The sequence below is a fragment of the Eleutherodactylus coqui genome, chromosome 2, assembly GCF_035609145.1.
Source record: "Eleutherodactylus coqui strain aEleCoq1 chromosome 2, aEleCoq1.hap1, whole genome shotgun sequence".
In the NCBI taxonomy this organism is placed as follows: domain Eukaryota; kingdom Metazoa; phylum Chordata; class Amphibia; order Anura; family Eleutherodactylidae; genus Eleutherodactylus; species Eleutherodactylus coqui.
Window position 1 is genome coordinate 340,276,554 of NC_089838.1, and position 72,089 is coordinate 340,348,642.

The following is a 72,089-nucleotide window of genomic DNA, read 5'->3' on the forward strand; positions in this document are numbered from 1 at the left end:
CACGGAGTTGTAACTACATGTGTCCACTTCTAAAGAACCCCAGTCTGACTGGGGCATGCAGTGTGGGCTGAAGCCCACCTGCATTAAACATGACATTATTACCTCAGCTGTGATGGGCAATGCAATGGAATATATTTATGTACCGCCGGTGGGTTCCAGGGAGCCACCCATGCTGTGGGTCCACAGGGAGTTGTAACTACATATGTCCACTTCTAAAGAACCCCAGTCTGACTGGGGCATGCAGTGTGGGCCGAAGCCCACCTGCATTAAACATGACATTACCTCAGCTGTGATGGGCAATGCAATGGGATATATTTATGTACCGCCAGTGGGTTCCAGGGACCCACCCATGCTGTGGGTCCACAGGGAGTTGTAACTACATGTGTCCACTTCTAAAGAACCCCAGTCTGACTGGGGCATGCAGTGTGGGCCGATGCCCACCTGCATTAAACATGACATTATTACCTCAGCTGTGATGAGCAATGCAATGGGATATATTTATCTACCGCCGGTGGCTTCCTGGCACCCACCCATGCTGTCGGTCCACACGGAGTTGTAACTACATGTGTCCACTTCTAAAGAACCCCAGTCTGACTGGGGCATGCAGTGTGGGCCGAAGCCCACCTGCATTAAACCTGACGTTATTACCTCAGCTGTGATGGGCAATGCAATGGGATATATTAATGCACCGCCGGTGGGTTCCAGGGAGTCACCCATGCTGTGGGTCCACAGGGAGTTGTAACTACATGTGTCCACTTCTAAAGAACCCCAGTCTGACTGGGGCATGCAGTGTGGGCCGAAGCCCACCTGCATTAAACATGAGATTATTACCTCAGCTGTGATGGGCAATGCAATGGGATATATTTATGTACCGCCGGTGGCTTCCTGGCACCCACCCATGCTGTCGGTCCACAGGGACTTCACAATAGGGAGTTGTACCTGCCTGTGTCTATGAATTAAAAACCCTGCTCCGGTTGGACCATGCAGTGTGGGCTGAAGCCCACCTGCATTTAATCTGACGTTAGTTCTGCTGTCCAGGGCACTGCAATGGGATACACTTATGTACAGCCGGTGGGTTCCAGGGAGCCACCCATGCTGTGGGTGCACACGGAATTCCCATTGCGGAGTTGTACCTGCCTGTGACTATTTATAAAAAAACGCGCTCTGACTGGGGCATGCAGACACCTTGACAGAATGAATAGTGTGTGGCACATAGGTTCCCCATTGCTATGCCCACGTGTGCAGCTCCTGATGGCGGTGGCACAGGATTGGATTTCTCATTGCTTCTGTACAGCATTGTGGACTATCGCCCCGCCCCTTTTAAAGAGGGTCGCTGCCTAGCCGTGCCAACCCTCTGCAGTGTGTGCCTGCGGTTCCTCTGGCAGACGCACTTATAAATAGACATGAGTGTGGCGTGGCATGAGGGCAGCTGAAGGCTGCGCAGGGACAATTTGGTGTGCGCTGTGCTGTGGACACTGGGTCGTGCGGGGGGGGGGGGGGTTGGGCAGCATGTAACCCAGGAGAAGTGGCAGCGGAGTGTCATGCAGGCAGTAATTGTGCTTTGTTGGTGGTAGTGTGGTGCTTAGCTAAGGTATGCATTGCTAATGAGGGCTTTTCAGAAGTTAAAGTTGTTGGGGGGGGCCCACTCTTGCCGCTATTGTGGCTTAATAGTGGGACCTGGGAACTTGAGATGCAGCCCAACATGTAGCCCCTCGCCTGCCCTATCCGTTGCTGTGTCGTTCCCACCACTTTCTTGAATTTGGCAGATTTTCACACATGAAAACCTTAGCGAGCATCGGCGAAATACAAAAATGCTCGGGTCGCCCATTGACTTCAATGGGGTTCGTTATTCGAAACGAACTCTCGAGCATCGCAAAAAGTTCCTCTCGAGTAACGAGCACCCGAGCATTTTGGTGCTCGCTCATCTCTACCTATCAGCACACAAAATGCTGTAAGTGGACCCTGAAATGACCTCACTTCCTATTTTGAAATTTTATATAAGCTTTTGCCCACCTAAATAAAGCGTAGATCCTTCTTGGTGTACACAACGTAGATATGTGTTCACTGGGGGTGTGTGGGGGGGGGGGGGGGGGGGGTTCCGGGCCTGAATATTAATCAAATCTAATATGGCACCCACAGTATATCGAATAGCAAAAATTGTGCTAACACCAACCGTGTAAAGCTTTTACACATCCAAGTAGTCCTGATTATGTTTCAGCACTTGTTGCATCTTAGATGGTAAAAGTAACCTAACCTAATAAAATGCGCATATATTTATTGAAAATGCCAAAATTGAGAAATGTATTTCAACTTTGTCATTCCTTTATTTTTTCAAATGTAGTATGTCACATATGTCCATACATACAGTACTAATTATTATTTGGATATTTAAAGGGGTTGTCCCGCGCCGAAACGGGTTTTTTTTTTTTCAACGCCCCCCCCCCCCCCCCCCCGGTCGGCGTGAGACAACCCCGATGCAGGGAGGTAAAGAAAGCTTACCGGAGCGCTTACCTTAATCCCCGCGCTCCGGTGACTTCAATACTTACCGCTGAAGATGGCCGCCGGGATCCTCTGTCTCCGTGGACCGCAGCTCTTCTGTGCGGTCCATTGCCGATTCCAGCCTCCTGATTGGCTGGAATCGGCACGTGACGGGGCGGAGCTACACGGAGCCTGCATTCTGCACGAGCGGCTCCATAGAAGACTGCAGAAGACCCGGACTGCGCAAGCGCGGCTAATTTGGCCATCGGAGGGCGAAAATTAGTCGGCACCATGGAGACGAGGACGCCAGCAACGGAGCAGGTAAGTATAAAACTTTTTATAACTTCTGTATGGCTCATAATTAATGCACAATGTACATTACAAAGTGCATTAATATGGCCATACAGAAGTGTATAGACCCACTTGCTGCCGCGGGACAACCCCTTTAAGAGCAATTTGGAAGGCTTACTAATTTGACATTTTTTTTAGACTTTGATGTGTATTGTTTCAAATTTTCATCTATATATATAAAATTGAATGTATGCGTGTGTGTGTGTCTGAGTGTCTGTTTGTCCTTTATGCGCTACTACACCATTCATCCAATCGCCATTAAACTTTGGGAAGTTGTTGAGTACACTCCTGGGAAGATTATAGGCATAGTACATCTGTCCTATGATAAATGGCGCGCGTGCGAGCGTCGTCGACAGTTACGCCCCCCCCCCCCCCACGTAGATCGTTCGATTTCCATCATTGCCACTAATTCTCTCACTTCCCGATGTCGTGGAAACATGAAATTTGGCACGAGCATTGATTATGTCATAAATAGGAAAAGCTAATGGGTCCCAACTCGATTATTCAATTCTAAGCGCAAAAGAATTAGCGTCCAAATTTTACGTACGGAATCTAATTTTCTCACTTCCCAATGTCACAGAAACATGAAATTTGGCACGAGCATTGATTATGTCATAAATAGGAAAAGCTAATGGGTCCCAACTCGATTATTCAATTCTATGCGCAAAGGAATTAGCGTCCAAATTTTACGTACGGAATCTAATTTTCTCACTTCCCAATGTCATAGAAACTTGAAATTTGGCACGAGCATTGATCTATATATATAAAGACGAAAGCCCTCACTGACTGACTCACTCACTCACTCCGCAACTTCACTCTGAATGTGACTCACAGCACACTTCAGGATTTTTAAGCCAGTACAAAGATGACTATTAAGTCCATGGGATGCACGCCACAATTTCGGGGTCAGAGCCTCCAGAGACCCCAATGTACCTGTGTTCCACTTTCTCACCAAAGGAATGGTAGCATCCAGGGCGTGGTATAATATAATATAATATAATATTTTGGAGGAATAAGACTCACTCACTCCCTCACTCACTGACTGACTCGCCCAAAGTTCTCCAACTTCCCGATGTCGTAGAAATATGAATTTTGACACAAGGATAGATTATCTCCAAAATAGGAAAAGTAATTGGGTCCCAACTCGATTATTCAATTCTAGCGCAAAAGAATTAGCGTCGAAATTTTACGTACGTAATTTAAATCTCTCACTTCCCAATGTCATAGAAACTTAAAATTTGGCACGGGCATTGATTATGTCATAAATAGGAAAAGCTAATGGGTCCCAACTTATTTATTCAATTCTATGCGCAAAAGAATTAGCGTCCAAATTTTACGTACGGAATCTAATTCTCTCACTTCCCGGTGTCATAGAACCGAGAAATTTGGCACGAGCATTGATTATGTCATAAATAGGAAAAGCTAATGGGCCCCAACTCGATTATTCAATTCTAGCGCAAAAGAATTGGCGTCAAAATTTTATGTGCTGAATGTAATTTTCTCACTTTCCGGTGTCATAGAAATGGGAAATTTGGCACGAGCATTGATTATGTCATAAATAGGAAAAGCTAATGGGTCTCAACTCGATTATTCAATTCTATGCGCAAAAGAATTAGCGTCCAAATCTAACGTGCGGAATGTAATTTTTTCACTTTCCGGTGTCATAGAAACGTGAAATTTGGCACAAGCATTGATTATGTCATAAATAGAAAAAGCTAATGGGTCCCAACTCGATTATTCAATTCTAAGCGCAAAAGAATTAGTGTCCAAATTTTATGTATGTAATCTAATTCTCTCACTTCCTGATGCCATTTTATATAAAGGAAACGTCGCATGGTTACCTCCACGTGGTGTTTCCTGGGTAACGCAAAGAACTATGCAAAATGGTGAACATATGTTTTTCCTCAGTATCTCTAAAGTAACCACGACTTCATAAGATTTTCCGTGTGAACACCAGATAAACACCAGTACCAAATTAACTCGGGTGAAGCCGGGTATATCAGCTAGTATATATATATACACTACCGTTCAAAAGTTTGGGGTCACCCAAACAATTTTGTGTTTTCCATGAAAAGTCACACTTATTCACCACCATGCGTTGTGAAATGAATAGAAAATAGAGTCAAGACATTGACAAGGTTAGAAATAATGATTTGTATTTGAAATAACATTGTTTTTACATCAAACTTTGCTTTCGTCAAAGAATCCTCCTTTTGCAGCAATTCCAGCATTGCACACCTTGGACATTCTAGCTGTTAATTTGTTGAGGTAAGCTTGTGAAATTGCACCCCACGCTTCTAGAAGCATCTCCCACAAGTTGGATTGGTTGGATGGGCACTTCTGGCGTACCATACGGTCAAGCTGCTCCCACAACAGCTCAATGGGGTTCAGATCTGGTGACTGCGCTGGCCACTCCATTACCGATAGAATACCAGCTGCCTGCTTCTGCTGTAAATAGTTCTTGCACAATTTGGAGGTGTGTTTAGGGTCATTGTCCTGTTGTAGGATGAAATTGGTTCCAATCAAGCGCTGTCCACTGGGTATGGCATGGCGTTGCAAAATGGAGTGATAGCCTTCCTTATTCAGAATCCCTTTTACCCTGTACAAATCTCCCACCTTACCAGCACCAAAGCAACCCCAGACCAGCACATTACCTCCACCATGCTTAACAGATGGCGTCAGGCATTCTTCCAGCATCTTTTCATTTGTTCTGCGTCTCACAAACGTTCTTCTTTGTGATCCAAACACCTCAAACTTGGATTCATCCGTCCACAACACTTTTTTCCAGTCTTCCTCTGTCCAATGTCTGTGTTCTTTTGCCCATCTTAATCTTTTTCTTTTATTGGCCAGTCTCAGATATGGCTTTTTCTTTGCCACTCTGCCCTGAAGCCCAAAATCCCGCAGCCGCCTCTTCACTGTAGATGTTGACACTGGTGTTTTGCGGGTACTATTTAATGAAGATGCCAGTTGGGTACCTGTGAGGCGTCTGTTTCTCAAACTAGAGACTCTAATGTGCTTATCTTCTTGCTTAGTTGTGCAACGCGGCCTCCCACTTCTTTTTCTACTCTGGTTAGAGCCTGTTTGTGCTGTCCTCTGAAGGGAGTAGTACACACCGTTGTAGGAAATCTTCAATTTCTTAGCAATTTCTCGCATGGAATAGCCTTCATTTCTAAGAACAAGAATAGACTGTCGAGTTTCAGATGAAAGTTCTCTTTTTCTGGCCATTTTGAGCGTTTAATTGACCCCACAAATGTGATGCTCCAGAAACTCAATCTGCTCACAGGAAGGTCAGTTTTGTAGCTTCTGTAACGAGCTAGACTGTTTTCAGATGTGTGAACATGATTGCACAAGGGTTTTCTAATCATCAATTAGCCTTCTGAGCCAATGAGCAAACACATTGTACCATTAGAACACTGGAGTGATAGTTGCTGGAAATGGGCCTCTATTCACCTTTGTAGATTTTGCACAAAAAAACTGGCATTTGCAGCTAGAATAGTCATTTACCACATTAGCAATGTATAGAGTGCATTTGTTTAAAGTTAGGACTAGTTTAAAGTTATCTTCATTGAAAAGTACAGTGCTTTTCCTTCAAAAATAAGGACATTTCAATGTGACCCCAAACTTTTGAACGGTAGTGTATATATATATATATATATATATATATATATATATATATATATATATATATATATATATCGTACTTCCTTTTCTCTATACAAAGGTAATTGTGCAACTGTTTCTAATAAGGGAATGACCTAATGCCTAGTTTATATTCATATGAAAATATGAGATAAACTGCTATGTATGCATATTGGCAAAATGCCACTCACTTTGAAAATACTATAAAGGAAAATGCTTTTTGTAATAAAGACTAGACTGCTTTGCACATAGCTTGGTCTCTGTGTCAGTGCTTTCTACCGGCCGGTACAACTAATCAATTTGGAGCCCAGCAGCATTTTAAGGGGAGCATTGAGAGAACCCCAACATAGGCTTAGTTAAATGGCAGACATAAAGTCCTTTTTCAGGCTACCGGCTGCCATGGGAACCCATTGATACCTTGTAATTGATAGTGGGGTGCTGATGAGCAACAGAAAGCGCCCTCTCCACCTGTAATCTGTTCACATAATGCAGTTGCTATTGATTGTGGCATGTAAAGGGTTACAATTCCAGGATCTGAGAGTTTAAGGCAGTTTTAAAACCTATTAGTAAAAAGGTGTATTGGTGGTGACTAAGGGGTTCAAAACTTCTCATTACAATTCGTTCAGGGTTATTACCATTAAACCAAAAAGAAAAATCTAGTGATTTGTATTGTGTCAACTTATCGCACAGTGCTTTCAAGTAATTTATTTATTAATCCCCATCAAGCTGGGGACTCATTTTATTGACCTCAGAAGGATAAATTGACCTTAAAGGGATGGTCTCGCGAAACCAAGTGGGGTTCAGCACTTCTGTATGGCCATATTAATGCACTTTGTAATATACATTGTGCATTAAATATGAGCCATACAGAAGTTATTCCACTTACCTCCTCCGTTGCTAGCGTCCTCGTCTCCATGGTTCCGTCTAAATTCGCCGGCAGCTTGCTTTTTTAGACGCGCTTGCGCAGTCCGGTCTTCTCCATTCAGCACGAGCCGCTTCAGTGTGCTCCCCGCTACAGCTCTTCTGCGCATGCGCAGACGAGCTGTCACTGCTCGGGAGCGCGCTGGAGCGGCCATTCTGTACCTTCCTCTGTTAGAGGAAGGTGCAGAGCTGCCGAGCTGTCCGGAGAAGCCGCCCAGCTGTCCCGCCGTCCAGCTGTCCTGGTAAGTGATGGGCCGGGGGGGCTGCCGCTGCGCCGGGGGAACTAGCGCTGGGCCGGGGGGGGGGGGGGGGGGGGTGCCGCTGCGATGGGGGGGGGGGCTGTCGCTGTGCCGGGGGAACTAGCGCTGGGCCGGGGGGGGCTGTCACTGGGCCGGGGGGGCTGCCGCTGTGATGGGGGAACTAGCGCTAGGCCGGGGGGCTGCCGCTGTGATGGGGGGGGGCTGTCGCTGCGCGGGGGGAACTAGCGCTGGGCCGGGGGGGGGGTGGCGCTGGGCCGGGAGGCTGCCGCTGTGATGGGGGAACTAGCGCTAGGCCGGGGGGGGCTGCCGCTGTGATGGGGGGGGCTGTCGCTGCGCCGGGGGAACTAGCGCTGGGCCGGGGGGGGGCTGTCACTGGGCCGGGGGGGCTGCCGCTGTGATGGGGGGGGGTTGCGCCGGTTACCTTCTGCCTGGCGGTGGGTGACAGGTCGGCCGTGTTCACTCCAGGGGTCCGGTCGGCGGCTGCGGGGCGTCTGGTTGCCATGGAGACACAGCTGGTAACGTCTCGGGAGCGCGCACGTCGGGCTACAGCAAGCGATGCGAAAAGAGCTGGCGGCCATCTTGGGAAAAAGTTTTATAAGTTGCTGAAACGCTGGAACGGTAAGTAGAAACCAGCTAGGAAAGTAATTTACAGGGGTAATTAGTAATGTATGTTTAATTAGGGGGACTGGGCAAAAAAAAAAATTCACTGCTTCCTCGAGACATCTCCTTTAAGCCAGCTACCTGAACCATGCAGGGATTGAACTCAGAAACTTCAGGTTGTCAACGAGCGCTTGGGTCTACATTTCTGCGCCACTCAAGGCTCTAACTGTGTACAGCCTCTCCATATATGCTGTAATATTCAGACATTTCACTGGAGGCTGCTTAGCTGTCTGCCAGCAAACCCAGCGAGGCAGCTGAAGAACTGGGAGACAATCCTGATGCTTTATCTCATAGTGAGACAGATTTCATGGTCATCAGGACCCTAGAGCAGGAGATAACCACCGGGGATGTCAGGCCTACTCAAGAGCCATGCCGTCCCATCTCTCCTTCACAAACAAATCCCTGCCAGTGTTCATACATACTGGTACACCGATACAAAATACAAGGGCAGATGTAGAACTACAACCGTCAGCATGCAAGCAGATTGCTATATGGAGGAGCATTGCACAGGTGCTATATACTAATGAACAACTACAAATTGAGGGTCGGGGGCTGCTTAGTATTATACTTGCACACAGATAAGGCATATAAGTATGGCCGCTGGAAGTGATGCATCCCCCATCTTTCTTTCACTTTACCAAAAAGCCAAGGAATTGATAAAATGTGATCAGGCAGAGTAGGAGATGACCATGGATGTCTTCGATTGTGTTGGTGAAGAAGCATGGCAGACTATGTAGATTTCAGACATCTGAATACGTGCGCAGTTCAGGATACCTAACCAGAATAGAGGACTTACTGGCAGCCTTGGGCCATACTAACGTATCACATGTACAAATCACCCACTTGATAGCCATTTCTTATTTATTTTTTAATCTTAGTCAGCCCCATCTATCTACTGCATTCCTACTGAAATATCAATCTACTCTAATAAAAGCTTTCTTAGGTCCCTTTTACTTGGGCAGATGAATCATTCAGATTTCAGCATCCAGCAGGAATCTGAATGATTATATGAACCATTGCCTGTTTACTGCCAATGGAGTCAGGTGGGCCAAAATGATACCTGGTCCGCTCCACCTCCAGTCATTGAAATCTGCTCATTCCTGTGTAAAAGTGATTATTGCTGGGATGACCTGTTGGGCATCTGCACTAATCAGGTTGGGCCCAGTGAAAGGGCCTTATAGTTGGATTATCTGCTCATCATTCTTTCATCCTGCCATCTTCTTCAAGGTCTCACTATAATTCCACATTGGACATTCCCCAAGCACATCTAGCAATAAGCGTAATAGGGGTTCCTGAATTTCCTTCAGCTTTATTATTCTCTCTGGTATTTGTTAAGCCTCAGTGAGATCTAAATCCCCATGTAATTAATATGTTTAAGCATCACAAAGGATATAAAATCCGTGTCGCCATCTGTTAGGTTCCATTTACATCACGGATGTACTATAGGCTCTCAGTGATGCCGGCTGCTCCTCATCTATAAGTAACCAGACACCCAGGTCACCACAGGGCCGTCACACAACTCAAGGGAATCCACAAAATGCTAAGGTATGGGAAGCACAGGAGAAGCTCCTCACCTTCATACGATGTCCTGCAGGTGTTTGTGTGTGATATATGTACTTACAGAGCTTGTGGAAAGTATTCCCACCCCAGACTTGTTATGTATGAAGTGGATTGTTTAATTGAAGGAGGGAAGACTGGCACACCACTGGAGCCGAAGAAAGCTTACAATATTTCCTTTCCATCTCTTATATCCCAGTATATCATGTCCTTTGTATATTGTGGGCTCAGACATTCAGGGTACTGTGCATTTGGATTTATAGTTAATTCCTTTGGCCTGCTAACATCAGTGGCCACTATATTTTTGCTACATATTAGTGTTATTTCAGTTATTTTTTCTTATTTTTCCTTCAGTTTGTTATTGTGGTACGAGCACACAGAAAAATCAATATACTTTAACTGCTATTGCCTATCTGTTATCAGCCAGAAAGCTGAAGTATATTGTAGTTGTTATCGGAGCACACCGGTACCGATCTGATGACCTCGTTGCCAGGTGCCAAACTGGTAGATATGGGAACCCGTGATGAGACGATTGGAAGCAATATCTATGAATAACACAACACTCCATGTTATATCAAGACACATCTTGTGACAACTTAGGAGAGAATTCGGTTTATTGAAGACATTGCCAGTTGTTATACAGAAAGAAAGAGGGCGTCGTCATACAAAGGTTACTATTACAAAGGTTACAAAGATTATTGATGATAAGGCTTATTGACATCTACAAGACAGTCTCCAACTCTTCAGGCTCATCTGCACAAGTAAATAGCTGCAGTCCGGGTAATATTATTGCATTGGGCACTATTTCTGTTGACTTGCTATTTGCTTATGTTAACATAATTTAGTATTGCTATTCTTCCTAGTGACTCCTCTTTTCATGTATCCTTGTTACCACACTACAAAGCATTGGGTTTAGTCCTCTATATGAGAGCCAATAGACCAATACAAGGTAAGAAACATACACTTATTGCATTCTGAAACCTAACAGTTTATGTGTTCGGACATTTCCCCCCTTTTATTTCTTATCTTGTCCCAGAACAACAGTCAATATTTGAAGTACTTTAGTCTACCCTAATGATGTCTGCCAGCCATTATTTTTATTTTTAATTTATTTTAAAAAATGTTGAACTTCTTCACTGGATTCCTCCAAATCACTATTGTTTTGACCAGTAAAGGAATGTCCAAATCTGGGTGAGCTTAAGAGCTGGGCATAGATACATTTTGTGCTATCATAGTGGGTATTATTTTTATAGCATAGTTCATTAATATACGCCGTATACAAGGTACTATACAACAGCCTACTATTACAAGAGATATTACTATAATAATTAAAGTGATAAGAAGAGAAGTGATCCAGGCACTCCATTGTCCAAAAATATCCTCCAACTGTAATGTAAATGAATCATAAACACCAGAATTTCCTGCAAGTTCAATAGATATACTTAGTAGTCCGTGCAAAGCTTTAGTCACTAATCTGCCCAGAGTTGTGTCGTTGGGTACATAGGTGCAGCATGAATCTCCGATCATCTTGCAGACTCCTCCTTTTTCTAGGGAGCATATCCGAAGCAATACGAATCTGGAAGGCCATAGAGGATGTTGGTCCTAGTTGTTCCACTAATCCTGTTATGGCATCTCTGGTGTCGTTTACAAATCTCTGTTGATTATAATTTATATAATTAATCTAATTCATATTTTTTAATTGTGCACCAAGGACAAAAGACAGATTCGATTCCTCCTGTAATCTGGTTTCTGGTTTTAAACTTATTTTGCACTCTCATGGGTATTCATTAATATAAATACCTGCATCAAAAGACCCACCTGGTAGATTACTTAGCAGTCTACGCAGAGATTCTTTAGGTCCTGGTGGGGGTGCCTTTGAGTGTCCGCTCCATTCAGCTGGGAACAGCTGAAAGGGGAGGAGTACTTTTGTAGGTGTGCACTTACTTTTCCAAAATTTGGGCAGGGTTGCACGCATCCTACGATCACCACAAATCCACCATCCTGCAGTACAGTTGATATATTTTCAAATTGAACCTGTAATTGCTGAGGAAAGTATAGGCCTAAACGAAATGCTGAACCAAACAGAATCTCATAACGACTGAGACCTGTCTGTTTGGTGGGCGTGTGTCTTATTGAAAAGAGCCAAGGAAAAAGACTCAGACCAAGGTTTGTTCAATTCAGTGATTGCTTTCAAAATTTAGTTTTTTATGGTGCCATTCAGCCTCTCTGCTCTCCCACTGCTTTGAGGATGGTGGGGTGTGTGGAATGCCTGTTCTATGCCTAACATCCCTGACATCTCAGTCATGACTGCTAATGTAAAGTAAGTACCACAGTCACTCCCAATGCTTTCCGGGACACCAAACCTCCAGACCTCTTCAAATAGAAGTTTTGTGGCTATATTTTTGGCAGCAGCCACAAAAACTGGGTAAAATTACAGCCAGAGAAGAGATCAATACATACAAGGATGTATTGAAATGGTCCAGATTGTGGAAGTTGTATGTAGTCGATCTGCAACCTCTGGAAAGGGTATAAGGGCTTAGGAGTGTGTTTAGAAGTGGTTTTGACAGTCCTACCTGGGTTGGACAATGTAAAAGTCATACATCCCTGATTATAAGAAGCAGCAACTACTGAGAAACCGGACACATACCAATACCTGGAAACAAGATCACACACTGCAGTTTCAAAGGCATGCGTAGGGCCATGTGTTATGGAGGCTAGCACCGGAAGCAAGGCTCTTGGAAGACAAGGCTTCCCATTAAGTGTCCACATGCCACTGGAATCAGAAGTAGCTCCTTTTGCTTGCCAACCTGACACTTCATGGGAAGATGCTTGTTTCTGAAAAGACAATAGAAGATATTGTGAGACATTAAGCGATGGTGACATGTCTTCTTCTTGGCAGGTGTCCAGAACTGCTAGTATGATGGGCATCTCTGTGCTTCTTTGGCTGCTTGGTCTGCCAAGGCATTACCTATAGCTTCTGGAGACTTGGCTGAGGTATGTGTCTTGACTTTAAAGGGGTTGTCTCGCGAAATCAAGTGGGGTTAAGCACTTTTGTATGGCCATATTAATGCACTTTGTAATATACATCGTGCATTAAATATGAGCCATACAGAAGTTATTCACTTACCTGCTCCGTTGCTAGCGTCCCCGTCGCCATGGTTCCGTCTAATTTCGGTGTCTTCTTGCTTTTTTAGATGCGCTTGCGCAGATGGATCTTCTCCCTTCGGCTGGTCTCGGAAGCATCAGCGTTTTTGGCTCCGCCCCCTTGTACGCGTCATCGCGTAGCTCCGCCCCATGACGTGTGCCGGTTCCAGCCTCCTGATGGGCTGGAATCGGCACGTGATGGGGGCGGAGCTACGCGATGACGCGTACCAGGGGGCGGAGCTAAACACTGATGCTTCCGAGACCAGCCGAAGGGAGAAGATCCATCTGCGCAAGCGCGTCTAAAAAAGCAAGAAGACACCGAAATTAGACGGAACCATGGCGACGGGGACGCTAGCAACGGAGCAGGTAAGTGAATAACTTCTGTATGGCTCATATTTAATGCACGATGTATATTACAAAGTGCATTAATATGGCCATACAGAAGTGCTTAACCCCACTTGATTTCGCGAGACAACCCCTTTAAGGATGGCCACTTCATTGGGTAAACGAAGAGCTGACATTAGTGCTTGAACTTGTCTATGGTGTCTTATTGGCTGGCCCATAGACAAAAGGATTGATCTAGCTTTCCAGATTGGACCATAGGCATGTACAATGCCAAAGACATTTCTAGAGTCTAGAGTCTGTGTAAATGTTGGCTGTCTTGTGCCAGCATACAGGCGTGTGTAAGGGCCTGCAGTTCAGCCTGCTTGGCTGAGACGTGTGCAGGTAATGACTGTTGATATAGAACAGAAACACAGAGTAAAAGGTCATAAATGTATTGCAACAAAACAGCCTGTGATTCAGGTTGCCAGCCTTCCAACACTTGACCCATGAGCTGTGAGAACAGGGAGGGTAAATTCTGAGCTCCCTGCAGCGTCACAACCCAGGTATATTGTTTGCCTATGTGTGAAAGCAAACAAATACCTACTGTCTTTTATACAGAGGGATGGAGAAATGCATGGCAATGGGACTCCTGGCTTCAACCTAGCGTGAACAGGTGGTACTGCTAGTCTGCCTATGTCCGCCATTCCCCTGCTCCAGAATGTGACTGGAACTTGTTGTAAGCATTGTTACAGCTTCTTCTCTGACAACAAGGATGTGCATATGGCTATAGGGGTTTCTGAAGATTGACAACAAGCAGCTAGTATAGAGATTTATTTTTCTGTTAACTGACGCATGATTTTAAATGACCCACCCTCCCTAAACTCTAAAGAGGCATGGATTTTCTGCAGCAAATCCGCTCCTAAGAGGTTGAGAAGAGTGGTCTCATTAACCAACAATTGGGTATTCAGAGAATGCTTGGGTGTGAACTTCACTTCCATGGGATTAGACAAAAGCATTGTTTACTGACCTCACTCTCTTTGACATGTCTGCTGTGTATTACACTATTAGCTGCTCTGGTGAAAGAGGAGAAGACCTTCTGAATGTACAGTCAAAGAGACAATAGGTACTGGGCCCCTTCTGAATTTGCTAACTTGCAAAGAGCAGACGTCATCAATGATCACAAACACCAGATTGCCTGTTTCTTAATGGTCAGAGGAGAATGGTCTGGGTTTCGACTGTTCATTCTAAGCCTTAGGAGGTGCCCTATATTGTCTACACTTGTGGCTCTGTTTGCCACAGTTGTAGCAAGTGATAGGTTTCAGAGATTCCTGATTGTCCAGGTTTACAAGTACCATGGTACAGGAGCCTAGCTCTAAACTGTGGACAACTTGGAGAAGAGCTTGAGCCTATAGAGTATGCTATTCAGGCCAGGCAGCTTCTAGTTTGTCCTTCAGGTTCTTTTTGAGACCAAAGGCTTGCATAAGAAGTTGGGCATGTGCAGGGACATTAGGGCTGTATCCCAAGTCCCTCCATGCTACCAGAATCATAGACAAAAAAGGTTTGGCTGATTCTGTCTTCTTCTGTCCAACATAATGCAGAGTAATTTCTAACTCTATCATGCACTTCGAAGCCCGATCGTTCAGATGATGAAGGAAAGTAGCCCCCGAACCCGACAGCTGAGGGTCATGTGGTGAATTAAATTCCTCCATTATCAAGGGGCAACTTCTTCTAGATCTTTATAACAGCAGTCATAAACTCCTACTAACTGCAGGCAAGCTCTATAAAAGTCCATGGGGTTTTTCTAAGCATCTGGCATTTTTATTAGTGATACTGTCTTTCTCATTCTGTACTTACTGACACCATCATTTTCAATTCTTTCTTCTATCTTTCCTTTAGCTGCCATGAGGGCACATCTGTCCCAACTTTCAGCTGCCTTTAGGAGTTTAGCATCTTTAAATCTGCCTTTATATTCTATCATTGCATTTGACCACAGACGGGGACTAAGGGTCCCATGTCTTGTGTTTTGTTTCATGATAGACATTAAAGCCTTACATTCTTTAGCTATCTTTTTACCTTCCATATTCCTTACTATGTTTTTGGCCATTATCCCTTCTGACTCATCTACGGTGGCTTTCTTAGACCTTCTGATACCCATGTTTCACTGGTAATCTATGTATTTTAATAACCTTTTCCCTCCTTATTTGAGGAAAGGGTAACCCGCATGTGAGGATATTATATCGACTATGGTAAGAGATTTTTGTCAAAAGCCAGACACTTGTTCTACAGACAACATACAGTATGTTGTCTGTAGAACAGTCAACTCAGGCTTCACAGTGCAGGACCCAACTAAACCATCGGTCCCTCATCAAGGATCTGGAACATGTTGCCAGTAGATTAGGGAACTTAGATCATAGAACATCCACACTAGGACAATTATCCAACCTATTGATACTATTATGCCCTTCAAACACACTGGGTTACACATTCATTCAAACCTAGACAACAAGTCAGCTTATTTGACAGGGTTCTCTGTCATGTAAAATGGACCGAGTTTAGACCTTAAATAAACCACTCAATATAAATGAACACACTTACCCAACTTTGAGCAGACAGAAGCACAGAGACACAATGAGGGATAAAAATAAAAGTTTCTTACCAGCCAGCTTTGTCCTGATTATGGGTCTGTGCATTCTGTCCATTCGAGAGTAAGTCGGGTCAGAGGTTCTGGTCACTCAGTCCCTGTTCGGGTGCCAGCTGTTATCGGACCACCACCGATCTGTGACCTCGTTACCAGATGCAAAATTGGTATATATGGAAGCCCGTGATAAAACGATTCCCAGCAATATCTATGAATAATGCAAAAGTACTCCATGTTATATCAAGACACATCTCATGAGAACTCAAAAGACAATTCTGTTTAATTGAAGACATTGCCAGTTTCTATACAGAAAGAAAGCGGTCATTATTAGAGATGAGCGAGCACCAAAATGCTGGGGTGCTCGTTACTCAAGTCGAACTTTTTGCGATGCTCGAGGGTTCGTTTCGAGTAACGAATCCCATTGAAGTCAATGGGCAACTCGAGCATTTTTGTATATTGCCGATGCTCGCTAAGGTTTTCATTTGTGAAAATCTGCAAAACCCAAGAAAGTGATGGGAACGACACAGAAACGGATAGGGCAGGCGAGGGGCTACATGTTGGGCTGCATCTCAAGTTCCCAGGTCCCACTATTCAGCCACAATAGCGGCAAGAGTGCCCCCCCCCTCCCAACAATTTTTACTTCTGAAAAATCCTCATTAGCAAGGCATACCTTAGCTAAGCACCACACTACCTCCAACAAAGCACAATCACTGCCTGCATGACACTCCGCTGCCACTTCTCCTGGGTTACATGCTGCCCCCCCCCCCCCCCGCACAACCCAGTGTCCACAGCGCACACCAAACTGTCCCTGCGCAGCCTTCAGCTGCCCTCATGCCACACGCTGGCCTCATAGCCACACCACCCTCATGTATATTTATAAGTGCATCTGCCATGAGGAGGAACCACAGGCACACACTGCAGAGGGTTGGCAGGGCCAGGCAGCGACCCTCTTTAAAAGGGGCGGGGCGATAGCCCACAATGCTGTTCAGAAGCAATGAGAAATCAAATCCTGTGCCACCTCCATCAGGAGCTGCACATGTGGGCATAGCAATGGGGAACCCATGTGCCACACACTATTCATTCTGTCAAGGTGTTGCATAGCTCAATCCACACTGCAAGGGGAAAGCGCTCTGAGCTCTGCCCCCTACCCAAGTCAGTCAGTGTCTTTGTGCCAGACAGGTCAAACACCGCGATGGGAGCTAAGTTTGCACCAACAGCATAGGTGGGTCCTAGGAAACCCAAGACATGAACCAAAAATTGATCTGAGCGGCCAAACATGGCAGACTTGCACCGCGGCCATGACATAGGCCTCTGCCCCCAGCTTCAGCAATCCTAGGCAGGAAGCGGACTTTCACTGCATCCAGGACATAGGCCTCTGCACAAACCTTCAGCAATCGCGGGCCTACAGCGGACTCCAATGCTAGCGTAGCTGTGCACGTCTCATTAGCACTGTATTGCTCCTGTAGTTTGTCCCAATGCAGTGCCCCTGATAGTAGAGTTAACGTCAGATTAAATACAGGTGGGCTTCGGCCCACACTGCATGCCCCAGTCAGACCGGGATTTTTTATAAATAGTCACAGGCAGGTACAACTCCGCAATGGGAATTCCTTGTGCACCGACAGCATGGGTGGCTCCCTGGAACCCACCGGCGGTACATAAACAAATCCCATTGCAGTGCCCAGCACAGCTGAGGTAACGTCAGGTTTAATGCAGGTGGGCTTCGGCCCACACTGCATGCCCTAGTCAGACTGGGGTTCTTTATAAGTAGACACATGTAGTTACAACTCCGTGTGGACCGACAGCATAGGTGGGTCCCAGGAAGCCACCGGCGGTACAAAAATATATCCCATTGCAGTGCCCTGGACAGCAAAGCTAACGTCAGATTAAATGCAGGTGGGCTTCGGCCCACACTGCATGCCCCAGTCAGACTGGGGTTTTTTATAAGTAGACACAGGCAGGTACAACTCCCTATTGTGAAGTCCGTATGGACCGACAGCATGGGTGGCTCCCTGGAACCCACCGACGGTACATATATAAAGCCCATTGCAGTGCCCAGCACAGCTGAGGTAACGTCAGGTTTAATGCAGGTGGCCTTTGGCCCACACTACATGCCCCAGTCAGACTGGGGTTCTTTATAAGTAGATACATGAAGTTACAACTCCGTGTGGACCGACAGCATAGGTGGGTCCCAGGAAGCCACCAGCGGTACATAAATATATCCCATTGCAGTGCCCTGGACAGCAAAGCTAACGTCAGATTAAATGCAGGTGCACTTTGGCCCACACTGCATGCCCCAGTCAGACTGGGGTTTTTTATAAGTAGACACAGGCAGGTACAACTCCCTATTGTGAAGTCCGTATGGACCGACAGCATGGGTGGCTCCCTGGAATCCACCGGCGGTACATATATAAATCCCATTTCAGTGCCCAGCACAGCTGAGGTTACGTCAGGTTTAATGCAGGTGGGCTTCGGCCCACACTGCATGCCCCAGTCAGACTGGGGTTCTTTATAAGTAGACACATGCAGTTGCAACTCTGTGTGGACCGACAGCATAGGTGAGTCCCAGGAAGCCACCGGCGGTACATAAATATATCCCATTGCATTGCCCAGCACAGCTGAGGTAACGTCAGGTTAAATGCAGGTGGTCTTTGGCCCACACTGCATGCCCCCGTCTGACCGGGGTTTTTAATACATAGACACTGGCAGGTACAAATCCCTAATGTGAAGTCCCTGTGGACCCACAGCATGGGTGGCTCCCTGGAACCCTTTGGCGGTACATAAATGTATCCCATTGCAGTGCCCTGCGCAGCAGAGCTAACGTCACATACAATACAGGTGTGCTTCGGCCCACAGTGCATGCCCCAGTCAGAGTGGTAAAATATACCTTAACAGTAACTGCGTTGGTGGGAATGTGGTGGCGACTGCGGACCTAGTAGCGTGGTTTTATTTAGTTGGTTTTCGGAATGTGGCCAGGATTAAGTGGGCCGTGGCGGGGGGATGGTGGGGGGCTCTCTTGTTGTGTCGGTAAAGGTGAAATTCCTGGACTGCCACCAGACGGACCAATGCAAAAGTATTTGCCAAGAATGTTTTCATTGTTGGAGGAGGAGGGGGATGTTTTTGAGGCACTACGTGTCCTCTCCACGTGTCCGTGGTTATATGCACCTTAACAGTAACCACGTTGGTGGGAAATGGCCTCGCCACCATCATGTCTTTGGGAAGCCTCCGTTTCCACACCCCAGTGACATAGCATTAGCAGCGGTATAGGCAGAGCCCAGAATTAGTAACATTTCAGCGGTAGCATTAGGGACAGGCCCCAGTAACATATCACTAGCAGCATTATAGGGGGAGCACAGTATTAGTTCCATTTCAGTGTTAGTAGCAGTCAAGACAGGCCACAGTAACATTCCCGTTGCAGCAGTTTAGGGAGATAACAGTCACTTTCACATTTCAATAGTTGCAGTATAGACAAGGCCCCAGTTACATTTATGTAGCAAAAGTGTGGGCCAACCCCACACACCTTGCTGCAGCATGAGTGCAGGCGAAGCCCATAAAAATTACTAGGATTACACTGTAGGCGAGAGCCCAAAAAAATTGGTGTACCAACAGTACTAATGTACCTCAGAAAAATTGCCCATGCCCAACCAAGAAGGCAGGTGAAACCCATTAATCGCTTTGGTTAATGTGGCTTAATTTGTAACTAGGCCTGGAGGCAGCCCAGTTAATATAAAAATTGGTTCAGGTGCAAGTTTCAACGCTTTAATGAGAATTGAAACGTATAAACATTGTTTACAAAAGTCATATGACTGAGCCTTGTGGGCCTAAGAAAAATTGCCCATTTGACGTGATTACGTGAGGTTTCAGGAGGAGGAGCAGGAGGAGGAGGATGAATATAATACACAGATTGATGAAGCTAAAAGGTCCCCGTTTTTTATGGTGATAGAGAACGATGTCTCCATCCGCGGGTGCAGCCTGCGTATTGTTTAGGTATCGCTGCTGTCCGCTGGTGGAGAAGTCTGGGGAAATCCAGGCTTTGTTCATCTTTATGAGTGTAAGCCTGTCGGCACTGTCAGTTGACAGGCGGGTACGCTTATCCGTAATGATTCCCCCAGCCGCACTAAACACCCTCTCTGACAAGACGCTAGCCGCAGGACAAGCAAGCACCTCCAGGGCATACAGCTCGAGACACCCAGTAGTTGTAGGGAGCAGAGGCGTCACGGAGGACGGTCGTGCGATCGGCTACGTACTCCCTCACTATCCATTTACAGTGCTCCCGCCGACTCAGCCTTGACTGGGGAGCAGTGACACAGTCTTGCTGGGGAGCCATAAAGCTGACAAAGGCCTTGGAGAGTGTTCCCCTGCCTTCGCTGTACATGCTGCCTGATCTCTGCGCCTCCCCTGCTATCTGGCCCTCGGAAATGCGCCTTCTGCCACTAGCGCTGTCGGATGGGAAGTTCACCATCAGTTTGTCCACCAGGGTCCTGTGGTATAGCATCACTCTCGAACCCCTTTCCTCTTCGGGTATGAGAGTGGAAAGCTTCTCCTTATACCGTGGGTCGAGCAGTGTGTACACCCAGTAATCCATAGTGGTCAGAATGCGTGTAACGCGAGGGTCACGAGAAAGGCATCCCTAACATGAAGTCCGCCATGTGTGCCAGGGTACCTGTACGCAACACATGGCTGTCCTCACTAGGAAGATCACTTTCAGGATCCCCCTCCTCCTCAGGCCATACACGCTGAAAGGATGACAGGCAAGCAGCATGGGTACCCTCAGCATTGGGCCAAGCTGTCTCTTCCCACTCCTCCTCATGCTCCTCCTCCTCTTCCTCCTCCTCCTCAATGCGCTGAGATATAGACATGAGGGTGCTCTGACTATCCAGCGACATACTGTCTTCCCCCGCCTTCGTTTCCGAGCGCAAAGCGTCTGCCTTTATGCTTTGCAGGGAACTTCTCAAGAGGCATAGCAGAGGAATGGTGACGCTAATGATTGCAGCATCGCCGCTCAGCATCTGGGTAGACTCCTCAAAGTTTCCAAGGACCTGGCAGATGTCTGCCAACCAGGCCCACTCTTCTGTAAAGAATTGAGGAGGCTGACTCCCACTACGCCGCCCATGTTGGAGTTGGTATTCCACTATAGCTCTACGCTGCTCATAGAGCCTGGCCAACATGTGGAGCGTCGAGTTCCACCGTGTGGGCACGTCGCACAGCAGTCGGTGCACTGGCAGATTAAACCGATGTTGCAGGGTCCGCAGGGTGGCAGCGTCCGTCTTGGACTTGCGGAAATGTGCGCAGAGCCGACGCACCTTTCCGAGCAGGTCTGACAAGCGTGGGCAGCTTTTCAGAAAGCGCTGAACCACCAAATTAAAGACGTGGGCCAGGCATGGCACGTGCGTGAGGCTGCCGAGCTGCAGAGCCGCCACCAGGTTACGGCCGTTGTCACACACGACCATGCCCGGTTGGAGGCTCAACGGCGCAAGCCAGCGGTCGGTCTGCTCTGTCAGACCCTGCAGCAGTTCGTGGGCCGTGTGCCTCTTCTCTCCTAAGCTGAGTAGTTTCAGCACGGCCTGCTGGTGCTTGCCCACCGCTGTGTTGCCACCCGTGCGACACCGACTGGTTGCGACGTGCTGCTGACACATCTTGATTGCGAGACAGAGGTTGCGTAGGAGGAGGAGGAGGAGGAGGAGGGTGGTTTAGTGGAGGAAGCATACACCACCGCAGATACCAGCACCGAGCTGGGGCCCGCAATTCTGGGGGTGGGTAGGACGTGAGCGGTCCCAGGCTCTGACTCTGTCCCAGCCTCCACTAAATTCACCCAATGTGCCGTCAGGGAGATATAGTGGCCCTGCCCGCTTGTGCTTTCCACGTGTCCGTTGTTAAGTGGACCTTGGCAGTAACCGCGTTGGTGAGGGCGCGTACAATGTTGCGGGAGACGTGGTCGTGCAGGGCTGGGGCGGCACATCGGAAAAAGTAGTGGCGACTGGGAATCGAGTAGCGCGGGGCCGCCGCCGCCATCATGTTTTTGAAAGCCTCGGCAGCATCTCCAGGCTGATCAATTTGGCTATGTGCACGTTTAATGCTTGAGCGTGCGGGTGCGTGGCGCCGTACTTGCGCTTGCGCTCAAACAGTTGCGCTAGCGACGGCTGGACGCTGCGCTGAGAGACATTGCTGGATGGGGCCGAGGACAGCGGAGGTGAGCGTGTGGGTGCAGGCCGAGAGACGGTCGTGCCTGTGTCCTGAGAGGGGGGTTGGATCTCAGTGGCAGGTTGGGGCACAGGGGGAGAGGCAGTGGTGCAAACCGGAGGCGGTGAACGGCCTTCGTCCCACCTTGTGGGGTGCTTGGACATCATATGCCTGCGCATGCTGGTGGTGGTGAGGCTGGTGGTGGTGGCTCCCCGGCTGATTTTGGCCCGACAAACCTTGCACACCACTGTTCGTCGGTCGTCTGCATTCTCAGGGAAAAACTGCCAGACCTTTGAGCACCTCGGCCTCTGTAGGGTGGCATGGCGCGAGGGGGCGCTTTGGGAAACAGTTGGTGGATTATTCGGTCTGGCCCTGCCTCTTCCCCTGGCCACCGCACTGCCTCTTCCAACCTGCCCTGCTGCTGCACTTGCCTCCCCCTCTGAAGACTTGTCCTCAGTAGGCTTAGCAAACCAGGTGGAGTCAGACACCTCATCGTCCAGCTGCTCTTCCTCCGAATCCTCTGTGCGCTCCTCCCTCGGACTTACTGCCCTTACTACTACCTCACTGATAGACAACTGTGTCTCATCGTCATCGTCCTCCTCACCCACTGAAAGCTCTTGAGACAGTTGCCGGAAGTCCCCAGCCTCATCCCCCGGACCCCGGGAACTTTCCAAAGGTTGGGCATCGGTCACGATAAACTCCTCTGGTGGGAGAGGAGCCATTGCTGCCCAATCTGGGCAGGCGCCCGAGAACAGTTCCTGGGAGTCTGCCTGCTCCTCAGAATGTGTCATTTTCATGGAGTGAGGAGGCTGGGAGGAAGAAGGTGCAGCAGCCAGAGGATTCAGAGTTGCAGCTGTGGACGGCGTAGAAGACTGGGTGGTCGATAGATCGCTGGATGCACTTTCTGCCATCCAGGACAGGACCTGCTCACAGTGCTCAGTTTCTAATAAAGGTCTACCACGTGGACCTATTAATTGTGAGATGAATCTGGGGACCCCTGAAACTTGCCTCTCTCCTAATCCCACAGCAGTCGGTTGCGATACACCTGGACCAGGAGCTCGGCCTGTGCCCACACACTGACTTGGGCCTCCGCGTCCTCGCTCCCGTCCACGTCCTCTAGGCCTACCCTACCCCTCAGCATGGTGTATTACGAGATTAGCAGAAACAGAATGCTGTAATTAAATGTGCCGCTTATTGGCCTGTGGTTGGAGGCTGACGTCGCGTACGTAACGCACTGCAGAGGCAGGCAACAATTATGCGCAAGGCTGGGTATTAATTCAATAACTACTACCCACAGCAGAGACGCAGTAAACTGAAGGCAGTGACAGGCAGGCCTAATATTGTATTTTTTTGAAGTTTTTGGGAAAAAGCCCACTGCCTATATAGCCAGTATACCTCTTTCCCTGCCTCACCAGTACTGCCCCTATACTCAGTAAAATGACTGCAGACTGAGGACGCTATGGTCTGCACGCCCGATATACAAAAAAAATAAAAAATTGTGCAACACTGCTAAAAGCCGCCTCAACAGTATTGCACACGGTCAGATGTGGCCCTAAGAAGGACCGTTTGGGTTCTTGAAGACTAAAATAACACCTAACACTCTCCCTATAGCAGCAGCAGCATCAGCAGCACTTTCCCTGATCTCTCTCAGCGTGCATCTGTGGCGAGCCGCGGGCGGGGCAGATTTAAATACTCGGGTGTCATCTGATCTCGCCAGCCACTCACTGCAGGGGGGTGGTATAGGGCCGGAACGTCACAGGAGGAAGTTGTAATGCCTTCCATGTCTTTCTATTGGCCAGAAAAGCGCGCAAATTTCTCAGAGATGAAAGTGAAAGTAACTCGAACACTGCGTGGTGCTCGGCTCTAGTAACAAGCATCTCGAACACGCTAATACTCGAACGAGTATCAAGCTCGGACGAGTGTGCTCGCTCATCCCTAGTCATTATCATACAAAGGTTACTATTACAAAGGTTACAAAGATTATTGATCATAAGTAGAGATGAGCGAACGTACTCGTCCAAGCTTGATACTCGTTCAAGTATTAGCGTGTTCGAGATGCTCGTTACTCGAGCCGAGCACCACGCGATGTTCGAGTTACTTTCACTTTCATCTCTGAGACGTTAACGCGCGTTTCTGGCCAATAGAAAGACAGGGAAGGCATTACAACTTCCCCCTGCGACGTTCAAGCCCTATACCACCCCCCTGCAGTGAGTGGCTGGCGAGATCAGGTGTCACCCGAGTATATAAATCGGCCCCTCCCGCGGCTCTCCACAGATGCATTCTGACATAGTTCAAGGAAAGTGCTGCTGGCGCCGGAGCTGCTATAGGGAGAGTGTTAGGAGTTATTTTAGGCTTCAAGAACCCCAACAGTCCTTCTTAGGGCCACATCTAACCGTGTGCAGTAGTGTGGAGGCTGCTTTTTGCAGTGTTGCACTTTTTTTTTTTTTTTGTATATCGCCCGTGCAGAGCATTGCGTCCTGCAGTAATTTTACATTGTCCAGGGCCAGTAGTGGTGAGGCAGGGACAGAAGACATATTTAGTGTATATGGGCAGTGGGCCTTTCCAAAAACATTTGGGGAAAAAAATCTATTTGGGCTGCCTGTGACCGTCCTCTGTGTACTGGGTCTCTGCTGGGGGTAGTTGTCCTAATTCATACGCAGACAGCTAAGTGTTACAGCAGGCTTGCGCAAAATTCTTTCCTGCCTCTGTGTTGCCTCTTACATCACCACTGTATTCCTGTCCACAGTGAAACAGTCTGCAGTAATTTTACATTGTCCAGGGCCAGTAGTGGAGAGGAAGGGACAGAAGACATATTTCATGTATATATCTCTGAGTAGAAAAAAGAGGTTCCCAGCAGCACAGCATATATCCTCACATAGAGCCAGGCAAAACAGTGTGCAAAAGCCAGTCAGGAAGCCTAAACCAGAGAGGCTCCAAGGGTGCAGTCAGGAATAAGGAAATAGTGACTGGCAGCATTCAGCAATGTAGAAAAATACAAGATTTATTTCCCCATTACAAAAATTACGGCCGTAATTTTTGTAATGGGGAAATAAATCTTGTATTTTTCTACATTGCTGAATGCTGCCAGTCACTATTTCCTTATTCCATATTTCATGTATATAGGCAGTGGGCCTTTCCAAAAACATTTGGGAAAAAAAATCTATTTGGGCTGCCTGTGACCGTCCTCTGTGTACTGGGTCTCTGCTAGGGGTAGTTGTCATAATTCATACGCAGCCAGCTAAGTGTTACAGCAGGCTTGCGCAAAATTATTTCCTGCCTCTGCTGTGCGTTCCGTAAGCGAAGTCAGCCTCCAACCACAGGCCAATAAGCGGCACATTTAATTACAGCGTTCTGTTTCTGCACTGCTGCTAATACACCATGCTGAGGGGTAGGGGTAGGCCTAGAGGACGTGGACGCGGCCGAGGACGCGGAGGCCCAAGTCACGGTGTGGGCACAGGTCGAGCTCCTGGTCCAGGTGTATCGCAGCCGACTGCTGCGGGATTAGGAGAGAGGCACGTTTCTGGCGTCCCCACATTCATCTCACAATTAATGGGTCCACGCGGTAGACCTTTATTAGAAAATGAGCAGTGTGAGCAGGTCCTGTCGTGGATGGCAGAAAGTGCATCCAGCAATCTATCGACCACCCAGAGTTCTGCGCCATCCACTGCTGCAACTCTGAATCCTCTGGCTGCTGCTCCTCCTTCCTCCCAGCGTCCTCACTCCATTACAATGACACATTCTGAGGAGCAGGCAGACTCCCAGGAACTGTTCCCGGGCCCCTGCCCAGAATGGCCAGCAATGGTTCCTCTCCCACTGGAGGAGTTTATCGTGACCGATGCCCAACCTTTGGAAAGTTCCCGGGGTCCGGGGGATGAGGCTGGGGACTTCCAGCAACTGTCTCAAGAGCTTTCAGTGGGTGAGGAGGACGATGACGATGAGACACAGTTGTCTATCACTCAGGTAGTAGTATTTAGAGTAAGTCCGAGGGAGGAGCGCACAGAGGATTCGGAGGAAGAGCAGCAGGACGATGAGGTGACTGACCCCACCTGGTTTGCTACGCCTACTGAGGACAGGTCTTCAGAGGGGGAGGCAAGTGCAGCAGCAGGGCAGGTTGGAAGAGGCAGTGCGGTGGCCAGGGGTAGAGGCAGGGCCAGAGCGAAAATTCCACCAACTGTTTCCCAAAGCGCCCCCTCGCGTCATGCCACCCTGCAGAGGCCGAGGTGCTCAAAGGTCTGGCAGTTTTTCACTGAGAGTGCAGACGACCGACGAACAATGGCGTGCAACCTTTGTCGCGCCAAGATCAGCCGGGGAGCCACCACAACCAGCCTCACCACCACCAGCATGCGCAGACATATGATGGCCAAGCACCCCACAAGGTGGGACAAAGGCCGTTCACCGCCTCCGGTTTGCACCGCTGCCTCTCCCCCTGTGCCCCAACCTGCCACTGAGATCCAACCCCCCTCTCAGGACACAGGCACTACCGTCTCCTGGCCTGCACCCACACCCTCACCTCCGCTGTGCTCGGCCCCCTCCACCAATGTCTCTCAGCGCACCGTCCAGCCGTCGCTAGTGCAAGTGTTGGAGCGCAAGCGCAAGTACGCCGCCACGCACCCGCACGCTCAAGCGTTAAACGTCCACATAGCCAAATTTATCAGCCTGGAGATGCTGCCGTATAGGGTTGTGGAAACAGAGGCTTTCAAAGGTATGATGGCGGCGGCGGCCCCGCGCTACTCAGTTCCCAGTCGCCACTACTTTTCCCGATGTGCCGTCCCAGCCCTGCACGACCACGTCTCCTGCAACATTGTACGCGCCCTCACCAACGCGGTTACTGCCAAGGTCAACTTAACAACGGACACGTGGACAAGCACAGGCGGGCAGGGCCACTATATCTCCCTTCCTACCCACCCCCAGAATTGCGGGCCCCAGCTCGGTGGTGGTATCTGCGGCGGTGTATGCTTCCTCCACTAAACCACCCTCCTCCTCCTCCTCCTACGCAACCTCTGTCTCGCAATCATGATGTGTCAGCAGCAGCACGTCGCCAGCAGTCGGTGTCGCGCGGCGTGGCAGCACAGCGGTGGGAAAGCGTCAGCAGGCCGTGCTGAAACTACTTAGCTTAGGAGAGTAGAGGCACACGGCCCACGAACTGCTGCAGGGTCTGACAGAGCAGACCGACCGCTGGCTTGCGCCGCTGAGCCTCCAACTGGGCATGGTCGTGTGTGACAACGGCCGTAACCTGGTGGCGGCTCTGCAGCTCGGCAGCCTCACGCACGTGCCATGCCTGGCCCACGTCTTTAATTTGGTGGTTCAGCGCTTTCTGAAAAGCTACCCACGCTTGTCAGACCTGCTCGGAAAGGTGTGCTGGCTCTGTGCACATTTCCGCAAGTCCCACACGGACGCTGCCACCCTGCGCACCCTGCAACATCGGTTTCATCTGCCAGTGCACTGACGGCTGTGCGACGTGCCCACACGATGGAACTCTACGCTCCACATGTTGGCCAGGCTCTATGAGCAGCGTAGAGCTATAGTGGAATACCAACTCCAACATGGGCGGCGCAGGGGGAGTCAGCCTCCTCAATTCTTTTCAGAAGAGTGGGCCTGGTTGGCAGACATCTGCCAGGTCCTTGGAAACTTTGAGGAGTCTACCCAGATGGTGAGCGGCGATGCTGCAATCATTAGCGTCACCATTCTTTTGCTATGCCTCTTGAGAAGTTCCCTGCAAAGCATAAAGGCAGACGCTTTGCGCTCGGAAACAGAGGCGGGGGAAGACAGTATGTCGCTGGATAGTCAGAGCACCCTCCTGTCTATATCTTCGCGTGTTGAGGAGGAGGAGGAGCATGAGGAGGATGAGGAGGAGGGGGAAGAGACAGCTTGGCCCAATGCTGAGGGTACCCATGCTGCTTGCCTGTCATCCTTTCAGCGTGTATGGCCTGAGGAGGAGGAGGATCCTGAAAGTGATCTTCCTAGTGAGGACAGCCATGTGTTGCGTACAGGTACCCTGGCACACATGGCTGACTTCATGTTAGGATGCCTTTCTCGTGACCCTCGCGTTACACGCATTCTGGCCACTACGGATTACTGGGTGTACACACTGCTCAACCCACGGTATAAGGAGAACCTTTCCACTCTCATACCCGAAGAGGAAAGGGGTTCGAGAGTGATGCTATACCACAGGACCCTGGTGGACAAGCTGATGGTAAAATTCCCATCCGACAGTGCTAGTGGCCGAAGGCGCAGTTCCGTGACGCCACTGCCCCCTACAACTACTGGGTGTCGAAGCTAGACACGTGGTCTGAACTCGCGCTGTATGCCCTGGAGGTGCTTGCTTGTCCTGCAGCTAGCGTCTTGTCAGAGAGGGTGTTTAGTGCGGCTGGGGGAATCATCACAGATAAGCGTACCCGCCTGTCAACCGACAGTGCCGACAGGCTTACACTCATCAAGATGAACAAAGCCTGGATTTTCCCAGAATTCTCCTCTCCACCAGCGGACAGCAGCGATACCTAAACAATACGTAGGCTGCACCCGCGGATGGAAGCATCGTTCTCTATCACCATCAAAAACGTGGACCTTTTAGCTTCATCAATCTGTGTATAATATTCCTCCTCCTCCTCCTGCTCCTCCTCCTGAAACCTCACATAATCACGCCGAACGGGCAATTTTTCTTAGGCCCACAAGGCTCAGTCATATAATTTTTGTAAACAATTTTTTTACTTTTGAATGCTCATTAAAGCGTTGAAACTTTCACCTGAACCAATTTTTATTTTTTTTTAGGTCAGCTTAAGGGACTTTTTCTGGAATGCCTCTGAACTTGACATTGTTCCTCCTACTCCTGTCTTCTAGGTCAGTAAGCTTGTTTTTAATAGCTTCGACTTCATCTTCGAGAGAGTAGTGGGCATCTATTAATTTATTGTGAGATGCGGTTACTTCTCCCATCTTATTTTCTAGATGGTCGGTACGCGACTCTATCTCTTGTAAAGATGAGTTAATGGAAGCTGACATGGCTTTGATATCTTTGTGCAGTGAACCATGTAATGCATTTATCATGTTCTTAAAAAAAATCTTCCGTTGCCGGAAGACTTGAAGATGGGATGTTGTTTAATAAATCCTCTTCCGTCTCCCTCTCAAACTGGAATGAGTTGACAGGAGGGGAGAGACGGGGCCGCTGCTTTTCAGGGCTTACAGAGGGGGTGGATAAAGAAGAGGGAGAGCGGGAACTATTTGGCGCCATTTTAAGGTGTGTTGTAGCGCTAGTGTCGAGCCTCTCGGCTAAGTCACTCACCCCTCTTCTGGATGAGCTCATCGGCAGCTCCTCTTCCAGCAGCTCCGAGCCGCCGGCATGTCCCGCTCCCACAGCCCCAGGAGAGTCCTCCAGCGCTGCAGAAGAGCTTGCAGACGTAGGGGAGCCGTCTCCGCTCGGCGGTCCTGCTCCTCCTGCACTTCGGGAGCCAGCCGGTAACGCTTCTGGGCTTGCTATGGCTACGGAAACGATCCCCCCGGCTAAATTGTTCACCCGACGTCGGGATGCATTCCGCAGCGGCTCTCCCTTCAACAGCTCCGAGCCGCCGGCATGTCCCGCTCCCACAGCCCCAGGAGAGTCCTCCAGCGCTGTAGAAGAGCTTGCAGACGTAGGGGAGCCGTCTCCGCTCGGCGGTCCCGCTCCTCCTGCACTTCGGGAGCCAGCCGGTAACGCTTCTGGGCTTGCTATGGCTCCGGAAACGATCCCCCCGGCTAAATTGTTCACCCGACGTCGGGATGCACTCCGCAGCGGCTCTCCCTTCAGCAGCTCCGAGCCGCCGGCACGTCTCACCTCCGGAGCATCAGGAAAGCTCTCCGATGTCATGGGGGAGTCTGTGGATGGAGGAGAGCCGTTTCCACTCGGCGGTCCCGTTCCTCCCGCACCACGAGGTGTAAAGGAGTCGGACACCTTGCTCAAAGGTGTCTTTGGATTTCTTCTCTTCGGCATTGCTTTCTGAAGATCTTCCTCAGTGTCGCTGGAGGTTTTTGTGCAGCTGGAGTCGCTTTTAGTAGCTAAACTAGCTGGTTTAGAGCGGAGCTCAAGACAACACGACTGTCTCGGACTGCATCCCAGCCACGCCCCCCCCAATTTTTATTTTAACTGGCTGCCTCCAGGCCTAGTTACAAATTAAGCCACATTAACCAAAGCGATTAATGGGTTTCACCTGCCCTCTTGGTTGGGCATGGGCAATTTTTCTGAGGTACATTAGTACTGTTGGTACACCAATTTTTTGGGGCCCTCGCCTACAGTGTAATCCAATTAATTTTTTGCCCACCTGCATTAAAGCTGACGTTACATCAGCTGTGCTGGGCACTGCAATGGGATATATTTATGTACCGCCGGTGAGTTCCAGTGAGCCACCCATGCTGTGGGTCCACAGGGAGTTGTAACTGCATGTGTCTACTTCTAAAGAACCCCAGTCTGACTGGGGCATGCAGTGTGGGCCGAAGCCCACCTGCATTAAACATGACATTACCTCAGCTGTGCTGGGCAATGCAATGGGATATATTTATGTACCGCCGGTGGCTTCCTGGCACCCACCCATGCTGTGGGTCCACATGGAGTTGTAACTGCATGTGTCCACTTCTAAAGAACCCCAGTCTGACTGGGGCATGCAGTGTGGGCCGAAGCCCACCTGCATTAAGCACGACATTACCTCAGCTGTGATGGGCAATGCAATGGGATATATTTATGTACCGCCGGTGGGTTCCAGGGAGCCACCCATGCTGTGGGTGCACACGGAATTCCCATTGCGGAGTTGTACCTGGCTGTGACTATTTATAATAAACCGCGGTCTGACTGGGGCATGCAGACACCTTGACAGAATGAATAGTGTGTGGCACATAGGTTCCCCATTGCTATGCCCACGTGTGCAGCTCCTAATGGACGTGGCACAGGATTGGATTTCTCATTGCTTCTGTACAGCATTGTGGGCTATCGCCCCACCCCTTTTAAAGAGGGTCGCTGCCTGGCCGTGCCCACCCTCTGCAGTGTGTGCCTGCGGTTCCTCCTCATGGCAGACGCACTTATAAATAGACATGAGGGTGGTGTGGCATGAGGGCAGCTGAAGGCTGGGCAGGGACAGTTGCATGGTCAGCATGCAACCCAGGAGAAGTGGCAGCGGAGTGTCATGCAGGCAGTGATTGTGCTTTGTTGGAGGTATTGTGGTGTTTAGCTAAGGTATGCATTGCTAATGAGGGCTTTTCAGAAGTAAAAGTTGTTGGGAGGGGGGGGGCCCACTCTTGCCGGTATTGTGGCTTAATAGTGGGACCTGGGAACTTGAGATGCAGCCCAACATGTAGCCCCTCGCCTGCCCTATCCGTTTCTGTGTCGTTCCCATCACTTTCTGGAATTGCCTAGATTTTCACAAATGGAAACCTTCGCGAGCATCGGCGATATACAAAAATGTTTCCTGTCGCCCATTGACTTCAATGGGGTTCGTTACTCGAAACGAACCCTCGAGCATCGCGATAATTTCGTCCCGAGTAACGAGCACCCGAGCATTTTGGTGCTCGCTCATTTCTATTAAATAACGCATCGCACAAAAATTGCAAAGCACAAACTTGTTATGCATTTTTAACACTAGAAAGTCCTATTGACAATCGAGTAAAAAAATGCAGCAGAATCGCGTAAAACAAACGCGCAAGAAAAACGCAAGTGTGCAGAAACCCTTAATCTACTCTGACCGTCTTCTATGTGTTTAGGAAATCAGACACATGCTGTTTGGTGAACTCTAAATGTGTTGTCTTACGTTTTTCTCTAAGCAATGACCTTTTAGAGGCCGTTCGTTCATAAAGCCCCCTCTGTGGAGTGTCCGGCTTATAGTTGTAGTTTGGCAGACATTTCCATCTCCTACGTATACTGTATGGCTTATAGTTGTCCTATAGATAGATCCTTTTATCTCCACTGTGGTTCTTTGGTGCTCCTTTATGGTTAATGATGTCTTGGTGTTGGTTTTGGTCAGCGGCTTCTCTCGTCAGGTTTTTAATTGGGCCATTTTCTTTCCATTGTGTTACAATGGCTGAACTTGTTTGTGATATTTTTTTATAAGTCAGTTATAATGTATTCTTCACCACAAGTTTGTCTTTGACCTTTGGAGAGCTTCTTGGTCTAAGGCTAATTTCACACAGCCGAGAGCAATATTGGCCCGTGAAACTTGGCCCAATATGGCGCTCGTACATCTGCAATGTTCCGGTGGATGCAAGGCAATTTTGTGTTAACACACCTCCCATCACTTCAGCACAGTTGTAATCAGCGAGTGTTTACCTTTGCTTTCAATGGGAGACCTCGCATCACACTCGCGTGCACATCGCATGCCATGCAATGTGTTTTCCAGCCCCCTTGGAAACAATGGGTGATGCCTCCCGATGGATTTCCCAAAGATAAGACATGCTGGGGTTTTTTCCTGCATCCTGGGATTTTCTCAGCCAGACACATGAGCCTTTCAGAAGAGGTGTATTCATATGGACACCATGTGGCAGGTCATGTGACAATTTAATTATACACAAGAGGAATGTATTCAACTAATATATTGGATCATACCTGATATAGCAAAGGGGATGAATACACATGCACACACAACTTTTTAGTTTTTATTCATTTTGCAAACTCTTAATGACCAGAGTGTTTGGGCCCTTAATGACCAGACACTTTTTATTGATTTTATGCATGTGGTGGGTAAATTGACCAATTTTTTTTGTATTTTACTGTTTTCCACTGTAACTGTAGCATCCGTCAAAGCCTGAATTACAGGTGAAAACATTCCCTTATTGTGACATTAATCACTGGCACTCAGACCCAGCAACTCTGCCATGCTATGGGCCATCAAGTGATGGCCAGGTCCAGTAGAGGGAACAGCCCTGCCTCTTCCTCTATTCATTACATCACTGCATGGGCTCAGGAATACTTCCAGAAATCATTGTCTGTGCACATAGTGCACCATGCAATCTACAAATGTAGGTTATAGCTGCATCATGCAAAGTAAAAGCTTGCATCTCTGATTGTATGGGGTTGCATTAGTGCCCATGGCATGGTCAGCTTACACAGCCTGAAAGGCACTATAAATACTGAGCAGTATATAGAGGTTATAGAACAGCATATATACTCCATCCAGACAACGTATATTTCAGGGAAAGCTTTGTATATTTTAGCAAGACAATGCTTAACCATATACTGCATCCATCACAACACCATGGCTTCACGGAAGAAGAGTCTGGGGGTAACCGACTATCTGCAGTCCGGACCTTTCATCAATAGAAAAGAATTGGTGCATTATGAAACAAAACATCCAGCAAAGACGACCGAGGACTGCTGAGCAGCTAGAATCCCACATCAGACAAAAATAGGACAACATTCCTCTCCCAAAGCACCAGCAATTGGTCTCCTTGCTTCCCAAACATTACAGACTTTAAGTGGTAGACATGGCCCTGCCACAACTATTGTGAGATGTGTTGCTGCCATCAATTTGTAAATGGGTTAATTTTTTAAATGAAAGGCAAAAATGTCTGCCTTTCCCCTTCTGATATGTGTTCTATTGTGCATAAAATATGGTTAGATGGGATTTCTGTAATATTTTTTAATACATTTTACACAGTGTCCTAACTAGAGATGAGCGAGCGTACTCGGCCACGCCCCTTTTTCGCCCAAGCGCCGCGATTTTCAAGTACTTCCGTACTCGGGCGAAAAGATTCGGGGGGCGCCGTGGGTGAGTGGGGGGTTGCAGCGGAGAGTGGGAGGGGAGAGGGAGAGAGAGGGCTCCCCCCTGTTCCCCGCTGCTACCCCCAGCGCCGCCACACCTCCCCCGCCCCCCCCGGCGCCCCCCGAATCTTTTCACCCGAGTACTGAAGTACTCGAAAATCGCGGTGCTCGATCGAGTAATTACTCGAAACAAGTAGGTTCGCTCATCTCTAGTCCTAACCTTTTTGGAATTGAGGTTGCAAGGAGAGCACCACAAAACTGGAAAACACCAATAGGGTGAATGCTTTCCTAAAGCACTGAATGTATGGAGGGTCATGGCCGGGGAATGTATTGTCTATTTGAATCACTAGATTTCCATGAATTAAGGTGTGGCCCTCACAATGGGCAAGGTCTAAGGAGTCTTAAGATGTTCAGACTCCTGAGATGGCAATTCAGTAATGCTCATGGTCTTTTAAATGAAATAGGTGTCTTTCTCTCCCTTTAGGACAAATCTCACTCTTCTATAGCCCTTATAGACCTGTACATAGATTGCCCTATATTCTACTGACTTTATAGACAAGCTGCCTGAAAATGTGCAATGAGAACCAAACAGAGGTGAAGGAATTTTTGCTGCTTGGTTTTCCCTCATTGCACAATGTTAAGAATTATTTCTTCTCCTTGGTTCTCCTCATTTACATCATTATCATAAGTGTCAATGTCCTGCTCATTGTATTGGTAAAGACAAGTAGCCAATTGCAGCTCCCTATGTACTTCTTCCTGAAAAACTTAGCCTTGACGGACATCTTTCTCACCACCAATGTCATTCCAAAAATGTTAGGAGTTATCCTTTGGGATGGGGTATCGATCCCGTTCTTTGATTGCATGGCTCAGTTCTATTTTCACAGTGTTGCAGGGATTATTGAGTGTTTCCTCATTACTGTCATGTCCTACGATCGGTATCTGGCGATCTGCTATCCTCTGCATTACTTTTCCATTATGAATTTTAATTTTCAATTCCAGCTGGTGGTCTGGTCATACCTACTAGGTTTCTCAGTCATGCTTTGTGAGATGTTCTTTATATGGGACTTGCAGTTTTGTGGATTTAACACAATTGACTTTTTCTTCTGTGACTTTGGACCTCTACTAGAACTTTCAACATCAGATATTAGCAACATTGTCCTTGAAGATTTTATCTTCTCCATCCCAGTCATTATCTCTCCCTTCATTTTTATTATCGTGACATATATCTTCATTATCATCACTATCCTAAAGATGGCCTCCACATCTGGGAAGAAAAAGGCGTTTTCCACCTGTAGTTCCCACCTTAGCATTGTTTGTACTTATTATGGGACTCTTATTGCTGTCTATGTGGTTCCATCAGAAAGAACACTTCTTAATAAGTTCCGATCCCTACTCTACATTGCAGTGACCCCATTATTTAACCCTATTATATACAGCTTGAGAAATCAGGAGATCAAAAGTGCTATCAAGAAAGCTTTCAGTAAAAAAATAGGGTTCTGACTTCACCATCTTTGCTGTCATACCATGGGTCTTAAAGGGCAGTCTGAGAAGAAAACATTAAATTCAGATCTGCTAAGTACTGTATAAAAATATTAAAAAGTCATACTCACCTCACCTAATCCCTCACAGCTCCCATTCCAATGGTGTCCATTGTTAGTGCAAAAGACAATATTTGCTAAAAAAATATGCTCTTAGGGTCCAAATTCTTAGATGATAAGCTGAGCTTAGAAAATGAACGTCAAACCACACAGCTAGGGATGTGATCCAAAGTAATCTGTTTCTTGATTGACAGGCAACAGTTTTTATGGGGGCACATGCTTCAATAACAAAAATTCAAATCTATCATAATGCATTTATTACCATTGGTCAAAAGAAACAATATGTGAGTATGCAAGATAAGGAATTTAACATCTAAAATGCCAGGCAGATACATGCAGGTGCAGAAATAATCATACATGATTAACTTCTTGGAACAGTAAATCTAAACAATAAGTTGTTTAAAGAGAATATTTGGGAACATATATGTACAGCTAGGAACATGTCAATTTGAACCACCAGTCAGTCTAAATGCCACAGTGATTCACTCAAGATATATTCAATAACCATTTAATGTCCGTAAATCCTCCAGAAAGAGGACACATTTATACAGTGAAAAGAGGCACAGAAGATGGCTACTTGCTTATAAAATGGCTACGATAGAACATGAGGATAGGATAGAACATAGGGGTCATATTAATTTCACTAACACCATTTACCTGTGGCACTCTTTTTCTAACTGCGTCAATGACATTCCAAATCAGCGAAATGTGACTACTGCGGCCAATTACTGACTGATCCTAAGTTACATAAACGGCTGTTGGACACTTAATGGTGCACCAGGACACTGATAGAAAGAGGCAAAAAAGATCATACAAGGAGAAAATTTGGGTATGTGAATAGGTAGTGCTGAGTACAGTAACCATGAGGAGCACTGAAAGGAGTGACCCAAGAATGGTGTTGAGGCCATCCAGTAGGTTTAGGGATAAGGGCTCATCAGGTTCCTAGACAAACTTTGGGCTACTGACGGCTTACGCTAGTGTTTGCGAGGAACCTCTCTCGTACTGAGGGGTCTGCTCTGGTACTAGGACCCTTATTTCTGTCATGGGCCTGTACATCTTGAAGTGCATTCCATTATACTCCTGAATGGAAACGGGAAGAAGCTTGTGGTGAGACACCGAGAATGATATAACCATGATGCTGCCAAACACTTTTACCAAACGAAGGGATAAACAGCTGCTCAATTTTTAAAGGCAATCACTAAAATTGTTGCAAACACATAACAAAAAGTTCTTTAGGCAACAACAGGTGTTAGTGCTCCACTGCCCATCCATCACAAAACAACAGCTGTCAGCACTCCGCTCAACCCCCATAACACAAAAAAGTGGCAGCGCTACAATCACCCTCAGCACACAACAACAGGTGCCAGCACTCAACTCATCCTCCATCAAACAAAATCTGTCAGCACTCCACTCACCATCCACCATACAACAGATGTCAGTGTTCCACTGACCAGTAGGTTCAGCTCCACTTACTCTTCAGCACATGACAAAAGGTGTCAGAGCTCTGCTCACTCTCCATCACAAGACAACAGGTGTCAGCGCTCCACTCACACTCCAGCACACAAAAGTAGGTTTCAGTGCCCCACTTAGGTTCCATCAAACAACAGGTGATAGTGCTCAATTCACCCTCCATCACACAGCAACATGTGTCAGCGCTTCCCTCACCCTTCATCACACAACAGGTGTCAGCACTCTGCTCACCATTCATCACATGATAACAGGTGTCAGTCTCCCCTCACCCTGCATCACACAACAACAGGTCTTAGTGCCCCACTTACCTTCTATTACACAACAGGTGATAGCTCTCAACTCACCCTCCATCACAAAACAACAGGCGACAGAGCTCTACTCACCCTCCATCACATAACAAAATATATCAGCACTCCACTCACCACTATCCACTGACAGTAACAGGTGTCAGTGCTATGCTCACCATTCATCACAAAACAACAGGTGTCAGTGCCACACTTACCTACCATTACACAACAGGTGATAGCACTCACCTCACCTTCCATCACCTTAGAAAATGCATCAGCACTCCATTCACCGCCCACCATACAGCAACAGGAGTCAGTGTTCCACTCACCCTCCATCATACAGCAACTGGTGTCAGCTCTCTGCTCACCTTCCATCACACAACAATAGGTGTAAGCACTGCACTCACCCTCCATCAGACTACAACAGGTGTCAGAACTCCTTACCCCATTCATCACACAACAGCAGCTGTCAGCGCTCCACTCACCCTCCTTCACACAGCAACAGGTGTCAGCACTCCACACACCCTCCATCACACAACAGCAGGTGTCAGCGCTCTACTCATCCTCCTTCACATAACAACAGGTGTCAGCACTCCACACACCCTCCATCACACAACAACAGGTGTCAGCGCTCTACTCACCCTCCTTCACACAGCAACAGGTGTCAGCACTCCACACACCCTCCATCACACAACAACAGGTGTCAGCGCTCTACTCACCCTCCTTCACACAGCAACAGGTGTCAGCACTCCACACACCCTCCATCACACAACAACAGGTGTCAGCGCTCTACTCATCCTCCTTCACATAACAACAGGTGTCAGCACTCCACACACCCTCCATCACACAACAACAGGTGTCAGCGCTCTACTCACCCTCCTTCACACAGCAACAGGTGTCAGCACTCCACACACCCTCCATCACACAACAACAGGTGTCAGCGCTCTACTCATCCTCCTTCACATAACAACAGGTGTCAGCACTCCACACACCCTCCATCACACAACAACAGGTGTTAGCGCTCTACTCACCCTCCTTCACACAGCAACAGGTGTCAGCACTCCACACACCCTCCATCACACAACAACAGGTGTCAGCACTCCACACACCCTCCATCACACAACAACAGGTGTCAGCGCTCTACTCACCCTCCTTCACACAGCAACAGGTGTCAGCACTCCACACACCCTCCATCACACAACAACAGGTGTCAGCGCTCTACTCACCCTCCTTCACACAGCAACAGGTGTCAGCACTCCACATACCCTCCATCACACAACAACAGGTGTCAGCGCTCTACTCATCCTCCATCACACAACAACGGGTGTCAGCACTCCACTCACCTTCCAGCACACATTAGGTGTCACCCTTTAGCACACAGCAACAGGTGTCAGCACTCCACACACACTCCATCACATAGTGGGATGCCACAGGGTTCAGTATTGGGCCCTATTCTGTTCAACATATTTATCAATGACCTGGTAGAGGGGCTGCACAGCAAAATATCAATATTTGCAGATGACACAAAATTATATAATATAATCAATGCAACGAAGGACAATGTACGGCTACAAACGGACCTGGATAAGCCGGGGGCTTGGGCAGAAAAATGGCAAATGAAGTTCAATGTTGATAAATGTAAGGTTCTGCACATGGGCAGGAGAAACGGATGTCACCAATATACACTAAATGGGGTACCGCTAGGGAAAAGTGATATGTAAAAGGATCTGGGGGTTCTAGGGGATTGTAGACTAAACTGGAGCAATCAATGCCAGTCAGCTGCTGCAAAAGCTAATAGTCTTGGGGTGCATTAAAAGAGGTATAGGGGCGAAGGATGAGAACATTATCCTCCCACTATATAAGGCATTTGTCAGGCCTCACATTGAATACTGTGTACAGTTCTGGTCACCGGTGCTCAGGAAAGGTGTTGCAGTACTGGAGTTCAAAGAAGAGCAACTAAACTAATACATGGAATGAAGGGACTGGAATACCCAGAGAGGCTATCAAAATTAGGATTATTCACCCCAGAAAAACGACGGCTAAGGGGCAACCAAATAACCATGTATAAATACATGAGGGGACGATACAATGATCTCTCCCATGATCTGTTTATACCCAGGACTGTGACAGTAATGAGAGGGCATCCGTTACGTCTAGAAGAAAGCAGGTTTCATCACCAACACAGAAGGGGGTTCTTTACTGTAAGAGCAGTTAGACTGTGGAACTCTCTACCGGAGGAAGTGGTGATGGCGAAATCCATAGAGGAGTTTAGAAGGGGACTTGATGTCTTTCTGGAGAGGAAGGATATTATAGGCTATAAATCCTAGGTTAATTATTAATCCGAGTATACAGGCAGGTAGGAACTATTAGGGGTTGATCCAGGGATTAGTCTGATTGCCATTAGGGAGTCGGGAAGGAATTTTTTTCCCAAAAGGGCTAATTGGCTTCTGCTCTTGGGGTTTTTCGCCTTCCTCTGGATCAACAACACAGGAGGATAAACAGGCCGGACTAGATGGATGTTGTCTTCATTCGGCCTTACATACTATGTTACATAACAAAATGTGTCAGCGCTCCACTCACTGCCCATCATACAACAGGTGTCAGCGCTCCACTCACTGCCCATCATACAACAGGTGTCAGCGCTCCACTCACTGCCCATCATACAACAACAGGTGTCAGCGCTCCACTCACTGCCCATCATACAACAACAGGTGTCAGTGCTCCACTCACCCTCCATAATATGACAGAACATGAATTTGTTAGAGCAGCACCTCTTAATAAAGAGCCATGTTGATTGCAGCCAATTCTTTAAGTGGGAATGTCTGCTGAAAATGTGCATATAGATGAGGTGCTACATGTGGGTGACACCATGTCCTTAAGGACATCCAAAGAGAGCTAAAGCAAGGAGAAGTTCTGGGGGCTTAGGGTACCTGTGGTGAAAATGTATTTGGCTATTTGTAGCCCTCAATCTTGTATTCAAACAGCCATGAATGTTCAATGTATAAATTATAAGCATTGTATAGCTGAGTCTTAGAGACTTGCTGGAATCTACTTAGTACCTGCACATAGTGTCACCATTGTCTAATTCTACAAGCATTGTCTACAGAGTCTTGTGACTCTAATGAATCATGCAAATCTATCATCATTGTCTTAAGACTGAACTAGAGCCTTCTGTATATATGAAGCTTGGTGCTGCCATTGTTTTAACAATCAGTTTGGTTTGTCTGATCTGGTTACTGGTCACTTCAGATTGGGATCTTTTTCAAACACACAGCTTCATGCATTGGTATTTGCAATGTAAATATGCAAGCAATAAATCATAAAAGGTATAAAGGAGAGGAGAGGGTTTGGGGGAGTCAGAAGCATTTTGGACCTGTGATGGGGAATGCCCTCTCTGGTACCCAAGAGGCCCCCTGTTCTCTGACTTTTCACTGCTGCTTCTCCGGCTGATGCACAATGCAGATAAGTATACCGAAGGCTCTTGGTGATGTGAGTGTTAATGTAACCATTGTTTAAGAATTGTTTACAAAACATTTATGCAACATCACCGATTTTATGTAACTTAGTTTTATTTTGTCACTAATTCATTTGTATTAATACATTGTGTTGTATCCACCCACTTGTCCTTCTTTAAAGCCGGATCCGAACTTGTTGTTTTCAAGTTCGCAAAACAGTACCCCGGTGAAAAAGAGACAAGTAGTGACAAGTAAAAAAAAAACCCCAGAGCAAAGGGTGCCCAAGTGTGTCACAGCACCGAAATGAATGCATATCTATATTAGGCTGGGATTTATATGAGGGGTCAGATAACCGACATATTTAAGGAAAGAGTGGAATCTCAGCATTCATATAAGGTGATATTTATTGACACAAATGAAACAGAGCGCAACGCGTTTCAGAGCTTCAAACACTTCCTAATCAACACAAATGTAAGGTGCAGTGATAAACAAGATTCAGAATGACACAAGAGAAGAGAAAACATGGAGAGTCCATGATTAATAGTGAGTATGTACCGAACTGCTTAAAATACATGTTCTAATATATGGGCCGATGAAGCATAGTTTATAATGCAAAATTAAAATAATATCTTTTTATTAGTTATACATAAAAACGTGTTAAACAGACACAGGGCACTACACAAAACCCCCTGAGCTCTCAGAGGTATCCAAGTCTCATTGAGGACTTATTACCACTTGCATTCTATATTAGTTCCTTCTTCTTCAAAAGTTGTCAGGAGGGAACCACATATACCAATAGGTTATAGAGCAAAGTGGTATAAGTTGTCAAGAATTGATAAGAACTCGGATAAGGATAGATCAATTCCTTTCTTAAAGTCCCATTCCCATACTAGAAATTTTGAATTATAAGGACATTCTCTGTTGGTGAAGTGAACTTGTGTCAGGATATTCTGATAGGCTGAATCAGCTCAATCCTGTATCACTTATTATGTTTGACAATAAGGATAAGTCTTACATGAAGATTATTTCACTTATCCGTTTAGTCGTAAAGGGAATGGTATATGAAAACTGAGTAGGTATTAAAGAGCAGACGATGTATAGTTGTACTGATACGTACTCTATTAGACGATGTATAGTTGTACTGATACGTACTCTATTAGACGATGTATAGTTGTACTTATGGAGAGGGCCAGAAATGAATGTTCTTGGCCACTGCATAGTAAGGTTGCAAAATTTGGGAAAGAAACAATAAAAGGGCTCACAACTATAAAATGCCCATAAATGTTCATATTGTTGGGAAAAGACATTCCCTCGGGATTCAGATAGAGCAAAAACAAAGTACTGCAGGGTTAATAATTGCAATGCTAAAGGTGTCTGGTTAAAAACAACAGATACATAAAATATAAAAAAAAGTTAGCGAAAAGGCATACAGCTCATGTATGTGTGCCTGTCAATATTTATACTGGGGAGGAAAAAACATTTCTGCAGGCTGCCGTGAAAATTTAACGAGTTTAATACATTGAATACATGTATTCTAGACTAGCTGATACACCTGGCTTCATCCGAGTTAATTTGATGCAGGTGTTTACGTGTTTTTTTGCACAGAAAAGTTTATGAAGTCAAGGTTACTTTAGAGGAACAGAATAATAAAATATGTATACACATAGAGGAGCATTAGAATCTTCTCAGGCTGCATGTACTGATGTCCCTCTGCAGAATGTGCCACCCCGCCCACTCCCCTCACTTAGGACCTAGAGAATGCTCGCGCCAAATTTCTTGCTTGTACAACACTGGGAAGTTACATTACACATGGGTGCACTTACATTTGCACTTAGTATTGAATTATCGAGTTGTGACCTCTTTACTTTTCCGATATAGGAGTTTACTTATCCTATTTAGTACCCTAAGAATGCTTGTGCCAAAAATGTTATGCCTGTATGGCACTGGGAAGTTACATTACACAGGAGTGCATTTACTTTTGCAATAAGCATTGAATAATCGAGTTCTGAACCCTTTACTTTTCCTATTTGGAGTTAATTTGATACATGTATTTATGTGTTGTTTGCACAGAAAATGTTATGAAGTCATAGTTACTTTAGAGTAACCGAGGAATTAAATATGTATACATATAGAGGAGTGTTCAATTCCCCTCTGGCTGCATGTACCGATGTCCCTCTGCAGAATGTGCACCCCTCCCACTCTCCTCATTTAGGACCTAAATAATGCTTGTGCCAAATTTCATGTTTGTATGTCACCGGGAAGTTACATTACATAGAGTTGCACTTACTTTTGCAATTAGCATTAAATAATCAAGTTGTGACCCCTTTACTTTTCCTATTTAGGAACTAAAGCATAGTCATGCCAAATTTCATGTTTGTACGACACCGGAAAGCTAGAGAATTAGATTTGGTACATTATATAGAGGGGGGCAGTACTTTTGAACTTAGCATGGAATAATCAAGTTGTGACCCCTTTATTTTTCCTATTTAGGACCTAAAGATTGCTTGTGCCAAATTTCATGTTTGTACGGCCCCGTGAAGTTAGAGAATTAGATTAGGTACATTATATAGGGGTGCCAATACTTTTGCACTTAGAATTGAATAAATGAGTTTACTTTTCCTATTTAGGACCTAAAGAATGGTTGAGCAAAATTTCATGTTTATATGACACTGGGAAGTTACATTACATGGGGGTGCACTTACTTTTGCACTTAGCCTTGACTAATCAAGTTGAGACCCCTTTACTTTTCCTATGTAGGACCTAAAAAATGCTCATGCCAAATTTAATGTTTGTACAACATCAGGAAGTTAGAGAATTAAATTTGGTACATTACACAGGGGTGCCAATACTTTTGCACTTAGCATTGAATAATTGAGTTGTGATCCCTTTACTTTTCTTATTTGGGAGCTAAAGAATGATCATCCCAAGTTTCATATTTGTATGATACCGGGAAGTTAGAGAATTAGATTAGGTACATTACATAGGGGTGCTAATACGGTCCATCGCACAACAACAGGTGTCAGCGCTTCCCTCACCGTCCATCGCACAACAGGTGTCAGCACTCCACTTATTATTTATTAACGGACAACAGGTGTTAGTAATCTACTCACATTGATCAAACAATAACAGGTGTCAGCGCTCAACTCACCCTCCAATAATTGATAAAATTGTCAGGCTCCCCTCAGCTTACATCACACAAAACCATGTGTCAGAGCTCCGTGCACCCTCCATCAATGGACAACAGTTGTCAGTAATCTACTCACATCGATCAAACAACAGGTGTCAGTGCTCGGCTCACCTTCATCACATAACAACAGGCGTCAGAGCTCCCCTCACGCTACAAGTGTCAACGCTCTTCTTACCTCCCATCACAAAACTACAGGTGTCAGCGCTACACTCACCCTACATCATGCAACAGGATTAGCGCTCCACTCATCCTCCATAACACAAGTGTCAGCACTCCACTCACCATCCATAATACAACAACAGATGTCTGTGCTCCCCTCCCTTTCCAAGACAAAACACCAGGTGTCAGTGCTCAACTCACCCTCAATCACACAACAACAGGTGTCAGCACTCTGCTCCTCCTCCATCATAACAGGTGTCAGCGCTCAACTCACCATCCACCACACAACAGGTGTCAGCACTCTGCTCCTCCTCCATCATAACAGGTGTCAGCGCTCAACTCACCATCCACCACACAACAGGTGTCAGCACTCTGCTCCTCCTCCATCATAACAGGTGTCAGCGCTCAACTCACCATCCACCACACAACAGGTGTCAGCACTCTGCTCCTCCTCCATCATAACAGGTGTCAGCGCTCAACTCATTATCCACCACACAACAGGTGTCAGCACTCTGCTCCTCCTCCATCATAACAGGTGTCAGCGCTCAACTCACCATCCACCACACAACACGTGTATCAGTGCTTCACTCACAATCCATCACACAACAACAGGTGTCAGCGCTCCACTCACGACCCCTCACACAACAGGTGTCAGTGCTCCCCTAACGATTCATCACATGATAACAGGTGTCAGCACTTTCCTCACTCTCCATCACACAACATAGGTGCCGGCGTTCTACTCAACCCCAAACACACAACAGGTGTCACCTCTCCCCTCGCCCTCGATTATACAACAACAGGCTTCAATGCTAGGCTTACTCTGCATCACACAACAACAACAGGTGTCAGCCCCCCATTCACCCTACATCATTCAACAACAGGTGTCAGTGCTCCACTCATCTCCATCACATAACAAAAGATGTCAGCACTCCCCTAACTCTCTATTATACAACAACAAGAGTCAATGCTAGACTTATTCTCCATCACACAACAAGTGCCAGCACTTCCCTCATCCTACATCATTCCACAACAGGTGTCAGCGCTTCACTCACCCTCCATTACACAACCACAAGTGTCAGCGTTCCACTCATCTCCATCACACAACAAAATGTGTCGGCACTCTCCTCACCTTCACCCTACAGCAAGTGTCAACCATCTACTCATCCTTCATCACACAACAACAGGTGTCATAGCTCCCCTCACCCTATAGCATGTGTCAGTGCTCCCCTCACCCTCCATCACACAACAGCAGATGTCAGCGCTCCACTCACCCCATCACACAACAGCAGATGTCAGTGCTCCCCTCACCCTCCATCACACAACAGCAGATGTCAGCGCTCCCCTCACCCTATAGCATATGTCAGCGCTCCCCTCATCCTACAGCATATGTCAGCGCTCCCCTCACCCTCCATCACACAACAGCAGATGTCAGCGCTCCACTCACCCCCATCACACAAAAAACAGGATTTTTTGCTTACCCTAAAATCCTTTTCTTGACCAAGATATCGGGGATACAGGATACAGTGGGTAGCAGCTGCCACTAGGAGGCGACATAAAGCTTAAACAAAAGTTGGTTTCTCCTGTCAGCTATATCCCTTCTTGCCTGTTGGGGAAGGTCAGTTTGTCAGCCAGCAGTGGTAGAAGTAATAGCACAGAAGCACAACCAAAATCGTGAAACACATGAATGTGAATCACAGTGACACAGTACAGAACAGTGCAGCATCCGAGGAGCGGGCCCCAGCCTAGGAGACAGTGGGGTAGAGTTTGGGCCTTGTCATGGTGGCTCTACCGCCTCCCACCCAGAGGGTAACCAGCGACACCTTTAAGGCTATGAAAATAGGGAAACACATTGATGGATTACCTTAGTCCTTTTTGTCATGCGTGATGCCACTGGTCCATCCTCTGCAGTGAATCTAGTTGTTGGTAATAAAGGGTCCACACACAGGGATTGAACTTTCAGAGCCAAACCTGGAACAGTCGGTTAAGCTTGTTTACTTTAAATAACTTGGTACAGTTCAGTAATACACTCCAGCAGGAAAAACAGGGCAAAACTCAAAGTCGTGTGACAGGGAGGATTCACGGGTGGACAGGAGGCACCACAGTCCTGTTATGTGATCCTAGCAACACTCTTTCTTCTCTTGAACTCTCTATCAGTCATCACTCACATTTGGAAAAGGGGGTGTGGTGCATGGAGACTCCTCATTCTCTCTCTTTCAGTGTTTAAGGGTAACACGGGCATCTCCTGGGTAAAGCAGGCACAGGGTAGGCTTTGAATTGCTCACCGCCTCTTCCATTCTGGGCCACACAGAGCTGAAGGTGTCTGTGTGGCACCCTTGCGGAACTCCAAACACTTCTCTCTCTTGCAAGTTCAGAACAGCACTCACTTGTATACACCTTGCAATCACATATAAGAAGCATGGTCAGGCGACCACCAGCTCACAACAAAAAATATTACATTTCCAGACAGACATCTCACATACCAGAAAACTAACTTTCACAGTGCTGCAGCTATGCAATACACATCAATCATACAACGCAGAAAACACTGACAGTACAGTTAGATAACATATGCACACTTTTATGGAGGGGTCCATTATTTCGGGCCACTGCAACAGCATGATACTAGAAACATTGTGTGAAATCTGAGAACCGAGGGCTCCAACAGGTAGCCACATAACCTGGTAGCACAATGAAGGGAGGGTGCTGCATCCCTGATATCTTGGTCAAGAAAAGGATTTTATGGTGAGTAAAAAATTCTGTTTTCTTATCAGGAATATAGGGGGTTACAGGATACAGTGGGACATACACGAGCAGTCTCCTTTGGCATGCATTATAATGAGTGGCCGCTGTCAGACTACAGCTGAGCGTAGAACCTCGTGGGCAAGGACAGTAGCAGCCGATGCCACCACATGCACCCTGTAAAATTTGGTGAAGGCATGCATAGAGAACCATGTAGCAGCCTTACACACCTGCATGGCAGACACCCCATGGCACACTGCCCATGATGCTCCCACAGCCCTGGCTGGGTGAGCAGTCAATTGTAATGGGGAAGTCTGACACTTAGCCCAATAGCCCTCAGCCATGACCGAACAAATCCAGCACAAAATCTTGCCCTTGGAGGTGGCTTCACCATGGCTTGTGTCCTTGGGGAGCACAGACAGGGAGTTAGAACGCTGGTATAAGGCTGTCTATGCCAGGCACATTGTCAGAGCTTGGACAAAATCGAACTTGTGAAGGGCCCTCTCTGTGCGATGCATCGGATGCGGACAACAGGAGGGCAACACAATGTGGAAGTCCGAAACCACCATTGGCAAGAGGGAAGGATTTGGACACAGGACCACTTTGTCCTGATGAAAAACTATGAATGGTGGTCCCACTGAGAGTGCTACCCATCCTGACACCCTCCGAATGGAGGTGTTGGCCACTAAAAATTCCACGTTGACCATGCGAGGTGACACTTCTGCAAAGGGTTCAAAGGGATGTTGCTGTAGAGCATCCAATACGAAACTGAGATCCCATATTGGGAGAGGTGAATGGTATTGCAAAGTCATATGCGTTACTTCCTGTATGAAGGTGTGGACTGAGGGCAGAGTAGCCAGCGGTCTCTGTAACAAGATGGTAAGTTCTGACACTTGGCCTAACTCTAACCCGGTCTGCATGAAGGCGAGGATCCTTGGAAGGGAAAACTGCATGGAATGCATGGATTGACATTCGCACCAGACGAAGAAGCGCCTTCAGATGCGATGGTAAATAATCAAAGATGACTTGGCCAATCTGGAGCGATGAGCAGCATTGCAATGCATTCTCTCTTGGTTTTCTTGATGACCCTGTGTAACAGAGGGAATGGTGGGAATAGGTACAGGAACTAGAACACGGACTACGGGATGATGAGGATCGCCACTGCTAAGGTTCGAGGGTCCTGGAACCTCGATATGAACCGAGAGATTTTGCAGGCCATGAAGTCCACATCCGGCCATCCACAATGATGACAAAGTTGCTGAAAAACATCTGGACAAAGTCCCCATTCGCCTGGATCTACCGTTGTTCTGCTGAGGTAGTCAGTGACCCAATTGTCCACTCTGGGTATATATACTGCCAATATTGCTGGCACATTGACCTCAGCCCAGGTTAGCATATGATCCATGTCTGCCATTGCCTGAGTGCTGCGGATTCCGCCTTGTCGGTTGATATATGTGATGGCTGTTGCGTTTTCCGTCTTTTCCCAGAGTGGGTAGCCTTGTAATCGAGGCACAAAGTTGAGAATTGTCAGATAAATTGCCTGAAGCTCCAGGACATTGATTGGGAGATGTGCTTCCACGGTGGACCACTGGCCCTGGGCCTTGTGAGGAGGTAGTGTCCTCCAAGCCTGAGAGGCTGTCATCGGTGGTGATGACTCTACACTGGAGGTTGAGAAATGACTGTACCTGGCATATGAGAGGAGACGATACCCATCACTCCAGGGAGTGGCAGAGCCACTTAGGAAGGCTGATTCTCTGGCCCAGACTCATTGGATGTCATTGGGTTCTTGTTCCAAAGAGAAAGCAGGATTCGCTGCAGGTTCCGTGAGTGAAACTATGCGAAGGATATGGCTGGAAAGAACACAACGATGAGACCCAAGACTCTCATTGCATGCCGGATGGATAAGGAGTGCTGTTGGCGAAGATCCAGAACCTGACCCTGAAGCACCTGGGACTTTGCGACTGGTTGAAACGCAAATGCCTGCACAGTGTCCAGGGCCATCCCCAAAAATTCCAGACATTGTGTGGGGACGAGCGATGACTTGGAATAATTCACTTTCAAGCCCAACCATTCCAGAGTAGGGAGATATGCAAAATCTCCAGGCAGGCCGTCCGCGATGGACCCTTAATGAGGATATCATCCAGATATGGCTATGATTCCCCTGGAGTGAAGAGTTCAATTATGGTTGCCAGTACCTTGGTGAAGACCCTGGGAGCAGTTGTCAATCCAAAAGGGAAGGCTTGGACCTTTTAATACCTGCCTTGAGTGATAAACCGCAGGAACTGTTGATGTGCTTGCCAAATCGGAACGTGTAGATAGGCATCCTGGATGTCGATGGACGACAAGAATTTGTGGTGGTACAGGGATGTTATGACTGGGGCAGATGGACTCCATGTGAAAATGCTGTACCTGAACGTAAAGGTTCAGTCGCTTGAGGTCCAGTACTGGACGAACTGAGCCATCCTTCTTTGGCATGATGAACAGGTTCAAGTAAAGCCCTGTAAAGCGCTGGCCTTGTGGGATTGGCACTATTTTCTGCTACGCCAATAAATGGTTGATGAGTCCTAGGAGTTTTCTAGCCCTGGTAGGACATCTGGGAACAGGGGATGTAAAAAATCAGTGGGCATGCCACAGTGGAGGGCAGATGGGAGTCCTGAGCTGTGGTTGTAGCTGATGCAGTAGCAGCCAGCTGAAAGAAAAAAAGGGAGGGGGTGGGGAGAAGCCTGCATCCCTACATCCCTGCACTAATTTGAGGGGATAACCTGACTGGGTGCCCTTGTAGCCTATATATCTTGATAGGCTCCTGTAGTTTCAGCTTTGAACAGGCTAATGGAGCATGGGGTGCCTCTGTGTGTACCGAAGTGCCCGCGTCATCCGGGCTGCGCATCTTTCTGAAACGGGGTGTGGAACAGCCTGCACAGTAGCCGGAGTGCAGCTCGCCAGAGCAACAGTGCCACAATCATCTTCAGGAGTAGGAAAAATAAGTGAGCTTAAGGCTGCTTGTTTCCCACTTCCCTGTGGGAATGATAGGAGACCAAAAAAATGTGTCTTGATTAGAGATGAGCGAACGTGTTCTTCCGAGCTTGATATTCGTGCGAATATTAGGGTGTTCGGGATGTTCGTTATTCGTAACGAACACCATGCGGTGTTCTGGTTACTTTCACTTCCTTCCCTGAGACGTTAGCGCGCTTTTTTTGGCCAATTGAAAGACAGGGAAGGCATTACAACTTCCCCCTGTGACGTTCAAGCCCTATACCACACCCCTGCTGTGAGTGGCTGGCGAGATCAGGTGTCACCCGAACATAAAAGTCGGCCCCTCCCGCGGTTCGGCTCAGATGCCTGGTGAGTTAGCTGAGGGACAGTGCTGTTTGTACCGGAGCTGCTGTAGGGAAAGAATTGGTAGTTAGTGTAGGCTTCAAGACCCCCCAAAGGTCCTTATTAGGGCCACTGATAGCTGTGTGTTGGCTGCTGTTAGCAGTGGCATTTTTTTTTTTCTCAAAATCGGCTCTGCAGAGCGTTGCACCCGGCATTAGGGACAGAAGTGCTGCATAGGCAGGGAGAGTGTTAGGAGTGAGTGTAGCCTTCAAGAACCTCAACGGTCCTTTCTAGGGCCATATTTATCCGTGTGCAGTACTGTCCAGGCTGCTGTTAGCTGTGCTGCATTTTTTTTTTGCTTCTCAAAATCGCCTCTGCAGAGCATTGCACCCTCCATTGATACTGCAGGGAAAGAATTGTGTAGGCAGGGCCACAACACAGTTATTATTCATTGAATATACGCAGTGGGTCCTTTTGCTTGTAAAACAAGTGAAAATAATTCTATTTGTCCTGCCTCTGTCCGTCCTAACGCCGGTGGACACGTGTCGGCTGCGTGTGCAACCTGTAAAAATCATATGCACCCAGCTACGTTTTACTCCTGGCTTCGCCATTTGCTTTCCTTAATTGGGAAAAAAAATACCTGCTCTGCCACAGTTAATAACTCTGCTACCCTCACGTTCTGTGACACATTAGCAGGAAAACAGCACAGTTATTAAACTTCTCATGTTCATAGAATATACGCAGTGCTGCCTTTTGGTGCAAAAAAACGGAAAATAATTCTATTTGTCCTGCCTCTGTCCATCCTAACGCCGGTGGACACGTGTCGGCTGCGTGTGCAACCTGTAAAAATCATACGCACCCAGCTACGTTTTACTCCTGGCTTCGCCATTTGCTTTCCTTAATTGGGAAAAAAAATACCTGCTCTGCCACAGTTAATAACTCTGCTACCCTCACGTTCTGTGACACATTAGCAGGAAAACAGCACAGTTATTAAACTTCTCATGTTCATAGAATATACGCAGTGCTGCCTTTTGGTGCAAAAAAACGGAAAATAATTCTATTTGTCCTGCCTCTGTCCATCCTAACGCCGGTGGACACGTGTCGGCTGCGTGTGCAACCTGTAAAAATCATACGCACCCAGCTACGTTTTACTCCTGGCTTCGCCATTTGCTTTCCTTAATTGGGAAAAAAAATACCTGCTCTGCCACAGTTAATAACTCTGCTACCCTCACGTTCTGTGACACATTAGCAGGAAAACAGCACAGTTATTAAACTTAGATTATTCATTCACTAGAGGCAGTGGGGCCTTTCGTTTTCAAAAAAGGGAAAAAATTATATTTGGCCTGCAGTCTTGCGCCAATTTATTTCCTGCCTGTGAAATCAAATCACTGGTAATACAGCATGCTGAGGGGTAGGGGTAGGCCTAGAGGACGTGGACGCGGCCGAGGACGCGGAGGGCCAAGTCAGGGTGTGGGCACAGGCCAAGCTCCTGATCCAGGTGTGTCGCAGCCGACTGCTGCGCGATTAGGAGAGAGGCACGTTTCTGGTGTCCCCACATTCATCGCCCAATTAATGGGTCCACGCGAAAGACGGTTATTAGAAAATGAGCAGTGTGAGGAGGTCCTGTCCTGGATGGCAGAAAGTGCTTCGAGCAACCTATCGTCTACCCGCAGTTCTGCGCCGTCCACTGCTGCCAATCCGAATCCTCTGTCTGCTGCTCCTCCTTCCTCCCAGCCTCCTCACTCCACTACAATAACACCTGCTCAGGAGCGGGAACACTCCCAGGAACTGTTCTCGGGCCCCTGCTTAGATTGGGCAGCAGCGGTTCCTCTCCCACCAGAGGAGTTTATCGTCACTGATGCCCAACCATTCGAAAGTTCCCGGGGTCCGGGGGAAGAGGCTGGGGACTTCCGCCAACTGTCTCAACAACTTTCTGTGGGTGAGGAGGACGATGACGATCAGACACAGTTGTCTTGCAGTGAGGTAGTAGTAAGGGCAGTAAGTCCGAGGGAGCAGCGCACAGAGGATTCGGAGGAAGAGCAGCAGGACGATGAGGTGACTGACCCCACCTGGTGTGCAACGCTTACTCAGGAGGACAGGTCTTCAGAGGGGGAGTCAAGGGCATCAGCAGGGCAGGTTGCAAGAGGCAGTGCGGTGGCCAGGGGTAGAGGCAGGGCCAGACCGAATAATCCACCAAGTGTTTCCCAAAGCGCCCCCTCGCGCCATGCCACCCTGCAGAGGCCGAGGTGCTCTAAGGTCTGGCAGTTTTTCACAGAGACGCCTGACGACCGACGAACAGTGGTGTGCAACCTTTGTCGCGCAAAGCTCAGCCGGGGAGCCAACACCAACAGCCTCACCACCACCACCATGCGCAGACATATGATGGCCAAGCACCCCACAAGGTGGGACGAAGGCCGTTCAGCGCCTCCGGTTTGCACCCCTGCCTCTCCCCCTGTGCCCCAACCTGCCACTGAGATGCAACCCCCCTCTCAGGACACAGGCACTACCGCCTCATGGCCTGCACCCACACCCTCATCTCCGCTGTCCTCGGCCCCATCCAGCAGTGTAGTTCAGCGCACCGTCCAGCCGTCGCTTGCGCAACTGTTGGAGCGCAAGCGCAAGTACGCCGCCACGCACCCGCACGCTCAAACGTTAACCGTCCGCATAGCAAGATTCATCAGCCTTGAGATGCTGCCGTATAGGGTTGTGGAAATGGAGTCCTTCAAAAGTATCATGGAGGCGGCGGCCCCGCGCTACTCAGTTCCCAGTCGCCACTACTTTTCCCGATGTGCCGTCCCAGCCCTGCACGACCACGTCTCCCGCAACATTGTACGCGCCCTCACCAACGCGGTTACTGCCACGGTCCACTTAACTACGGACACGTGGACAAGCACAGGCGGGCAGGGCCACTACATCTCCCTGACGGCACATTGGGTGAATTTAGTGGAGGCTGGGACAGAGTCAGAGCCTGGGACCGCTCACGTCCTACCCACCCCCAGAATTGCGGGCCCCAGCTCGGTGGTGGTATCTGCGGAGGTGTATGCTTCCTCCACTAAAGCACCCTCCTCCTCCTCCTCCTCTGTCTCGCAATCAAGATGTGTTAGCAGCAGCATGTCGCCAGCAGTCGGTGTCGCGCGGTGTGGCAGCACAGCGGTGGGCAAGCGTCAGCAGGCCGTGCTGAAACTACTCAGCTTAGGCGATAAGAGGCACACGGCCCACGAACTGCTGCAGGGTCTGACACAGCAGACCGACCGCTGGCTTGCGCCGCTGAGCCTCCAACCGGGCATGGTCGTGTGTGACAACGGCCGTAACCTGGTGGCGGCTCTGCAGCTCGGCAGCCTCACGCACGTGCCATGCCTGGCCTACGTCTTTAATTTGGTGGTTCAGCGCTTTCTGAAAAGCTACCCACGCTTGTCAGACCTGCTCGTAAAGGCGCGCCGGCTCTGTGCACATTTTCGCAAGTCCCACACGGACGCTGCCACCCTGCGCACCCTGCAACATCACTTTAAGCTGCCAGTGCACCGACTGCTGTGCGACGTGCCCACACGGTGGAACTCTACGCTCCACATGTTGGCCAGGCTCTATGAACAGCGTAGAGCTATAGTCGAATACCAACTCCAACATGGGCGGCGCAGTGGGAGTCAGCCTCCTCAATTCCTTTCAGAAGAGTGGGCCTGGTTGGCAGACATCTGCCATGTCCTTGGTAATTTTGAGGAGTCTACCCAGATGGTGAGCGGCGATGCTACAATCATTAGCGTCACCATTCCTCTGCTATGCATCTTGAGAAATTCCCTGCAAACCATAAAGGCAGCTGCTTTGCGCTCGGAAACGGGGGCGGGGGAAGACAGTATGCCGCTGGATAGTCAGGGCACCCTCCTGTCTATTTCTCAGCGCGTACAGGAGGAGGAGGAGGAGCATGAGGAGGATGAGGAGGAGGGGGAAGAGACAGCTTGGGCCGCTGCTGACGGTACACCGGCTGATTGCCTGTCATCCTTTCAGCGTGTATGGCCTGAGGAGGAGGAGGAGGATCCTGAAAGTGATCTTCCTAGTGAAGACAGCCATGTGTTGCGTACAGGTACCCTGGCACACATGGCTGACTTCATGTTAGGATGCCTTTCTCGTGACCCTCGCGTTGCACGCATTCTGGCCACGACGGATTACTGGGTGTACACACTGCTCGATCCACGGTATAAGGAGAACCTGCCCACTCTGATTCCCGAAGAGGAAAGGGGTTCGAGAGTGTTGCTATACCACAGGACCCTTGCGGACAAGCTGATGGTAAAATTCCCAGCCGACAGCGCTAGTGGCAGAAGGCGCAGTACCGAGGGCAAGGTAGCAGGGGATGTGAGTAGATCGAGCAGCATGTACATCCCAGGCAGTGCAACAGTCTTTAAGGGCCTGGCCAGCTTTATGGCTCCCCACCAAGACTGTGTCACCGCTCCCCAGTCACGGCTGAGTCGGCGGGAGCACTGTAAAAGGATGGTGAGGGAGTACGTAGCGGATCGCACGACCATCCTTGGTGACGCCTCTGCCCCCTACAACTACTGGGTGTCGAAGCTGGACACGTGGCCTGAACTAGCGCTGTATGCCCTGGAGGTGCTTGCTTGTCCTGCGGCTAGCGTCTTGTCGGAGAGGGTGTTTAGTGCGGCTGGGGGAATCATCACAGATAAGCGTAGCCGCTTGTCAACCGACAGTGCCGACAGGCTAACACTCATCAAGATGAACAAAGGCTGGATTTCCCCAGACTTCTGTTCTCCACCAGCGGACAGCAGCGATACGTAAGCAATACGTAGGCTGAACCCGCGGATGGAAGCTACGTTCTCTCTCACCATCCAAAACGGGGACATTTCTGCTTCATCAATCTGTGTCTAATATTCCTCCTCCTCCTCCTCCTGCTCCTCCTCCTGAAACCTCACGTAATCACGCTGAACGGGCAATTTTTCTTAGGGCCACAAGGCTCAGTCATATAATTTTTCTGAACAATTTTTATAAGTTTCAATGCGCTTAAAAGCATTGGAACTTTAACTAGAACCAATTTTTCGTTACACTGGGCTGCCTCCAGGCCTAGTTACCACTTAAGCCACATTAACCAAAGCGATTAATGGGTTTCACCTGCCCTCTTGGCTGGCCATGGCCAATTTTTGGGATGTACATTAGTACTGTTGATACAGCAATTTTTGTCGGCCCTCGCCTACAGTGTAATCACATTAATTTTTAGCCCATCTGCATTACAGCTGACGTTACCTCAGCTGTGTTGGGCAATGCAATGGGATATTTTTATGTACCGCCGGTGGGTTCCAGGGAGCCACCCATGCTGTGGGTCCACAGGGAGTTGTAACTGCATGTGTCCACTTCTAAAGAACCCCAGTCTGACTGGGGCATGCAGTGTGGGCCGAAGCCCACCTGTATTACGCACGACATTACTACCTCAGCTGTGTTGGGCAATGCAATGGGATATTTCTATGTACCGCCGGTGGCTTCCTGGCACCCACCCAGGCAGTGGGTCCACAGGGAGTTTAACCTACATGTGTCCACTTGTAAAGAACCCCAGTCTGACTGGGGCATGCAGTGTGGGCCGAAGCCCACCTGCATTAAGCACGACATTACTACCTCAGCTGTGTTGGGCAATGCAATGGGATATTTTTATGTACCGCCGGTGGGTTCCAGGGAGCTACCCATGCTGTAGGTGCACACGGAGTTTTTAATACATCTGTACACTTCTAAAGAACCCCAGTCTGACTGGGGCATGCAGTGTGGGCCGAAGCCCACCTGTATTACGCACGACATTACTACCTCAGCTGTGTTGGGCAATGCAATGGGATATTTCTATGTACCGCCGGTGGCTTCCTGGCACCCACCCAGGCAGTGGGTCCACAGGGAGTTTAACCTACATGTGTCCACTTGTAAAGAACCCCAGTCTGACTGGGGCATGCAGTGTGGGCCGAAGCCCACCTGCATTAAGCACGACATTACTACCTCAGCTGTGTTGGGCAATGCAATGGGATATTTCTATGTACCGCCGGTGGCTTCCTGGCACCCACCCATGCTGTGGGTCCACAGGGAATTATAAATGCATCTGTTTCCACTTATAAAGAAACCCAGTCTGACTGGGGCATGCAGTGTGGGCCGAAACCCACCTGCATTAACCCTTTCCAGTCCACTGTGTGACCTGTGAAGACATTAGGGTTTAAGGCTGTACAGCTCCGTTGTTGGTAGACGTCCGTCGGGGTTCTCTTACTGTATATTGCCAGCCTCTCTGCTGTCGGAGCCTATCCTACGTGTCAGCTCATGCAGTACTGGCTTTAGCCAGCATATAGCGCCGTTGTATAACGGCAGAAAAAGAGTAAGCCCCCTAGGAAAACCATATACAAATTGGATTGGAAAGGGTTAAGCACAACATTACTACCTCAGCTGTGTTGGGCAATGCAATGGGATATTTCTATGTACCGCCGGTGGCTTCCTGGCACCCACCCATGCTGTAGGTGCACACGGAGTTTTTACTACATCTGTACACTTATAAAGAACCCCAGTCAGACTGGGGCATGCAGTGTGGGCCGAAGCCCACCTGCATTAAGCACGACATTACTACCTCAGCTGTGTTGGGCAATGCAATGGGATATTTCTGTGTACCACCGGTGGGTTCCAGGGAGCCACCCATGCAGTGGGTCGACGGGGACTTCACAATAGGGAGTTGTACCTGCCTGTGCCTATGAATTAAAAAGCCCGGTCTGACTGGGGCATGCAGACACCTTGACAGAATGAATAGTGTGTGGCACATAGGTTCCCCATTGCTATGCCCACGTGTGCAGCTCCTGATGGCGGTGGCACAGGATTCTATTTCTCATTGCTTCTGTACAGCATTGTGGGCTATCGCCCCGCCCCTTTTAAAGAGGGTCGCTGCCTAGCCGTGCCAACCTCTGCAGTGTGTGCCTGCGGTCCCTCGTCATGGCAGACGCAATTCTAAATAGACATGAGCGTGGTGTGGCATGAGGGCAGCTGAAGGCAGCCCAGGGACACTTTGGTGTGCGCTGTGGGGGGGAGGGGGGGCGGTTGGGCAGCATGTAACCCAGGAGAAGTGTCAGTGGAGTGTCATGCAGGCAGTGATTGTGCTTTGTTGGAGGTAGTGTGGTGCTTAGCAAAGGTATGCCATGCTAATGAGGGCTTTTCAGAAGTAAAAGTTGTTGGGAGGGGGGGGGCCCACTCTTGCCGGTATTGGGGCTTAATAGTGGGACCTGTGAACTTGAGATGCAGCCCAACATGTAGCCCCTCGCCTGCCCTATCCGTTGCTGTGTCGTTCCCATCACTTTGTTGAATTGCCCAGATTTTCACACATGAAAACCTTAGCGAGCATCGGCGAAATACAAAAATGCTCTGGTCGCCCATTGACTTCAATGGGGTTCGTTGTTCGAAACGAACCCTCGAGCATCGCGGGAAGTTCGTTCCGAATAACGAGCACCCGAACATTTTGGTGTTCGCTCATCTCTAGTCTTGATAAAATAAAAAAATTCTTCCAGCAGACATACGAGTTATGTCTGTCCTACTTTGACATAAAGCTAAAACTGAACTTCCCCAGCAGGCAGGAAGGCTTATAGCTGACTGCAGGAGCCAACTTTTGTTCAAGCTTTATGTCACCTCCTAGTGGCAGCTACTACCCACTGTATCCTGTACCCCCCGATATTCAGGACAAGAAGCAGGTGTCAGCACTCCCCTCACCCTACATCACACAATAGGTGGCAGTGCTCCGCTCACCCTCCAGCCCACAAATGTCAGCACTCCCCACACCTTCATCATATGACAACAGTGGTAATTTCTGAACCACTCACCATAATTTTTGAAAATTCCTCGAGAACAGAAGTCCCAGAAGATTGGAAAAGGGCAAATGTTGTCCCTATCTTCAAAAAAGGGAAGAAGGTGCATCCAGGAAACTACAGGCCTGTGAGCCTGACTTCTATACCGGGAAAGATCCTTAAACAAATTATTAAACAGCATGTACACAAGTACTTGGATGAAAATGGAGTAATTAACGAGAGCCAGCATGGGTTTGTAACAAACAAGTCATGCCAGACGAATCTAATGTCCTTCTATGATAGTATCACTGACTGGGTTGATCAGGGAAATGTGGTAGATATAGTTTTTCTTGACTTTAGTAAAGCATTTGACAAAGTATCTCATACCATACTTATTGAAAAAAATGACCAAATATGCGATTGACAAGGCAACTGTTAGGTGGATTCACAACTGGTGATAGTACTCAAAGAGTGGTCATAAATGGTTGCACATCCAAGTGAAAGAATGTATCAGGTGGGGTACCACAAGGCTCTGTCCTGGGCCCAGGGTTGATCAATATCTTTATAAATGATCTGGAGGAGGGAATTGATGGGAAACTGATAAAATTTGCTGATGACACAAAACTAGGAGGGATAGCTAACACTAGAGAAGAGAGAGAGAGGATTCAAAAAGACCTAGAAAAGCTTGAACAGTGGGCAGCGACTAACAAAATGGTATTTAACAAGGAGAAATGCAAAGTCCTACATCTGGGCAAGAAAAATGAAGAAAGCACATACAGAATGGGAGGAATTGGGCTGAGCAGCAGCACATGTGAAAAATACTTGGGTATACTAATAAAAAAAAAACCCACAATTATGCACAACTATGCTTCATACAGGGGAGTGTAGTTGCACATACATCCATGTGTTTTTGCCCTTAAAGAGAGATTGAATTACCTGTGGCTGAGCATTTTGGTAACTAAGGACACAACATAGAACATTTGAAAGTTACTGTGTTAAAAGGCAACTTCAAATCACAACGTCACAGAAGAATTTGGGAGTACAAGTTTATAACCATCTTTGTTAATCCCAACATAGGCCAGAAATACCTCTCAGGGCTTAATGGCAGGGTGGGCTATCTGAGAGATCTGGTACTAAGATGACACATAGGTCAGGTGACCCCCCCCCCCCCAAACACCAATTTAGAGCGTACAGATACCTCACACCCTTATCAGTGCACTAATGCTATTACATTCTCAGCATAGTTCATCAATAGTTGATCACCTGGGTACTACCACTCAGGATCCTGGCCAATCAGCTGATAGGGCACCTGCTAACAACACCGGTATACACTGGGATTACATTGGAAGCCACTACTCTGAGCCCTATGTAGCACAAAACCCCTTGAACTGCTTAGTAACAACCCATATATGTTTTCATATCCTGGGTTCCTGTGCCTTATTCTACAAGCCAATGTGTTTAAACTAGAGATGAGCGAGCACCAAAATGCTCGAGTGCTCGTTACTCGAGTCGAACTTCCCGCGATGCTCGAGGGTTCGTTTCGAGTAACGAACCCCATTAAAGTCAATGGGCGACTCGAGCAGTTTTGTATATCGCCGATGCTCGCTAAGGTTTTCATTTGTGAAAATCTGGGAAATTCACGAAAGTGATGGGAACGACACAGAAACGGATAGGGCAGGCGAGGGGCTACATGTTGGGCTGCATCTCAAGTTCCCAGGTCCCACTATTCAGCCACAATAGCGGCAAGAGTGCCCCCCCCCCGCACTGTCAGCATAAAGATCGTTCTCCTCTGCCATAGCTGTAACAGCTGTGGAAGAGAAGAACGATGTTAGCCGATTGAATTCAATTGAAAGCAATGGGCTGCCGGCGAGCGCGGGATGAATTTTCGGGAAGGGCTTAAAAATGTAAGCCCTTATCTGAAAATCATCCAAAAATGTGTAAAAATAAAAAAAAATGTATACTCACCTTTCCGCTGAAGCTGGAGTTCAGCCGCGTCTGGCCTCCTGAACTGCTCTCTGTAGTATTCAGCAGCCGGGGATTTAAAATCCCCGCCTGCTGAATGAGCTGCCTCTGATTGGTCACAGCCTCACCAATCAGAGGCAGCTCTCACTCACACCCATTCATGAATTCATGAATGGGTGTGAGTGAGAGCTGCCCCTGATTGGTCCCTGCGCTGAGCCAATCAGAGGCAGCACTCACCCATTCATGAATTCATGAATGGGTGTGAGTGAGAGCTACCTCTGATTGGTGAGGCTGTAACCAATCAGAGGCAGCTCATTCAGCAGGCGGGGATTTTAAATCCCCAGCTGCTGAATACTACAGAAAGCAGTTCAGGAGAACTGCTGGCCAGACGCGGCTGAACTCCAGCTGCAGCGGAAAGCTGAATATACATTTTTTTTTTTTTTTACACATTTTAGGATGATTTGCAGGGAAGGGCTTATATTTTTAAGCCCTTCCCGAAAATTCATCCCGCGCTCGCCGGCAGCCCATTGCTTTCAGTGGAGCCGGCTGTATTGCCGACTCCATTGAATTCAATGGGCTAACATCGTTCTTCTCTGCCACAGCTGTTACAGCTGGGGCAGAGGAGAACGATCTTTATGCTGACAGTGCGGGGGGGGGGGGGGGGTCTCACTCCCGCGCTCGCTGGCAGCCCAGAGGAGAACGATCTTTATGCTGACATTTTTTTATTTATTTTTTAACACATTTTAGGATGATTTTCAGGTAAGGGCTTATATTTTTAAGCCCTTCCCGAAAATTCATCCTGAGATCGCCGGCAGCCCATTGCTTTCAATGGATCCGGCTGCATTGCCGGCTCCATTGAATTCAATGGTCAGTGCTCGTTTAATCGAGACGAGTACCGCGTGGTGCTCGTCTCGAGTAACGAGCATCTCGAGCACCCTAATACTCGACGAGCATCAAGCTCGGACGAAAACAAAAATTAGGGAGAGCGCCATAGCCCGAGGAAGAAAAAATAATTAGATGGAATTCTACTTACCAGGTGTCAGGCGGAACGACAAAAAAGTCTCTAAGGTTTCTTTACTGGAGGGTCTTCTTGTTTAATCCAGAAGAGTACATCTATATGTATCTGATAATACTTAACCAAACTCTCCTGGAGAGCAGCAGCTTATAGAAATGCCACAAAGTTTAAATAGAACATATGGGGAGCAGATAGTAAATAGAAAAAAAGAAAAAACTTTCTTTATAGCTGCGCTACAACATTAACCCTTAGGTAAACAAGGGAATAAGCCTCTAAAAAACCTCAGTTCAAATAGAAAGCCAATATTTTTATTCCCCACATAACAATCAAGTATAAGTGAAATATTAAAAGCAACGCGTTTCTGCGTCTAGCTGACGCCTTTATCAAGCTCGGACGAGTATGCTCGCTCATCTCTAGTTTAAACCCCTAATCCAACACCTTATGTGCCTATGTGGTACTTCTGATATATGTGATATATCCTATCCTTGCCTGATGAAGACCCCCTAAGTAGATTTGCAGGCTTCCTGTTGCATCATCTCTTTTTGTTGGCCGTCAAAAGGTCTCATATCCGCAAGATGACTTGTTACTGTTATTGAGAACAATCACATTTTGCTCTACTCACCAACACCATACTAAACCTTTTTCGTTTTACCTTATAGTCTGAAAACTCGTCATTTATTAATGTCAAGGATAAACATTCCATTACATGAATTCTCTTACCCTCCCATCCCCAAATGCTAATTTTCCCACCCCAATCCCGCTGGTAGAACAAACAGATCATAGACATTGTAGGGTTGAATGGAACCAAATATCAGGTCATTGAGGAAGAATTCTGCAAATATTATCAAAATCAAATCAAATCATGGTATTTGTATAGCGCCAACTTATTCCGCAGCGCTTTCAGGTAATTATTACTTAATTACCCCCCACCAAGCTGGGTTCTCATTTTACCGACCTCGGAAGGATGGAAGGCTGAGTCAACCTTGAGCTGGCTACCTGATTCATGCGGGGATCGAACTTGCAACCTTCAGGTCGTAGGCGAGAGCTTACACTCTGTGCCACACGAGGCTCATAGGAATGAATGCAGGAAGAATGTGTTCCATTTCTAGGTATTTTTGTTATTTCTTTTAGAACCATAGAATGGCCACTATGTGTTATGGCTACTGCCCCGACCAGTCGTTCCTTCCTCTCATTGCCCCTTTATGCTGTGGGCACCTTCTTCCGCTTTCTGTGCTACAACATTTCCCCATCATGGGTTAAGCTAATGTCGTATTATTACACTTCTTACGTGCTGCTTCCCTACCTACTCATACCCTTATTCTTAATTTCTCTATTTATTTATCTCTTCTTTCCCACCTCCCTGCTGTAACGTTCTAAGTAATTCCATTAGTACATATAATAGCAATTTTATCTAATCAAGACAATTTGTTCTGCCCTCATGCCAAATGAATCTACTGCTTTCTTGTCTGATGGGAGGAATCCTTCATTTCCAAAAGTCTACTATACTTTTAACATACTTTGTGTGGGTTGACCTGCCCTGCAACTGAGCTTAATATTCTGCCTGGCAACCATATATTTCTTATTGGTTGTCGGTAGACTTAGCTGTAATTGGACAGCAGCAGAAATAAGCCGAGCACCCCGATATGCTGCCAAGCTGTGGAATGACAGAAGCAATGGGTTTAGTGATTGGTGTATTTGTTACTAGGCAACACAAGATCCCACACGGAAAGATAATTTCAATTGTGTGTAGGGAGTTTTGCATCAGTTGGTTGTCGGAGGAGACAAGAGTGAGAGGTCAGTTCAGTCAGGAGTTTACAGTGAGAGAAGCAGTCATGTTGTTTTTAGAGAGAGAAGTCAAGCTGAGTTCATCAGGAGCTGTCGGCAGAGTCGTTTGGAGACGGAGGAGAGCGGTGAGCGAATCGGGGTGGTGTTCGGGACACGTTGCGTGACAGTTGCGTGAGAAAGGGTATGCGGAATGGCAATTGAGGTCTGTCTGTGAGCCTTTGTCTGGTAGAAGAGCCAGAAGAGGTAAAGAGCAGGGGCGCTAATTTAAATGGGGATGTAAAGGCTCAATTCAGAGCAGAGGACTAATTGCGGGAACCAGAGTCACTTAATAACCCACAGAGTTCGGGCCCCGAGGAGAGTTGTCACTTCCCACAGTTCATGTCACTGAAAGTCATTTTAGGTCCAAGGAAAATTAGTGGTAAAATTGACTGATTAACGCAGCTCCATCTCCATCTACAGTCTTGATGGACTCAATGGCATAACCGGAGGTGGCGATCACCGGATCCCAAGTGTCTGGCACAAACTGGAGCCATGTGGACTGGAACTTTTTCAACCAACCCCTTATCGCGAGTATTGGGGGCAGTCGATCTTCATTTGGAGGGCTTTGAGGAAAAGGGTTTTGCGAAGTGAGGTCGCTGCTGCTATGCAGGGAGCCATTTGTAGAAGGGACATTTTCTTTGCTCCTGTAAACTCGTAGCATGGTCTGCCGAATTTTATGTATTTTTAGTCTTATCTGGTTTTGCACATTGACTTTTAACCATCAGCTAATTAAGCTGATTAAAATGCACCAACCAGGCTTGCATCATGTGACTCACGACCTCACCTGCCCCATTCTTTCTGTGTTTTTAAATTCCTGCTCTATTGTTAATTCTGTATAGGCTTGAGAAGGGAGACGGGGTGACTCAGACACGTTGCCATGAAATTTTCTTCAGTACATCATGGTTTCTGCATTCCTTTCAGTAACAGTGATCTCTCCTTCTCTGTGGCTTCCTTGAATTTATCTTTGCAGGGTCTGCTTGCCGGTGCTTGCCTTGGAGCAGGCTGCAGCTGTACTAGTAGTGCTTCTGTCCACTGTGTGCCCAGCGTCTTCCACCAGGCGAGTGCATATTTTCATACTATCCTCTAATTTACAGAAACCTCGCACATTGGAGCACTGTTTTTTTTTCTCTCTCACATTCTGCAGGAGGCAAGGTAAGCTCAATGCCATTCCTTAAAAGAAGTTCTGCTCATGCGTTACATCTGGAGAATGCAGAACAGGTTATAGAGTGGATGAAATAGCATGCCTCAAGTACCACTGACTCATCTTCCGCCCAGTCACACAACAGTCAGTCTGAACCAATTTGTCTTGAGCATTCCCCCTCTACTTCACCCCATGACAAATCCCCCACACCGTCATGGATCAATCTGAGGATCTTTTTGATCATTCAAGAACAATGAAGATGAAGAGTAGGTGGAAGAGAATGAAGAAATGTTGTGTGGCAGCACCCTGTCATGACAACAAGTATGGTCTGGCAGGAAAAGAAAAGGGCAGCCCTGCCACTCTCAGGTACCACTTTGTGCAGCCTAGGCATTCTTTGAAACCCCAGGTGATGACAGAAGAACGATCATCTGTAAGATCTGCGGTAAGTGTTTAAAATCTGGCAAGAACGTAAACAACCTTGGGGAGCCCACCTGGGCCAGAGGGCAAAGAGGCAGTCTCATCTAGATCTCTGTACCACTGCTGTAGCTGCTTCTTCCATATCCCTCCCTGCTTATGCAGTAGCCTCTGAATACAGGGGCAGTTTTGTTTAGGTGCAGTAGAGCACCTACTCCTCCATAATTGAACTGCAGGCTTCAGAGAGCAGACGTTGAGCTGCCAACATCACCACTTTCACCTACACTGTTGGAACTCGAACATGAGACCTCCTGCACTCCAGGCGATAGCTCTCCCCAGTGAACTATCAGAGTGTTGAACAGCTCCTCTGCTGAATTCTGTCTTTATTCCCTCCTCCTCTTCCTGTTTCCCTGTCTGTCCCATTCCCTGTATTAGGCTCACTATACAAACTTGGCCCTGTCTCTCTTTCAGTACATGGTTATTGAGGTTCCAGCAAGCAGTCAAGCTCCACCACCTGCCTGCTCCTCCCCACTGCAACTGATACCTACCATTACTGACCTCTGGCATTTCTCTGATTACTTTACCCACCTGCTCCCTTTGTACTGCAACTGATACCTACCGTTGTCAACCTCTGGCATTCCTCTGATCACACTGTATGTCTGCTCAGGTCACAGCATGAGGCTCAAAATTAGCACCTGATCATTACAGACATTGACATTTACCCCATTTTCCATTTGCAAGCCCTCAATCCCCCAGCTACAGGAGCATAAAAAATACCACCCCAAACATCCCTAAGCACAGAGCCTGAATGCAAGCATTGCACAGCTGCTTGCAATGGAAATGCTTCCATTCAGGCTAGTAGACACAGTCTCCTTCTACAACATGATGTCCCATGCAAACCTACAATAGCATATGTCAGGCAAGATCGTGTATGAAAAGAAGGCCAACCTATTGGCATCCCTTCATCTTGGAAATCTCACACACGTAGCATACCTAGCCCATGTTGTTAAACTGGTAGCGCAGCACTTCCTAAACAATTACCAAGGTTTACATCCACTGTTGGAAAAGGCCAGGAAACTGCTCGCATTCAGAATTTATACCCAGACACCTCTCATCTGGCAGAGATACTGCGACAATTTAGGATACCACCCAAACATCTCATCTATGATGTGCCTACATGGTGTAATTCCATGTTGCCTATGTTGCAGGGGCTAAGCCAGCAACAGAGAGTGATCACGGAGTACTATATGGTGTATGACCAGACGCAGTTTGGAGGTCGGTCAGTTGATGCCTGTGGAGGTCCTGCAGATCAAAGACGTGTACCATTTTAATCTGCTTTGAGGAAGCGACCAAAATGATCAGTTGTGATGACACACTCATCATAGTCATCACTGCTGCCTGTCTACTGGAACAGATGCCACAGGGCATCAAAGACAATGACTTGAGGTTGACACATTAAGAGGAGGAAGAAGGAAGGCCAATTTCACAACTATCTGGCCAGTTCACAATACTCAACACCACAGGGAGGGTAGGTTTGGGCAAGAAGGATGTCTCTACACGTTTTTCATCCATTAGAGAAGTATAGAGGAGGAAGAAGAGGAGGGGGATAAGATAGAGCCAGAGGCAGGGATGGATTGCGGCTCTCAGCTCTCGTCCTTCTCCCAAAATGAAAGTTTTGTAACCCACAAGAAAAACCTGGAGCTCTACAGTTTTTCCTTGGCTGTTCTGTTCCCTTGGTAGAACTTTGCAAACTTTATGACATTGCTTTTAAAGAAGCAGTGTAGCTGCTGCCTTGTGTAGCATCATTTCTGGTAGCTCTACAGCTATTTCTTGGAGTTGCCCATGCTTGAATGTTATGTTGACCTGGTAATATTTCTCCTTGTAAAATTGATAACATTGCTTTCAATAGTAGCACACGTGCTGTCGTCCTTGGTGTAATTTTCAATTCAGGAAGTCCTAGCATCATAGTATGTAAGGTCGAAAAAAAATACATATGTCCATCTGGTTCAGCTTATGTAGGCCTTTTTTACTTTCAGTGCACCCTGGTGCTAAAAGTGACCCCCACGCCACTTTTCATTATTTTTAACAATTTTTGGGGGAGCACAGTGTTCTCCAGATCTGTGGCTATATTCTCATGCAATTTGGGGGGCATGAGGGGCAATTTTTCTACATTGAGGACCTTCGAATCGATTATTCAACTAATCGCTTATCGCTACCAAAGACATGAAACTGCATAATGCAACCAACAACAGAAATGTAAAATAAGCAGAATGGTCAAAATGGAAATAGTCACAAGCAGACAGCTGAGGAAGAAGTACATGGGGCAGTGGAGATGACAGGTGGTAGAAACCAAAACCTTGGTCAGAAAATTCCTGATTACAGAGGCCCCATAAACCATGAAAAGATGAAAGGAAAGAAAATAAACCCTAGATTACAGCCTGGGAGGAATTAAAGCAGTGATTAAGGCCACTGCTCCTACCTCTTACAGTATGAGCACTCTGTGTAGTAAGGACCCCAAGGGGATTCTTATACTTCTTTGAGGTCAGAAGCTCTCAAGATGTTTATTAAGCACTCCTTAAGGGATAAGAAAAGATCATGGATCCTTTAAAGCATTATAAATCATATAATATTATAAATACTAATAGCAGGATCCGAAATAGTGCACATTTAACTATGTAGGGCAGAAGCATATATGAAAATCATGGGGGACCATAGCAATACTTAGAATTGGGCCTCCCCCGTAAAAAAAAAATAAAAATAAAAATATATATATATATAGGTTTAGAGTATACTTCTAGATAATGCAGTTACCATATCATAGATGTCAGTTCTACACAGTGATAATGATTTTAAGGCAGTGGTCACAGGTAGTATCTATTCTGATTGGTGAAGATCCATATTTGCACTTTATCTGGCCCTAGATGACCATGAAGATTTCCTCCAGCTATAACCCATCTCTGCATGCTCTTACCATGCTGCCACCACCTCAATGAACACTTTTAGTAACCGTCCCTTCATAGTACTAGTCTCCCCTCTGTGGCCATCCCATAGTACTGGTGTCCCCCATAATACTAGTGCACCCTCTGTGGCCTCTCATAGTACTAGTGTCCTATCTGTGGCCCCCCAGAGTACTAGTGTCTCCTCTATGGCCCCCATAGTACTGATGTCCCCTCATTGATCCCCCAATACTGGTATCTCTGCAATGCCCTACCCATAGTATTGGTGTCCCCTCTCTGTGGGCCCCCAAAGAACTGGCATAGGCTCTAAGTCTCCATCTTTCCTGCTACTGATATAGGAGTATGTAAAGCAGAGCCTCTGTGGCTTATTTATATAGTTTTGAGCATATCGGAGGCTACTTTTCTTGTGCTTTTGGGTCAGTATAGGAGTCTTCCTTGGAGTTCTGACATGAATACCTTCAGCATTTTGTATGTGACTTACTGTGCAAATGGAAACATCAATGCCTGCTGCCACCAACTCTTGCTGCAGGTCTTTTGCAGTCATTGGAGGGTTTTTGACTACCTGCTACCAGGAATCTGGTGGCAACCGGTGATACCTTACTCTTTCTGCCAACTCTTGGTAGTGTAGACAGTGTTCCTGTAATGTTGATCTTGTAAGCTTCTCCCAGTTGGATCTCTAGTATCTTTTTGTGTCCTTTTCCTTGTTTGTACAAGGCAATGATCTACTAACTTTTTGGAATACTTTTGTGACTTAAGGGCCATTTACAAAGGGCGATTATCATACAAAACTTGTTCAAACAAACACATTTGTGTGCTAATCATTGTGTCTAAGTGCACGACCATCATGCATTATTCATTTGCAGTTTGCTAATCGCTCACTTTCAACCAGCATAAAAATCATCAATAGATTGCTGGCTTCCCCCTGAGTGTAAACACACCACGTTCAGCATTTCACATAGAATATCAAGTGATGAGCGAGTAGTCAGCAAGAAGCCCACAAGAACCCATCGAGGATCTGCCTGTCTAAATGCTCTAACAACCTAGTGGTGTCATCAGCACTCGTGCAGTTGTTTATCTGACTGTCGTCCCTTCTAAATGGCTAGAACTATGTTTGGTAGCACTCCCTCATACAAGTCAGACGTGGTGCAGTATCCCAGAATCCATCCATCCCAGACTTTATCAGTATCAGAAGTAAGCAGTTTAGATTAACTGAGGGGGTTTTAATTGCTCCTAAGTTTTTTGGAACAATCCAGATGTTCATAGTAAGTACACAGTTGTAAAGTTTCAGATTCAATGCCAGCTAGCGACTGAGGTCCACTCTGCATACCCTACCACATTACCTATATCCAGGCTGAATTAATGTCAATAACCGTTGGAGTACTAAGATTTTACATATGCTTGACAAAGGGCATTGAGCCTGAAACATTGCAAATGTAAACCTTATGACCAGTTTTAAAAAAAACCTCAGTGTTTGCTGTCCAACTGTCTACTTCTTCTCTTCTAGATGGGACATTTACATGCAATCAAATGTCACAGTCAGCAAAACCCTCAACAGTCCAAGCATCTGATGTGTTTTATCTCAAGCATACCTGATACAACTAATGTAGTTCTTGATTAGTGGCAGCTGGTGTGCTTAAGACAACACATGACTTGCTGTAGGTGGGCTCTTATGAGGGATTCTATCCAGACTTGAATAATTCTGAGACTGCAGTAGTCAGTAAAAGTGGCATTTTGTGGTGAATTTGGAAAAAATACTTGTTATATTAATTGTTTTGAGCTATTTAAATTGTTATTGTTTGATTGTTGTTTTTTTGTTTTATATTTTTTTGTTTTGCTGAGGCTGAAAGTTAGTACAGTTGACAAACAAACCTAATATGCAATGATGGTAGAATAACTTTGATTGCAACTGTGTTTATACAGGTAAAGAAAATAAATATGTATCAACTATATAATATACTGTATCTAATCCTAAAAAAAAAGCTGCTACTATTCCTATTATTGGTTTTTACTCCCGCCACATGACTGAAAGTTATGTCAATTGTAAACAATATCAAGATTCAATTGTCATGTCTCAGTCAGCACACGGTTAATTATTTGCCAGCACACCTAGTTTCTGTAGGTTCTATCCAGACTAGCCAGGGTTAACAGATCCTGTGTTTTCTGGTCTAGGTTAATTAGTCCTGCTGGTGTCTGAGAGGTGTGGCTGGAGATTGACATGTCTGTCAGCCAATCGGCTTCTCCCTCCCCCCTATAAGATCCAGCTCTTGCTGCCTGGGAGTTGCTGATTAATTTCCAGTGATCCCTGAGCAGTCCTCCTGCTCAGAGCTGCTGCGTGTCTGGCTCCGGTACTTTGGTTTGTTCCCTGTTTGTGTCTTTTGTTTGTCTGTACTTGTTCTGTTTATTTCCATGCACTGTACCCTGTGTGTTCAGGGCTCCCTGGTAGGGATTTGTAGTAGCCTAGGTACAAGTGTGGGTCCGCATCTGTCGGAAGCGATCGTCCGGACGATTAGGCAGGGCTCCCTCCCGGAGTATGGGCTTACAGGGAAAGTTTATTCTGCATTTACGTTGCACAGTCGAGAAATACAGGCCTTTACTCTCCTGCAGAGGTGCTCTATGTCCGTTCTGCATCTAGCCACCTGTACAAGCTAGTTCCTGCGTCTGTCTTGGCTGCCCCCCGTACCCTGTTCTTGTTGGCAGTCCAGGATGAACGTGACATCAATGTAGGTCAATTACAAGGGTTTTTCAGGACTGCACTGTTGATGACTTCTCTTTAGCATAGGTTATCAATAGTTAATCTTGGGGGTGCGTTACTTGGGATCCCCACCAATCAGCTGATTTAAGAGGCCACAACACTCAGCTACCCCCCACTGATCAACTCCTGAGGAAAGGTGATCAATTGTATACTTCTGGAAAACCCCTTTAAAGCTTAAACTCTAAGACCCCTGTTAATTCTAAGCACATTCTCTCTACCTGTGGGAGATGACATCAGTGTTATTCAAATTAATCTCACTGGATCTTTCATTTTCTATGATTGCATTTGTGGATATTAACATCAGGTTTGTTAAACTATAAAAGCAGGTTCTTTACAGAAACACCGCAGTGCTTGGAGTATAAGATTTAGTGATGTTTCTGTATTGGAGAAAAAAACATTTATTTCAAGTAAGATGTTTCTTTTTTCTTTCTTTATCCATAACTTTTATCTAGTTAGTTGAAGAATTATCTGCAACTTTTGAAGACTGCTGTAAACAGTCTACACGGGGTGAGACCACAATTGGAAAATCGTAAAAACCATCTCACGGACAATCAGCAGGTAGCCCTATTAGATTATGCACCCCCCTTCCTATTTACTGGGTTCAGGGAGGTTCACTTCTCATGTTGAATGTCACTAGAAAGGAGCATCCTTGACTTTCTTAGGTGCTATACAATGGAAAATAATTCTGATTTATACATTTGATAGAAGGCTCAGATGAAATCAAAGTGAGTTGACCGCCTCACACATCATAATGGTGAGCAGTGGCTTTTATACCGTAGTTACAAGACTGAATTTAGATAGACGAAAAAAAATTGTGTTCACCTGCTTTCAAGTATGCAGATCTTTAGAGCATATTTTCCATGTCTCAGCTTCCTGGACTTTTGTTATTTCGACACGGGGATGATCATTGACTGCATGCAATGTACATGGATACAATGTGAAAGTTAATGCTCTTTGAAAGTAGATATTTATTGATTTTTGTTTCTGCTTGGTACTGTCAAAGGAGAGAAAACTTTTAGGTCAAACCAATGTAATAGATAAAAGGAAAGAACGTAATGTCGGTATGACTATAGGTGTATGTGATTATATCTTTCTTGGATTGTTATATGTTCACCATTATGTGTTCATCACAGGTGTCTTATGTACTATAGCACTGTGGTAGGTACAGGAACATCAACCAGTCAAATCTTGAGATTCATCTAAGCATTAGTGTAACACTTCAACTATTTTACACTCCTTACGGATGATCTCAGGTCAGAACATATCTTCAGTCCATGAGTTCTTTATTATGGGCTTTCAAAGTCTACATAGATTCCATATTGTATTCTTCATAATCCTTCTTGTGATCTACATGATAATCTTAGCTGGAAACCTTCTGGTCATCTTCGTGGTGTCAACCACACTTTCCCTCCATACCCCCATGTATATTTTCCTCAGTCAGCTGTCCCTTTCAGACATCTTCCTCACCTCAACAATTTGCCCGAACACCCTTCTTGTCATTTTATATGATGGCTCCACCATTTCGAAGGTTGGCTGCATAACCCAAGCTTTTGCATTTTCAGTGTCCATGGCCACCGAGTGTCTACTTCTAACTATGATGTCCTATGACAGATATGTGGCCATCTGTAAACCGATGCATTATGTTACCACTATCAATCTTACCTTTTGTATGCAGTTAATTATGTTCTCTTGGGCTTTAGGTTCTTTTCTAACAATCATCATCATCGTCCTTATCTCTAGTCTTGACTTCTGTGGCTCCAATGTCATGATTAACCACTTTTTCTGTGATTATGGACCACTTTTACAACTTTCCTGCTCGGATACATCTGTTCTGGAGATAGTAGTACTGATTATAGCCGCCCATGAATCTATCATCGAAACTATGTTTATCTTTTCAACATACGTTTGCATTGTTCGTTCTATACAGAAGATATCCACAACTACCGTAAAGAAGAAAGCCCTCTCCACATGCACCTCACATCTTACAGTAGTGTGCATGTGCTTTGGATCAATTTTTGCCATCTATGTGTCCCCATCTGGAAAAAAGTCCTTTAGCATGAACAAAATCTTTTCTCTTCTCTACACTGTACTAACACCATTATTAAACCCGATCATCTACAGCCTGAAGAACCAGGAATTCAGAATCATCATTAAAAAAAAAATAATCA

The 72,089-nt window shown here is 47.1% G+C and overlaps 2 protein-coding genes and 1 long non-coding RNA gene across 3 annotated transcripts in view; 2 read left to right on the plus strand and 1 right to left on the minus strand.

Annotated features, from left to right (window-relative positions):
- Positions 1–10,483: 10,483 nt before the first annotated feature.
- On the minus strand, positions 10,484–16,172 carry LOC136610919 (uncharacterized). The gene is made up of 3 exons (XR_010790199.1): positions 15,991–16,172; positions 12,514–12,701; positions 10,484–11,520 (listed from the first exon to the last, which is right to left on the minus strand). It is a non-coding gene; the product is annotated as an uncharacterized lncRNA (long non-coding RNA).
- Positions 16,173–34,429: 18,257 nt separating this feature from the next.
- Positions 34,430–35,359, plus strand: LOC136610464 (olfactory receptor 5P66-like). Its single transcript, XM_066589692.1, has one exon. It carries the CDS (start codon positions 34,430–34,432, stop codon positions 35,357–35,359), a length of 930 nt encoding a protein of 309 aa, XP_066445789.1.
- A 35,913-nt stretch (positions 35,360–71,272) lies between these two features.
- The window catches only part of LOC136610466 (olfactory receptor 6C4-like), an 843-nt gene continuing 26 nt past the window's right edge, over positions 71,273–72,089 (plus strand). Inside the window, exon 1 of the mRNA XM_066589693.1 lies at positions 71,273–72,089. This exon is cut by the window's right edge and continues 26 nt beyond it. Coding sequence (XP_066445790.1) covers positions 71,273–72,089 — 817 coding nt within the window.

Excerpts from the sequence above, each read along its gene's own strand:
- LOC136610464 (XM_066589692.1), top strand. The coding sequence starts at position 34,430 with ATGTGCAATGAGAACCAAACAGAGGTGAAGGAATTTTTGCTGCTTGGT.